General features: G+C 36.6%; 3 protein-coding genes and 1 non-coding gene across 5 annotated transcripts; 1 reads left to right on the top strand and 3 right to left on the bottom strand.

Moving 5' to 3' along the window:
• Window positions 1–4,098: 4,098 nt before the first annotated feature.
• LOC141639575 (glutathione S-transferase T1-like) lies at window positions 4,099–14,794 on the bottom strand. The gene is made up of 4 exons (XM_074448663.1): window positions 14,732–14,794; window positions 5,252–5,404; window positions 4,976–5,139; window positions 4,099–4,105 (listed from the first exon to the last, which is right to left on the bottom strand). The coding sequence occupies exons 1-4, from the start codon at window positions 14,792–14,794 to the stop codon at window positions 4,099–4,101; spliced, it is 387 nt and encodes a 128-aa protein (XP_074304764.1).
• A 17,695-nt stretch (window positions 14,795–32,489) lies between these two features.
• On the top strand, window positions 32,490–33,689 carry LOC141639576 (uncharacterized). The gene is made up of 2 exons (XM_074448664.1): window positions 32,490–32,954; window positions 33,021–33,689. Exons 1-2 carry the CDS (start codon window positions 32,490–32,492, stop codon window positions 33,687–33,689), a joined length of 1,134 nt encoding a protein of 377 aa, XP_074304765.1.
• Window positions 33,690–41,901: 8,212 nt separating this feature from the next.
• On the bottom strand, window positions 41,902–42,008 carry LOC141639577 (small nucleolar RNA R71). The gene has a single exon (XR_012542580.1). It is a non-coding gene; the product is annotated as a small nucleolar RNA R71 (small nucleolar RNA).
• A 10,772-nt stretch (window positions 42,009–52,780) lies between these two features.
• Window positions 52,781–59,956, bottom strand: LOC141639574 (OVARIAN TUMOR DOMAIN-containing deubiquitinating enzyme 12-like). 2 transcript variants are annotated; one of them, XR_012542579.1, is made up of 11 exons: window positions 59,758–59,919; window positions 58,441–58,814; window positions 58,200–58,369; window positions 57,850–57,923; window positions 57,517–57,571; window positions 57,157–57,231; window positions 56,979–57,052; window positions 56,682–56,730; window positions 55,270–55,354; window positions 53,366–54,670; window positions 52,781–53,323 (listed from the first exon to the last, which is right to left on the bottom strand). XR_012542579.1 is itself a non-coding variant. In XM_074448662.1 (11 exons), exons 2-11 carry the CDS (start codon window positions 58,787–58,789, stop codon window positions 53,110–53,112), a joined length of 1,047 nt encoding a protein of 348 aa, XP_074304763.1. In that variant the 5' UTR covers window positions 58,790–58,814; window positions 59,758–59,956; the 3' UTR covers window positions 52,781–53,109. The 2 variants fall into 2 exon arrangements, 1 of the variants encoding a protein (XP_074304763.1); XM_074448662.1 differs by having other exon boundaries at window positions 52,781–53,168; window positions 54,614–54,670; window positions 59,758–59,956.

Consider the following 59,956-nt stretch of genomic DNA (forward strand, 5'->3'; position numbering starts at 1 on the left):
TAGAATGTTTAGGGGTAGGGGATTGATTAGCGCACGCGTCGAATGTTTAGGGGTAGGTGGTTCTCACGGTTCTCATTATATGGGTGGTTCTCACTGGATCCCGACCCTATATATATATATATATATATATATATATATATATATATATATATATAATCATGTGAGACACCCTTCTTAAGGTGAGGCAGCTGTACCCATTCTAAAGCGTTGGATTTAAAAAATATAGACGCACCAAATGTTGACACGTGTCTCTTTATATACCTCCTCACTAACCAGCACATTTCACCTCATACAATCATTTACTCCTTTTACTTTCTCTCTCTTCAGCTAGTCTTCATCCAAGCATCGTCTTCGCCATTCACTCAAAATTCAGTGCTACTTCTATCGCTGAGCTTCCATCCGCCATTATCACTAAGCTTTTCGACCTCTATTTATCATCCGCAAATTAGGTCATTTCGATCACCTAATTTTTATTTCAATTCGCTAAGCTTTTACGACCTCCATTATCATTCCGTATTTTTCAGCTTACTTTTCAATCGACTTATTTAATTCGTTAAATTATCGTTGTTCTTATGCAGGTTTTGATCGTTTTCTGAGCATAATCGAGCACAGTAAAAACGCATACAATCTATTAAAGTCGATTTCTCCGCTACTTCGTATGTTCCTTTCCATTTTTTTACTAGATTTTGATTTTGTTGCATATTTAGTTGAAGTTTTAGTTAACACTTATTTAATTAGTTTAATTACTCAGTTTTGCTCTTGCTTTTCTATTTTCCTTCACTCGACTTCCATTGATTTCGATGCGTTCCTTTTTCAATTATGCTCGCAATTGAAGTTTCATTGTTATTGTTCACTGTTAGTTATGACCGATTTCAGGTAACTTAGGTTTGTGAAAAAACTCTCGTTACAAAATGCGATGCTCATAATACTTATGTTTGTGAGGATAAACCTCGTAATCTGACTTCTGATGTTGTTGCTTCATAGTTAATTTTAGTAGTTTTGCATCTATTTTTCGAGTTTTTTGGATATTTAAGTACGGTATTTTGTGATTACCTTGTCATTCTTTGGACGCGTGTTTCATTTTCGGAGGTTTGAGTAAATTTCAGTACCTACTCTGTGTTTTTAAATGTGTTGTTGCTTGCGTGTTCAGTAGCTCCACCTCATCTGCATTGTTCCGCCTAGCATTTTGCAGCTGCTGTATATACTTCGAATGCGCATGCATTGTTCCGCCTAGCATTTTTTTGTTGTGGTGTAGATCTTTTTTCCTTTTTAATAAGTGCTTTTACGCCTTTCATATACGCTATTTAGTTTCACAAAATCACCCATTTATGCCTTCCATATACGCTAGCTAATTAGTTTCATTAGAAAATTAAACACCTCAACATTAGATAATATTAGAAGTTTATCGTTTTAACTCTTGTATTCAAAATCATCAGCTACAACTGTCAGCAATACCGAAGTTATAGCGTTTAGCTCTTGTATTCAATGCACAGTGGCATATGCAAGTGACTAGAATACACAGAATATTATTTTATCGATCTGTGCGAGGAAAAGACCGGAGAAGACCGAAAAAGACATTCTATAGCTAGCATTTCTTTTCCTTTGAAGTTCACTAGTTTCTTCTGTGATCAAACGGCCTGATGGTTATGTTTATGATTAAAGTTTCTTAAAATCAGTGCACATGAACCTAGACCTGAAGCATATAATTTGGAATGTAAACTGTGTCAGATATTCTTTTGATAATGTATATCTTTGGATGCATGCATACCACTATTTATATAGTAAATAAAGTAGAAATTTGTGATTGGAATCAAGAGACTTTATTTATGCTTTTGTGAACCTTATAGCTTATATTGTGAAACTAGATGGTGATATTGTGAAAGTAAAAGGTGATATTTTGAAACATGGATGGAATGCTTGTAATCGTTCTTAAGAGTTTTTATTTCTCCTTTTGTGAATCCTAAAGCATATATTGTGAAAATGGGAAGTGATGTTGTGGAACTAGACGGTGATATTGTGAAACTTGTCCTGAATAATGTTTGTAATCATTTCCTTAAGAGTTTTATTTCTGCTTTTGTGAATTTTAGAGCTTAATTTGTGAAACTGAGAGGTTATATTGTGAAACAAGAAGCTGATATTGTGAAACTTGGGTTGAATGCTTGTAATCTTTTTCTTAAGAGTTTCTATTTCTGCTTTTGTGAATCCTAGAGCTTAATTTGCGATGCTTGGAGGTCATTTTGTGAATCCTAGAGCTTCATTTGTGATACTTAATTTGTCATGTATAGATGATATGTTTTATTATTGAAGTTTCTTTTTTTTTTTATAAAAAAAAAATTATAAATCATAGAACTTATTTTGTGTATAATTATATGTTTTATTGTTAGTTAACTTAGAAGATTATATTGCGAACCTACTTATATTGTGAAACTGGAATGTGATTTTATGAAATTTGAACTTCAATATGTGAAATCATTTAGTTCTGATATTTTTTGCCCTTACTTTGTGAATAATAGGGTTTACTCAGTAGTAGGAAGCAAGCTAGTATGAAGCGCCCTGTTGAACCTGCTACTGAAGCTACTGAACCACCTACAAAAAAGAAAAGAATTTATAAAAACAGATTGCCTGCTTTGAGGACTCGGATGTATCCTTCTAGGATTTACAATTTTATAAACAATGAGAAGATCAGTCCACCATCTGATAATCAGATACAAGCCATCAACCAGATGGGATTTGGGGGACTCTTGTTACTTAAAACAGACATGGTTTCCAGAAATTTGGCATATTAGCTTGTTAAAACTTATAACCCCTTTAAAGGAACCTTGTTGGATGAAGCTCTTCCAATCTTAGTGGAGGACATACATTTTTGCATAGGAATACCTATGGGTTCAAGAATTGTTGATGAAGCCATAAACGAGGATAAGTCCCCTCATTATCTGTCTCTTTTGAAAAACTTTAAAAGTCAATATGAGAACGATACAATTGAGGTAAAAGACGTCCTGAGCAAGGTCTCTACCCAAAAAGATAGTGGAGATGATTTCAAGTGAAATTTCATCATCTATATATTCTCTGATCTTTTAGGTGGTGTTAAAGGCAATAGGTCAAGTCTGAGACTTCTTAAAAGTCTGTCACACACTGATTTGATCTCTGATTTCTGTTTTCGGTGCCAAGCTTCTGAAAAAGTTTGAGGAGGCGAAATTGTTTGTCGTCCGGTATGATGCCCTGGGTTGTGAATTTCTGAAAATCTTGCTTTGATGGGAGTTTCTTGTGGTAGTGAAGGGAAGTTGACTATTACCGATGGTGATGTCATAGAGAAGAGTAACCTTACTAAACAATTTCTTTTTCACGATTGGAATACCGGGCAGTCAAAGTCAATTGTTGTTGCATCAATGAATCCCCGCCTGCGTAATGATGCTCTTCAAAATCGTGCAAGCCCCGAGACTGAGAATATTTTTGATGACACATTTTGGGAGAATCTCAGTGTTGAAATCAATGCACTTGATAACGTTAATGCTATACTCTTCATTGATCAGAGGCGTGTATATTTCCAAAAGCCTCTTCTGGAGTCTGGAACCCTTGGTGCGAAGTGCAATACTCAAATGGTAATACCTTATCCTACTGAAAACTATGGGGCTTCACGTTATCCACCTGAAAAACAAGCACCCATGTGTACTGTACACTCTTTTCCGCACAATATTGATGATTGCTTGACTTGGACATGCTCAGAGTTTGAGGGACTATGAAAAGACGCTTGCTTAATTAAATGTCTATCTGAGCATCCTTGGTGTATATGTAGTTGCCATGACAAAAGTTGGTGATGCACAAGCTAGGGATACTCTTGAGCAATTGACATTTACATTTCCTGGGGATGCTATAACTAGTTCTGGAGCATCATTATGGTCAACTCCAAAAGGTTTTCCGCGCCCATTGCAGTTCTATGTTGATGAGTTCAATGTTGATGACCAGAGCCGCCTTCTCTTTGTGGCTAAGCTTGAGGAAATTAAAAAACTTGGAAAATTAACATCTTATCGACTACATAATAGGACATTAGCTTTGTTTGTATCTTATCGTCCATCACAAATTAAGGCCTAGTTTCACAAATTAAGGCCTAGAATTCACAAAATAAGAAAAAGAAATCATAAGTAAACGATTTCACATTGAGGTCCAAGTTTCACAAAATCACATTCTAGTTTCACAAATTAAGGTTCTTGTTTCACAAATTTTGAAAAAGAAATTTCGTGAGTAAACGTTTACAAATTGAGGTACAGCTTTCACAAAATCACTTTTTAATTTCACAAAATAAGAAACAAAAATTTATTATGAAATTCCTAGTTTCACAAAATAAGGTTCTAGTTTCACAAATTAAGATTCTAATTTCACAAAATAAGAAAAAGAATTTTCATAAGTAAACGATTTCACACATTGAGGTACAAGTTTCACAAAATCACCTCCTAGTTTCACAAATTATGGTGTAGGATTCACAAAATAAGAAAATAAATTTCATAAGTAAACGATTTCACACAATGAGGTCCAAGTTTCACAAAATCACCTTCTAGTTTCCCAAATTAAGGTTCCTGTTTCACAAAATTTGAAAATGAAATTTCTTGTTTCACAAATTAAAGTTCTAGTTTCACAAAATCACCTTCTAATTCACAAAATAAGAAAAAAAAATTCTTATAAAATTCCAAGTTTCACAAATTAAGGTCGTTTAACGAAATAAGAGCATAAATAAATTCCTAGTTTAACAAACTAAGATACAAGTTATTTCACATTATGAAAAAATGTCCAGAATTAAGTAAATTGTATCCCTGAAAGAGTAACTATGTTATTTTATTCACACATATAAAAATTACAAAGCAAAATCACACATATTAACAAAGTCCATAATTATTTACTTTTACATATAGAAACTACAGAGTAAAATCACACAACAGTATATATAATTATAACGGAAAATCCGAATAGTTGTGAATTATGCCTTTTGCCTGAAGGTAGCAATAACTTCAAATAGATGTTAACATCAAAGAGGTATTGATGAACTTCATCAAAGTGAGGATTTGTTGCATTCTTCACATTTTCAATCCACTCTTGAACTTTCTCGTACATGCCAATTAGCCCGTTTCTGTCTTCATCACCCAACATCTGCCCAACATCATACCAAAACTCATCAATTATCAGTAAGCCCTTTGATTAATCCTCTTGTCTTAAAGCCTACACGATATATCACTAGGAGACGAGCAAATTTCTTATTTACACGAATCTGCATGATTTCAGACACCAGGTAGAGATCTGCAACGTCATTGCTTAGCAAAAACTTGGCATCGCTCTTAAGCCAGACTCTCTGAATTGTGGCGAAGGATGAAGCTAGAGATTGTTCACCTTCAGCTGCACGCTTTGGATTTGGTAACTTTCCGAAGAATCATGTCACGAGTTAATAACAACTCAAATATAAAACACATACATAAAACTTTTAACCGCGACAGAGGGAATGTTACGAGATTCACAAAATCATGACTAAGATTCACATAATCAGGTCCTAGATTCACAACTAAGCAAATATATATGCATCGTATAATTAACTTTTCACTCTGACAGAGCGAATATTATAAGGTTCACAAATTCATGTCTAAGTATCACAAAATCAGATCCTATATTCACAACAAACCAAACATATATAAATCATATAATTAACTTTTCACCGTGACAGAGCTACTATTATAAGGTTCACAAAATTATGTCTAAGTTTCACAAAATCAAGTCACGGATTCATATCAACAAAAACATAGACATTACACCGCGACAGAGTGACTATTACAATGGTTCTTTTAAGATTCAATCAACCAAGTCTAAGATTCACAAAATTAGGTAAAATATTCACAAAATCAACTCAAATCATAAACTAAACACAAAAAAACGAAATATTTCACAAAATAGAGCCTTAGATTCCACTACAATCACAATATTTCACAAATTAAAACTGAACCACGAAAATATATTTAAACAATATTATAAAATAATTACATAAAAAACGAAATGCATGTTTCAATTGCACTATTATCATCAAGTATTGTGATATCTACAATATCCATAACAGTTAAACCTGCAAATCATCAAAAACAATGGTGCAAAATCGCGAGGTTAAGGAAATTGTTCAATTTTTATCAAAATCGAGCCTTATATTAAGGAAATCACTCAATTTTGAACAAAATCGAGCCTTATATTAAGCAAATCGCTCAATTTTTATCAAGAGCCTTATATCATCACGAGTGAATTAACGGAATTATATGAATATGCTCAATTTTGATCAAATTTATGAAATTACCTTGAAATTAATCGAAATCTTCTTCTTAAATTGCTTAAATCACGTTGTTGTATATTGTTTTAATGAAATCTACGAACAATTTTCCTGGAAATCGCTGCTTCGAGTCTAAGAAAATGAGATATTTGAGAAACTTTGGGCAATGATGTTTTTGTAGTGACAGTCGTGTGAATCAAAGAGAAAATTAAAGTGTTTGGATTTTTGTGTGTTTTATTTTAGAGAGGAAGAGAGAAAGTATTTAGGCTAAGTGAAAAGATTAGGAATGACCCCAAATTTTAAGCCAATGAACAATTGAAAATCAGTCCAATGAAGGAATTTGGTGAGGTCGACCGCCTCGCCATAATTAACGGCCTCACCAAATCCGGCCATATATATATATATATATAGGCGGGATCTCGTGAGTTTGATTCTTACGATGAGTTGTGAGTTTGTGTGCTCACAAATCTCAGCCATTGAATAAAGGGAAATAGATGGCTAAGATTGAATCTAATAAAAATCTCATCCATTCGATGAAGACAAATGAACTATTTAGATTAAACCTAGTAATAATAATAAAAAAGGCGCGGCTAAGCTAAACATAATTTCACACGTTGTATTTATTTCTCTCCCTCTCTTTTCATCTTAATTCCTCTTTACAGATTATCAAATCAATTTTTTATTTTTACTTTAAACCTTCACCACCTCCCCTACATCATCATCATCTTCCTCAAACCTAATTACAAGATCTGTAATTTAAAACTTAATAATTTTTTTTTTTGTGTTACCACCAGTTATTTCACTGTTATTCTTTTGTTTTTTTGACCACGTGTTTTTTTTTTACCTTTTTGTTTGTTACCACATGTTATTCCACTGTTATTTTTTTACCACATGATATTTTTACCTTTGTTTTTGTGTTACCACTTGTTATTCCACTGTTATTCTTCTTTTTTTTATCACTTGTTATTTTTTACCATTTTTTTGTGTTACCACCTGTTAGTCCACTGTTTATTCTTCTTCTTGTTTTTTACCACGTGTTAGTTTTTACTTTTTTTTGTTACCACCTGTTATTCCACTATTATTTTTCTGTTTTTTTTACCACGTAATATTTTTTACCTTTTTGTGTGTTACCACCTCTTATTCCACTGTTATTTTTTTTATCACGTGTTATTTTTACTTTTTTGGTGTTACCACCTGTTATTGCACTGTTATTCTTCTGTTTTTTATCACATGAAAATTTTTACCTTTGTTTTTGTGTTACCACCTGTTATTCCACTGTTATTCTTCTGTTTTTAACCACTTGTTATTATTTAACTTTTTTTTGTGTTATCACATGTTAGTCCACTGTCATTCTTTTTCTAGTTTTTTACCACGTGTTATTTTTACGTTTTTTGTGTTACCATCTGTTATTCCACTGTTATTCTTTTTTTTTTACCACGATTTATTTTTTACCTTTTTTTTGTGTTACCACCTGTTATTCCACTGTTATTTTTTTATCACGTGTTATTTTTTACTTTTTGTTGTTGTTACCACGTGTTATTCCACTATTTTTCTTCTTTTTTTTACCGCGTGTTATTTTTTACTTTTTTTTGTGTTACCACCTATTATTTCACTATTACTCTTCTTATTTTTTACATGTTAGTTTTTTTACTTTTTTTTTGTGTTACCACCTGTTATTCCATCGTTATTCTTTTTTTTTTCACGTGTTATTTTTTTCTTTTTTTTTTGTTACCACTTGTTATTTCACTTTTATTTTATTATTTTATTTTTTTCCTGTTATCATTTGTTATTCCACTATTATTTATTTTTGTCACTTGTTATTCTTGTGTTACTCTTATATTTTATTTTTGTTATCACTTGTTATTTCAGTGTTACTCTTATGTTCTGTCACGGTTCGCTAATTCTAATTTTCTCATTATGTTACTTTTTTTACCACGTGTTACTCCGTTATTACTCTGGTGTTATTGTATTGTTACTCCGGTGTTATTCTGATTTTATTGTGTTTTTACTCCGGTGTTATTGTGTTGTTATTCTGGTGTTATTTTGTTATTACTCCAGTGTTATTCTGGTGTTATTCCGTTGTTCCTCCGGTGTTATTGTGTTTTTACTCCGATGTTATTGCGTTGTTACTGCAATGTTAGTAAACGATTTATAATTTTTATTAGACGACTTGTAATGAAATGAGTATAATTTAAAAACTTGTAAGCAATATAGCCTATGTGGGATTTGAACCCACACCATTCGTGTTATTACACGAATTGTACCAATTGAGCTAATAGGCTTCAATTTACACATATTGACAATTTACCTGTGCAGCGCAATTTTATGCTATTTTATTAGTTTAACTCCTCGATTGATAAGTTTAATTGATTGATACGGAGTAAGTTTTAGGCGAGCTACTAATTTTAGGAAAATAATTTGTAAACAAATAAAGGCTACAACTTCTAACCCAGTGCTTATGTCCAATAGTTATTAGGAGGTATCTAGTTTCTCATGTTGGCTTGAATGATTAGTTTGAGTTTTTTTTTCTCCTTGTATTGAATTATGTGGACTGTTGTGTTGGTATATTGATAGAGATTAGAAAAATTAAAGATATCAGCAAAGTTGGAAGGTCAGGGATATCTAAGGATACACTGCCAAGAGGCGTAGCAGTAGTTGTCCAGCTAGTACAGCTGGCGAGATTGAATAAGAAGACGAAGACGATGACCATTATGATAATGATAACAATAATAATAGCATTGTGAAAGGGGGTGCTAAAAGTAAACTAATACTCGATCCAGCCAAAGAAGAAAACTGGATTCCAACACTCCCCTTTCCTTTGAGATAAAACTCGAAGAAGCCAGATTCTAAACGCGGAATTCCTTTGAGATAAAAGTCGATATTGCTAGTAAATTGAACAAACTATTATTATACCTCTCAATTTCAGAAGAAAACTCAATAAGATTCATAGATTATCTATCAAATCAAAACACTACTATTAAATATAAACATCAAACTAATAAATTAACATGATAATTCTTCAATAATTAGGCAAAAATATCAGCATATACAAAAATTCTAACTCCTTTTGTTCTATTCAAAATAAAATATTCACAGAATTCTTTTGATATTCAACAAAAAAAACAACGCAATTTGTTCGATTCAAACTAAAATTTAAACTAATCTGTATAAATGTTCGTCGCCTCAATCTGTCTCGGCGCATTCTTCAACTCTTTAGAAAGATGTTCATGAATCAATCTCACTTCTGATCGTAGTCTCATGTTCGCTAATTTGGCTCGTCATTCTCGTTCTCTTGCCGCTCCTCTCGCTTCTACTGTCGATTCTTCACCTAGTTGATCGATTCAAGCACTCTTCTTCATCTTCATTCATCGATCGACATCGTGTATTTGTTGAATTCAAAGAATTTGAGAAAAACAATCGAAGTGTTTCGATTATTTTATCACTAGCTCATTTGAAGGAGTTGAAAATTGAAATCAATTACACACTCAATTTGAAATTTGGGATCTATTAAACGAAACTTTAGAGAGAAAAAGGGGACAAGTTTTTGGAGAGAGAATGCCAAAGTCTACAAATGACGAAAATTGAAAAGATGGACTTTTTAGTAATGGGCTGACTTTGTTTTATTTTTCAGATTGAATACTAGCCGTGTATTTTACCTGATCTAGTGGTCCATATTTCAAAGCGCAAACTCACAACTCACCATAAGAAACAAAACTTACAAGAACCTAACTATATATATATATATATATATATATATATATATATATATATATATATATATATATATATATATATATATATATATATATATATATATATATATATATAGGAATGAGATCATGTGAGTATGACTCATATATTTGAGGATTGAGGATTAATACTAGCTGTCAGATCTAAGAGATCCAACATCCATGATTTAGTGCGGATAAGTAAGGGTAATATGGTAATTTCGCGGACGCACATATATACTCCTTATTCCATCGAACAAACCTAATTCATTCATTCTCACCCAAAGTCTTTCTCTATCTACCTTCTATCTTCTTCGATGAATCCCTAATTTTCCTGTTTTCGTGATTTTTTTGTTTCGAATTCAATCTCAACTCAATCATTTGTCATTCTTCTATTTCTTATCAACGATCATACTCTTTCAATTGAAATCGCGATGTCAGGTACATCTACTTTATCTTTAGTTTTTAATTTCAGTTTTATTTTCATGTGATTGTTGTTTCGCTACATATATTTGCAATTACTAGTCATCTTACTGCGTTTGTTATGATTTTGTAGCTACTCATCGTGATTTCAATGCTTTGTATCTCTTTTTCCTAAATTAGGTTTAATTTGTGAGGATTTCATATGATTTATTGATCTTCTTTCTCATATATCTAGGTTAATTTAATTCGAACAAGTTACTTAATTTGTTATATATTCAGTAATTTTTCATGATCTATGTTAAATTGCTTTGTTGTTATGAGTTTTTTGTTCTCGATTTATAATTTTGATGAGATTGATTCATAGTCTTGTTATTTGATTGCGATTTTAAATTATTTCACTTTGTTCGAGTTTTGTTGTCATGTAAACCTAATTTACATGTGTAGTATCTTGTTTCAATTTTTTTTAAATTTGTGTCAGATTTATTTACATCCTTTTTACATTGTTACTCTTTCTTTGTTAGCTAGTAGTAGTATACATTTCGCCGATTTAGGTTCTAAATTGTTTGACATCTTATAAGTATCACGTATTTCTTTGCTAAAGTATCCAGTGTGATATTGTTTAGAAGACTATGTGATATTGTTTAGCGGTGTGTGATATTGTTTTATTACATCCCTTTTACTTTGATTGTCATAAATCAATTACTACTTGTTTGTTTACATTGTAGTTTTTTGTGCTATTTTTTGTCAGATCGTGAAAGTTGTTTAGCTTTGAGCGGCCTATTGGACAGAGATATGACTTTGTCCAAATTGGCCTAAGAAGCTTTGGGCTTAAGGCTTAATTTACCTGCCAAATGAGTCTCCAAGTTTGGTGTATGATTGGTTTTGGTATAGATTTGATGTTGAGTTGTCATCATATGTTTCGATTTACATTCTCGCTTGTTTATTGAGTTGCGGTATTTTGTTTGACCATCACCATTTCATCTTGTTGAGCAGCAAGCACAACATAAATTTTAAGATGTTGTTGGTTCTTCTGATTCCATTGTTTTCATTAGGTATTGAAAAAAATTAGATCGGATTTGTCTAATTTCAGTTGTGGCCTTGCTCATATTTTCTGTAAGTGCTCTTAATTCATTGGCGGATTCGAGTTTTGATTAATCCACTTTCTTCTATTGGTACAATAGGTTGGACTTTGTCTCACTAGATTGTTGGTTGCGTAAACCAGGTTGGTTAAGCGGCTTAAAGGTGAAGCATCCTGCGGAGTAAATGTGTTGGCAACCTTTTATTTCTTTGAGATGGATCATCGATGAAGTGGAAGTAGACGCCACAACACAGTATGGTTCATTCCTCTTGACGAGCTTTATTTTGCATCCTTGTATATCTCTCACATGTTTGCTTACTGGAAATGGCAGATCCACTTTGAAGGGGATATGAAGTCTCATGATGCGTCCAGAGAAGCTAATTGATAAAACCAAGTCATAAATGAAGCTAAGCATCAGTGTTACTTTCCAAGGGGATATGAAGTTTCATGATATTCTTCATTGGTGTCGTACTAATGGTTTGATGTAATTGAGTTCCTGAAAGTTGAGTAGATAGTCAGGTGGCTGCATTAAGTTGAGTCATGGTCATGAAATGGTTGTAAAAACGGTTGTACTGGTGTTTAAAACAAGATGAGGTTGAACAAACGTCAAGCAAGAAGTTGAAGATTGTGCTGGAAAAAGATGACAAAAAGGATAATAAAAAGAAATTGGTAAATGTAGAGGAAGAGAAAGGAACTAATCTGTGTACTCAGATTGTGTTGACAGAACTTTAATTGAATATGCACTGATTGATGTAATTTTGGAAGGATAGTAATCTGTTGTAGTCGTTATAAATTAATATTATTGTTGTTGTAATTTTGTGATATTGTTTAGAATCAGCAATGATATTTTATCTTATATGCTGTGATATTGTTTCTCAATAGCAAAAAGTTTGAGGGTTTCAAGATTCCTTGTGAATGTGATATTGTTTTAGATAAAGTGTGATACCGGGATGTGTGAAGTTTGATATTGTTCGGTAATACTTCTAGAACAATATGACGTGATACTTATGAAGATATATATTGTTTCAATTCTTATAACTGTTTGGAAACTAGCAAATAAAGATAAATATATGATATTGTTAATAGCATAGTGTGATATTATTAGCACAATAACTTGATATTATTTACCATATCATTTGATATTTTTTTTAAAAGAACTAAATTATTTGATATTATTAAACACAATAATGGTGATATTGTTTTATGATATTGTTTACCACATCTTGTGATATTGTTAAGCCAGTAGTGTAATATTGTTTACCACATCTTGTGATATTGTTAAACTAATAATGTGATATTTTTCTCAAAGTCATTTGATATTGTGTCATGAAAGGTGATATTTTTTATAATTAAATGTGATATTGTTTACTAAAACTTGTGATATTGTTAAAACAAACGTGTGATATTGTTTACCAAAAAGAAATGAAATACTTTAAGAACCATATATTCTCTATTTAATGACATAAAAAAAGAGGCAAATCCTGATACAACTATAATATTGTTACCATTACTTTACATTCCAACTCAAAAATGAAAAAAAAAAAATAGATACAAATTTATAATCGCTTGAAACAATATCTAAGAATACATAATTTGTCTTTATAAGAGAAATGAATAAAAAAACATGATTTGTTTAGTTGATCATGCACTATAGACTTCGCCAGCATGCACACATACTCTTAAGTAACCTCCAAAAGCGAAGAAATCTGCAAAAAAAAAAGGAAAAAAAAGTACAAAACATCATCTTTCAGACAAAAGAAAATACAACAAATATAAAAAACACACCATATTACAGCATTTACAGCAACATTTTACATTATTTTTTGCAAACCGGTGACATTTTACAAATGAAAACACCATACTATAGCATTTTAGTGCCTTGATGACATTTTACAACTTAATTATGTAGTAGTCAACCTGCCAAAATGTATGAAAATAGAGTACCACGAATATTCACATTCAGTATCACATCATACAAACAACAGTATCACACGTTTTCCGTTATCATAGCCAACATGTAATTCGACATTACTCATTTTACTGAACACAAACGATTACTTCAATTCTATCATATGAAACTGTAATTTTGCACAATTAAACAATGTTAAACCCTAACTTTCGCGATTAAAACAATATGAAACCCTAATTTTCACAATTAAACAAAGTTGAACCCTAATTTTCACAATCGATCAATATTAAACCCTAATTTTAGCGATTCAAACTAAAAAGACATCTTATAAACAACTAAAACTTCAAGTGATGATAGTAATTAATTCAATGTGTCGATATTATGAACGAAAAACGTTTAAAATCATTTATAAGTTAGATATTTAGAAATTTACAGCAAGAACACGAAAGAACCCTAAATAACTCGATAATTAGTTCGATTTTGTTGATTTAATCCTATTAAATTCATCTAATTCAACATACATACAATAATTTCGAGCAAAATCAAAATGTATAATCGATTTAATGCTACAAAAGTTGAAAAAACCCGCAGAAATGGATAAAGATGAGAAATAAATGTACCTCAACGATTTTGGAGAGAATTATGGTGAGATGATTCAATCTAATGAACGAATATATCTAGAATGTTGAAATGCAGTTGAAATCGTCTTTGAATTTTAAGTTTTTGCGGATTTTCGGCGAGATTTTAGAGAGGATTTTGTGATAGTTTTCGTTTGAGATGTTTGATTGATTTTGGTAAAATTATTAGAGAGAGAAACTGACGATTGATTTTTTGAGTTTTAGGTGGTTTTGTTTGTCAATTTTCCTCGCGATATTGTTTTGTATATGGTGTGATACTTTATTCATTACTCAATCCTCAAATATTTAGGAGTTCTCACCGGATCCCGACTATATATATATATATATATATATATATATATATATATATATATATATATATATATATATATATATATATATATATATATATAGATTTAGGATCCTATGAGAACCTCCTTCCCATGAGAACCATGAGAACCTCTCATGTACAATAGTTTTATACTAAAGGTACAACAATATTAAACTAAAAATTCGTAATTATTATACAAAAGATTTTATAAAATTAGTTGAGATCTAATAAAAAGCAATGGTTGAGATACACTCAAATATAATCTCAACTCTCATCTACCTCGATAAATACACTGCAGCCACAACTACCCATCGTGAAAACTTCACCTAACTCTCGTTTGAGATCTGCCTTACCGTTATCGTAGCTACGCCGGCCACCAACCTCAACCGCCCTGGCATACGATCATATTCCTTCATTTTTTAATTGGAATATGTCATAATTCCTCGACGATCTCCCCGCAGCGGTCATCACTTTCGCTGGAGCTATTATGTTGGCAATCAGTGGTGCCAACTGGTACCACCGAATTTCTCGTCCCTCATCGGAGCTCCTGTGTCGGTAGTCCTACTAAACCCGTATTCATAAAAAAAAAAAAATGTTTCCATGACTAGCAGTATATCGACGGCGACGAACATGCAATAATTGTTGGCTTATTTGTGGTGTATGTCGATGTTAATGGTAAGTGTGAATGTCTTCTGTATCAGTGTGAATGTCTGATGAGTAATATACATAGGGTAAATGTACATGTTAAATTTTCTCGTTGAAAATGTAATGTATATAGGGTAAATGTTGAAAGTAATGAGGTGTAATTTTAATGTTCTTGTTTACTTGGTATCACTAAAACTAAGGTGTACAGTGTACTTAGAGTACATATAATATGCGCGAGATGCATATATCTTTTTATTTTTAGGTATCCTGAAGGAGGCAATATGTGAAAATAATCGATGAACTTTTTGTATAAAGGTTCTGAACATTTGGTAATAATGTTCTGAACCTTTAGTAAAAAGTTCTCGAACCCGAGGTTCTCATGGTTCTCATGGGAAGATGGTTCTCATAGGATCTCAACCCTATATATATATATATATATATATATATATATATATATATATATATATATATATATATATATATATATATATATATATATATATATATATATATATATATATATATATAAGAGATGAATGGTCAAGATTTAATCTTACTTGACATATAAAACCACCGTAATTTTCTCCTCTCGTCCCTTGGTCATTTGTTGTCCTTTTTCATTTTGGGGTGTCTCAGTCATTTGTTGTCCTTTCTATTTTAAGAATGAATTTGATGAGTAATTTGATTATTCACACTCAATTTATTCCACTTGTCATTTAGTAATTAGCCTCCTCCCATTTCCTTGGTCTTTGCGCCAAAACCAAAGGACAACAAATGACCGGGACAGAGAGTATTTATTTTCTCTTTTTTCTAGTGTTACTCTTTTTTTTTTACTTTAATTTTTTTATCTCCTTTTTTTTATCTCGTGTTATTATGCTGTTATTATACTCCCTCTTCTTCGCTATAATGTTCCCTCTTTTCCGAAACGGATTATTCAAGTAATGTTCTCCTTTCCTTTTTTTGGTAACTTTTACTCTTATTTTATTCATTCTTCTCTCCTATCACCAAACCCCACACAACTCTTTTACTCATATTTTATTACTTTTCTTAATGTTTTGACCTCACAACTCCTTATTTAACTCCTAATAATTCATCTCTCTCTCCTAACATCAACCCCACCAATGTCCTTTATTCATTTTTAATAGTATTCCTTAAGTATCGTGCCATTGACAAAAGGAAACATTATAACGAATTGGAGGGAGTACTTTTTTTTACGACTTTGATTTTTTTTTTCTCTTATGTTTTTCTCTAATTTTCTCATTATATTACATTTTTTTCTTTTTCTTTTTGTACCAGATTTTTTTTACTTTAATTTTTTTTTCTTTTTTTTACCTCGTGTTATTATGCTGTTATTGTGCTTTTTTTTACGACTTTGATTTTTTTTCTTTTTTTTTTACCACGTGTTATTGTGCTGTTATTCTTATTCTGGTGTTATTGTGATGTTATTCCGGTGTCACTTTGATTTTTTTACTACTTGACTTTTTTACTTTTTTTATACCACATGTTATTGTGCTGTTATTCTGGTGTTATTGTGATGTTATTCCGGTGTCACTTTGATTTTTTTATTACTTTTGATTTTTTTTACTCTTTTTTACCACGTGTTATTGTGCTGTTATTCTGGTGTTATTGTTATTCTGGTGTTATTGTGATATTATTCCGGTGTCACTTTGATTTGTTTTACTACTTTGATTTTTTTACTCTTTTTTTTACTACGTGTTATTGTGCTGTTATTCTGGTGGTATTGTTATTCTGGTTTTATTGTGATGTTATTCCGGTGTCACTTTGATTTTTTTTACTTCTTTGATTTTTTTTTCCTTTTTTTACTACGTGTTATTGTGTTATTATTCTGGTGGTATTGTTATTCTGGTGTTATTATGATGTTATTCCGGTGCCACTTTGATTTTTTTTACTACTTTGATTTTTTTTCTCTTTTTTTTCCCGTGTTATTGTGCTATTATAATAGTGTTATTGTGGTGTTATTGTAGTCTTATTCTTATGTTATTGTGGTGTTAGGTGTTATTGTAGTATTATTCTTACCGTTTGATTATTGTTATTCTTACCGTTTGATTATCATGTATTCATGTGTGGAAGTATTATTCACATAGCCAATATAAAACATCTGAAATACCAATAAGGCATGATATCCTACTTGCTAATTGGTGAAAGTTGACACGACAAATAATCATCCCAAAAGCTAGCATGCTTTCTCCTTTACATATTTAATTACATTACATATAATCAACTCACCATAAGAAAATACCCACTCAAACACCAACCCCCCATTCATCCAACATCAGCCTGCATCAACAAACAATCAAACATGCTCAATTCGGAATCGAGCAGCCTGCATCGATAAGCCAACATCAGTTTGCAGCCCACCGTTCACCCAATCGATCAATCACCATCTAATGCGACACAAGAACTGAGCATCGTCATCAACAAAACTCGACAAGCAGCCTGTATCGAACCCGTCGCCATCTCGCACTGCTTTGCTCCGCGCTCTTTCAGCCGAGCCACCAAGCTACCCGCATGATTAGTTCGAGTCAGGGGTGACTCGAGTACGGAGCCGTTGTTGCAACTGTCACATGCAATTGAACCCGAAACCCGCTGCTCCATTCATCACCAATCTGGGATGTCATCACCACAAGCACAACCTGATACGGAGTAGTACTAATCACTATCCAAATCAACAACAACAACAGCATGATCCATCATTGCTTCTCCTCCGTTCAAACCCACTGCTCCATTGAAACCGAGTACAAACCAGACCCGTTATCCCACACCACCATTGCTTCTTCTCCGTTCAAACAACAGCAGACCAATCTATATCTCTCACGAGCGGCCAGTCGGCCACCATCGAGTCGAAATTAGCCGAGCAACCTAGAAATTAGCCGCTAAACCATATCGAGTCAAAATTCGTTCATCTACCCTAAACTCGCTGCCTCCACTAAGTCTACTCGCACTTCCCATCGATTCCGCCGGTCTATTTCAACAATAAGCCCTTGTATCCCGATCAACCCTTGCTCAACCTTAATCAACCCCATTAAATCGCCATATGCCTCAATCCCATCATCCACAAACTCCCTAATTTATCTTTTGGTTATAGAAATAGTTGTTGTCGACCTTACTTGATCGACGTCGAGGATGATTAGAGATTACTTGATTAATCAGAAGACTCGAATTATCAGGAATCTCCATTCGTTTTTATTAAGGGTACGGGGAGAGTTACAGGGACGGCGGTGAGTGGATAAGGAAAGGGGAATTAACATTTTTATTAGGGTGGAGGTCTGAAATGGAGTTTGTGTAGCATTGTTTATGATGGAGCGATGTTAAAGAATCGCCATTGATGGTGAGGTAGGTGAGTTTGTGGAGTGTTTTTTATAACGGTGAGGGAGCTGAGTTGAATGGGTAATTTTAAAATATTAAAGCCTTAAAAGCAGCGGTTTAATAAAAGTTCAATCGCAACCGTATATTTACTCTCATCCAATGGTTGAGATTTTAAATCACAAACTCACCATAAGAACCCAACTCACGAGATCCCGCCTTTTATATATATATATATATATATATATATATATATATATATATATATATATATATATATATATATATATATATATATATGTGTTTTCCATTATTTTTTATTATTATAAGTAGAAAGTTAGTCCCTCCCTCTTTAAAAAAAAAAAAGAAAAAAACTAGTCCTTCATTAATTTTCCACATCGATTATGTCGTGAAGTTCATCAACTCATAGTGGTTCATATTATTCATCCGCTGATGATGATGATGAAGCATCACATGAACCTCTTGCAGGACCCCCAAGTAGAATTATGTATGCTAAACCCTTTACGTGCATCATTCACAATCTTCCGTATACAGAGGAAGGGCATGGAAAGGCTATACGAGCTATACTCTCGTATAGCCTTGACTGGTTAATAGGTTTGATTCAGTTAGATGGATTGAATTTGGTTCAAACTATCTACCCTAACAATGATGCGCATGATGGCTTCGGGCGGTGCGCCCTCATCGAGTTTGGCTGGGGTGAGGAGCGGGAGTGCTTTCGTCAGGCTCGCAAACTTGAGCGGGCATTCTATAACAATGACTCTTCGAGACTCTGGTTTGATCACGATGATCAGCGGGTAGGCCCATATTTATGGGTTGCGAATGAATCTGACCGTCTCCTACTACTTCCGATTCTGCACCGCCAAGGTCGCAGTGCCGAGTAGGGGACAGTGCCGTTGGAATGGGAAAACGACTCTGTGGATTGGGCTGAAGGTGAAAAAGACATACATGGTGATATTTGTCTCTGAATTCCAGAGGATGGGGTAACAAAAAACATACTCCCTCCACTGAACTCCACACTACACATTTGCCTTTTCACGTTTATCAACGCTTGTTTTACGCGATAAATATCTTTAGCTTGATATTTTTAATGTACTCCTAAAGACCTAAGTCATTATAATAAAATTAGATATTTTTTGGTGATATTGTCTCTGAGTTCCAGAGGATGAGGTAATAAAAAACGTAACAAAAAACATAAATAATTAAACTTTATTTCAAATCACCACCATAGTCCAAATACAACTTATAATGCCAGATAATAATTAAAGACTTAATTATTAGAATCTGATGAAGTATTAGGATACTCATCGTGAATTTCGGTATAGAGCAAGTCGTAGATCGGCCCTTAATTATCACCGGGAAGCGCAGGTGGAATGGCCTCTTTCTCCCATGACATAGGCACGGTGGCAAAAATGCGATGCTTCCTGCAATGTTTCAGCAGATGGTGATCAATATGGGTCGCAACCCATAGATAAGGGCCTTGTTGTTTATCATACGAATAGAAGTCCTATTTCCCCGCATCTTCCTCCGCAAATCTAGCCCCTAACTTTCTTGCCTGATGAAAACTATCATGGCAGTTGGCTTCGTCAAACACGATAAAAGTGAAGTCTACAAAACCTTGCTTGTTTGTAGACACAGGGTACACTTTTTTAACCGCGGTGAAACCGGAGTCATGAAGCATTTGCGTCAACCACCAAAAATTAGGGTTTAAACCCTTTCCAATCAAATCATAATGAACCGGGAGATTATGGAGAATGCAAGTAAAAGGTTGTCGTAACGAGAATGTGATTGTAGCTCCGATACACCAGCCATATTTTTTTTAGAGAGAAATTAAATTGTAAATGTCTGATAATTTAGATTTTGACCTAAAACATTATGAAGACATATTTAGAGAACTATTTTGGTCAAATTGAATATTATTAGTCAAATTGAATATTTATTAAAGTTCTGATAAAGTTTTGAATGCAGTAGTTGATGTGACCATTATCTGAGCGTATTTAGTCCCCGAATTAGCCTTATTCCCATGCTTTTTAGTGCATATTTATGTCATTTATCGTCTTTAGTCCTTTGTTTTGCATATTCTTTGAGGTTTTGATCCCTTGGTAGGAAAGGAGTGCAAACCTTGCATTTTCATGGCAAAATAGAGCTAAACTGATTGAATTCAATGACCAAGCATCAAAGAGAAGACAAGACTAGAAGGCCTTTGTACATATTACAGTAGATGGGCAATAATGAGAAAAGATCCTTGCATCTCCAACGAAATCCCCAAGGATTGTATGAAGAAGAAGGAAGAAAAGAAGAAAGGAGGAAGCTGACTCAGAATCCGAGCGGATTTCCCTCTGGACGCCCGTCCAAGACCAGGAATCCGAGCGTCTTCTTCAGAGGGACGCTCGTCCAAAAGACCCACAATCCGCCCGTCCACCCAACGAATCCGCTCGTCCAAAAGCCAGACAATCCGCTCGTCCCGTACCCTGGACGCTCGGATTGTGTTACAGCTATTCCGTTTTCTTCTTGTTCTATGAAGGATGCGCATACCTCGGAAAGACTAGCAAAAAGGAGACTCGCATATTTTTCTGAGAGGAGCGATTCCTCAAGGACTTAATCGTCATTTAAGCCCTTAGTAAACCCTAATTTGTGTACCTAATCCCACTATAAATACCCCATTAGTCTAATTAAATAATCATGTTCTTCTTATCAATCTTTAGTGTAGTTTATATCAATCTAATCTCTCTTTAATCTTGTAATCAACTTTTAATCAAGTCTTAATACAAATCTCATTTCCTTAATCTCTCTTTTGTTCATCTTTCATTTTGGATAATTGAAGATTATTTGGGTTATTATTGGGAGATTGACAACCTTCCAATCAATCATCAAATACTTCTATTATTCTTTGCTTTATTATTGGAATCATTAGTAGGTATAATTCTCTTAATCCCTTTTTAGTTATTGTTATTCATCTTCATTTATTCATCATGTTTTACTTTGTTGGAATGATTGACAACCTTGCTAGCATGTTCAACATGATAATGAGTGAGTAGTTTCCTTAACTAGGGTTAATGGGTAATTAGGGGAAACCAACATGGGGGATGATTCATGCTTAATTTAATATGTTTTCATAGTTTATTTGCTTGCTTGTTGTGATCTCAACTTATGCACATGTTATGTTTGATGAAATGCGAGCCTATGAATCCTTGCATTTTTTACCCATCACTTATCTTTTCAATGAGACTTGCAAGACATAAACCAACTCGAGTCTCATTAGACCATGCATATAGTTGAGTAGGGAAGATTAAGTCGACTTGTAGGTGTTGTACAATCTAATCGATTCGGCTCCGGGACCCAAACTTTCCTAGGATTGAAAGATATAAACCAACTCGATCCATCACAACAATAATCGCTTGCTTATAATTTGAGAATATGTTTGTATGATCAATTCCCATGAATCCCCTATGACCCCATGACACCCTAGTGCCTTTTATCAATTGTTTACATCCCTTTTTAATCATCTTGCTTGTTTACTTTCATTGCTATTTAGTTTAGTGATCTTCTATTCCAACCCCAAATTGTGATACCCCTAGACACTGCTACTTGCAATTGAAAATCTCACTTCAATACCCGTCCCTGGGGATCCGACATTTACTTGCCTCTTTACTAATAGTAGAGTTGTTTGTGGAGTTATAAATATTGTTTTGGTCTAGGTGCTCCTAACGACAAGTACCGAAAACTAAACCTCCCAAGTGAGTATGACCAAAAATGGCGCCGTTGCCGGGGACGGTGTAAACTTGATTTAGATTTTCTTAGATTGTTATTAGTTGTGTCTGTGGGATTTATCTGTATGCATCCCTTTAAATATAAGGACTATAACGAATTAATCATGATGAAAGCATGTCATAAAATAAATTGCATAAACAAAAAGGGTAAAGAGATGACGAAATAACCTTCGGTCCTAGCTAATTCGGCCTATGAACAATATCGCAATGATATTCTCCTTTCAGTTGCACCCAAGATGCTCCGAGAAAAGCCCTTTGATTTTGCTAGAATCGATTCCTAAATTTTCTGAAAAATTTTAGGTTATTTTTGTGTTTTTTCTGATGAGAGGAGGCAAGAAGCAGTGAAAAATTAGGTTAGGATTATTAGGGTAGAACAATGAGCTCCCTCTTCCTCTTATTCTAACCGAAAAAGAGGAGTGAATGGGGAGATATTTTTACCTTCCTAATTTTCGGCCCAATGCTAACCGAAATAAGAGAGATCCATTTCTCTATTTTCGGTTTTTCCAAAAATGTATAAAATGTGTTAAATTGTCATCTAGTGAGGATCGAACCCATGACCTCTTGGTTTGAGTACCCTCACTATTACCACTATGACACATTCATCTTGTTGATATTAAATATAACCGATTACATTTAATTACGAATTAACAGATTAATTCGTCCAAGCTAACATTACATACATTTAATTAAATATAACTTATTATATTCAATTTACGAATTGACAGTTAATTCGTCTCAACTAATATTATTTAATCTTCATTAAATAATTGTCTCATCAACACATTGACTAACTGTTTAGTCATATAAGGCATCAATGTGATTATATTTCTATAACCACGTCTCTCAAACACATCCTATAGGTGTGACCTTTAGGGACCAGTTGATCACCGCCATCTGTATGATAATAACGTCAAACTTTCTAGCAAGCCAACCGTTATTAGGTAATTGTTAATCAACTGATTAAAATACGAAGTATACCCTTGTGAACCTGTAAGAGATTTATTAATGTTATCACACTAATTTGTGGAGGACACAAGCTCCAACAAACTCCCACTTGTCCTCACAAGTGTATGTGCGATAACCGATTCTCATATCCTAAAATTTCTCCCACTCAATGTAAAACAATTTGCAAATCCGTATTCACAAAGGTCGTATTTTACAAGCGATCATCATCAAGAGTGGTTTCCCCGACTAGAGAGTAACTTAACTGACAAACGAATCATCATTCGAGCATGGCCATGCATTTCAGTTACAACTCCTCGAGTGGCCCTGAGAAATAACTATACCTGATAAGGGTTGGATATTTTCCTCAACTCGAATCCTGCAGATGTAAGCACAGTATGAAATGACCCAGAAAAGATGGCCATTTCATTATCATCCTCTATGTAAGGGACTCAAGCTCACTCATCTTATGTTTGCGGATGATTTGTTGATGTTTTGTAAAGGGGATGCTGTTGGGGTTGGTGTCCTTAACAGTTAGTGCAAGGACTCATAAACCTCTAAAAGGATCAAAGGGCATACTTTTGGTATTATTATCAGTTGATCCACGTTTATCAATAACGGTTGGCTTGCTAGATAAGTTTGACGTTATTGTCATACAGATGGCGGTGATCAACTGGTCCCTAAAAGTCACACCTATAGGATACGTTCGAGAGATGTGACAGTATGAAAATACAGTCATGTAGATGCCAAATTTGACTAACCAGTTAGTCCGAGTTATTTGACTAGTAATTAGTCAAAATGTGATGTTGAGATATTATATTTAATACGGATTAAATATCATGGGCTAAAGGCGAATTAACTTGATTAATTCGTAAAATTAAATATAAGCGATTTATATTTAACTAATGTATATTGAATATAATTATACAATATTGTCTTTGTCGGACATGCATTAATAATTCAACTAATCCGTCTTATTAGTTGATGTTTTAATAGCCGATAACCGATGACGATTTATAATAAAAACCGCGTCATATACATTTTAGCGAATGGGGTTGGTTCAATCGGATCACGAGTTAAATGAGGAGAAAGTGGAAAGCCCACTCCCTCCTCTCATGACCCGCGGACCGAGGCAACAAAAGGAGAGGCTCTCTCTCCTTTTGACCTAGCGATTTTCATTTACAGAAAAACTAGGGTTTTGGAGACCAAGCTTTCTCTGAAACTGAGATCTCACATCTCGAGAAAAACTCACATCAGTTCTCCCAATATTGCAAGGCAATCAGAGAACACCATCTAGCACAAGGGCATATCTCGGACAAGTCTTGGGTGCAACAATTAGGAGGGAATCTCGTTTGATTTCTGTTCTTTACGCCGTGCATCAAAGGACCCGAGGTTGATTCTTTATACTTATCATTTCATTGCTGTATTTACATTTTATGACAATAATTCACATGCTAAATTTACGTTATAGTCCAAAATTTAGAGTGTCTTATACGGATATTACCCTACAAGTGGTATCAGAGCGAGGCCACGTAAATTTTCATTGTGATTTTTCATAAAACCGATTTTGAAACGATTGTTTTGTCTCGAATTCCGTGCCATGTATACACGGCTAATTCGGTTTTTGTTCTTGTTGAAACCGTGACATGTTTTACACGGTTTTATCATCTTGTTTTCGATTTGTTTTTATGCATATTGTTGTTTTATACAGAGATTATAACAATATGTCATGTTTTGTCAATTGTCAAATTTGTCTTGATGCGTTTTTGATAAAAATTGAAATTGATTTTGTCTCGACAAACTGTTTTCACGAGGGTCTAGGTTTTCAGAATTTTGTACTCGATCGAGCAAGTTTTTAATCGATCGAGTGGTTTTTTGTCATGTTTTTACTCGATCGAGTCCTTGCGACTCAATCGACCTCTGTTTAAAACCCTCTTGCTTTCGATCGAGAAGTCCTCGTACTCGATCGAAAGATTTGTCGATAAAGGTACTCGATCGACCACCAGTTTAGTCGATCGAGCACTTTCTGTTTGGCAACCCTCTCGATCGACTTGCAGTTCAGTCGATCGAGCCCTTTTGTTCCTCGATCGAGCACTTATGTCCCTGGATCGAGGGATTTTTGTTCTGGCAGCTTTGAAAATTTATTCTTTTTGTTTTAAATTTTCTTTTGGCCATAATATGTACTTTATACGGATATTGTACACTCGCTATGATTGTGAAACGGTTCACACACGTACCATTAAGTTATTTTAACGTGTATTTAAAGTAATTTGTATTAGATTAAAATTAAATTGATAGAAGCGGTTTTATCACATGAATTTTAATCATTAAAAGGTGGTTTGGATAAATTTCACATAATTACGGAATTATGTCACGAATGAATTTGTTTTTAGTTGATGCATTTATTTATCGTTTTGTTGAATGCCTTGAATGCCTTTTATTACGTATTTATTTATTTTTGCAATCAGTTGTAACTTAGTGTGGCCTTAGTAGAACGTGTTACCGTAATGATGGAACACGGTCTTGGTTGTATTTTAAGATCTCGTATCTCCGTTTTGGATTTTTCACTTGTAATTACAGTTTTTATTAGAATGTAATTAGGTTTATATTTTGTAATTTTAATTGTAATTTTTGAGAAGACCAAAGATGGAGACCGGATGCTCACTCCCGCTACTTGGATCAAGATGGAACATCAAGACAAGCTTCTCGGGTCCAACGGTGGATTCCAAAGTTGTTTTATGTTTTATTTTACTAGGATAGGCCACACTAGGAAATTTTATTTACGTATTGCATTCAATTATGTATTTTATCGTAACGATAGTATGCATCATTTTCCGCCTAAAAACCAAACCACCTAATAATTGCATGAAAACTGACACATATAGAGGTCACGAGTTAGTTTTCTTTGACATTCGTATGTCACACGTTTTTAAGCCATCACCCAAATTAATTCATTCACGCAGACGCTAGTTATTCGTTCACTTAATATGAATTATAATTTAGTTGATGGGATCTTCCTCGTATAAACAAAAATTGAGAACGGTCTTTATAGGTCAAACTCCAATGAGTCCCTTCTTCGTCGGTAGGCATAATATGACCCCTTCTACGTCGGGTAAGTTGGAACCGATTGACCTATTTTATCTCAACACTATGGTCACTCGTACGATCCCGTGACTATGGTGGACTATAGATAGGATTTACGGAAATCTATCGACCAAGAGTTCTTCCGGAAGAATTAGCTAAACAGTTGGCTTATCAATTTACAGAAATTGAGTCTTGGGATCACTTGTATCATTCTTGAGGGAGATCAATTATGCAAGTGCGAGAGTCTACATGTTTAAAATGAATTTTAAAATAGACTTAAATCACCTCGATGAGTTGCTTATTTCGTTTTTGTTTTTCTTTCTTTTTCGGTGTAGATCACGAACCGTTAAATCGCTAATAAACAAATGGTGGTTCTACGATAACCCAATGCCAAGTGCCACATTGGACCGTGAGTCCTGGCGGATCTTCATGAATCGAGATGAATCAGTCCACTCGATCGAAGAATGATGGATCAAACTTCGCGGATCGGGAGGCGGCATTACGGAATCCGCCGCCGCCGACGGGAAGCTCAAATATCTCTTAGAGCCCATCCCGGCAAACCCAGGTCCCACGGCTAGAGCTCTTTGAAATCACCAAGTTTAATGATTTCTCGTATGGAAGCGGGTGCGATTAAAAACGTACTTATTTTTGCAATGGAACCCAATTTTGTAAACGCTTCATAGCCCATGGTGCAAACAAGATTTTCACCACGCTCACTAAGGAATTCTCGAAAGCACCGAGAATCGTGACCTATGAGCATACCACTCGCTTCTTTGATGCGAGACTCCAGAAGGGCCAACCGGTTAGCCCACACATTCTCAGCATGATTGAGAATGTCGAGAAGCTGGAGACCTTTGATTGTAAGATCAGCGAGAACATTGTGATCGACCGCATACTTCACTCACTCCACGATGGTTATTTGCAATTTAGAGCGAATTACTATATGAATGATTTGAAGAAAACTCCGCATGAACTGCACTCCCTCCTCGTACAGACCGAGAAGGACATGAAGTTCAGTGGGAGCATGAAACAGGATGTTCTCGTTGTGTCAAACAAAGGGAAGGGTAAGGGCAAAGCTCCGGCAAACCTAGCAGTAGGTAAGGCGAAGTTCAAGAAGTCGGGTTCGGGTAAGAGTGGGCCTGGTGAGTCGAGCACCTCATCAGGCGTGACAAAGAGCAAGAATGAAAACATGGAATGCCATCATTGCCACAAGGCTGGGCATTGGAGGCGTACATGTCCTGTTTATCATGAGGACTTAAAGGCGGGTCGTGTTAAACCTGTTGGTATGTCTTCCTCTTCATCTACTTTTATTCATATGATTGAGATTAACCACGCAAGTTACGGAACTTGGGTACTTGATCCTGGTTGTGGTTCTCATACGTGTAATCATGTGCGGGGGCTCCAAACATCGAACCCCTCGTAAAGGGTGAGGTGGACTGCGTGTCGGGAATGGAGCAAGAGTGGCTGCCATCTCAAAGGGGACATATGTGATCCAGCTTCCTAGCGGATTTGAGTTGTCATTATATGACTGCTATTATGTACCTAGTCTTTCGAAAAACATTATTTCAGTTTCTGCACTTGATAAACTTGGTTTTTCATTTGTAATAGAAAATAATACTTGCATTTTCTCATTACACGATATGATTTCGGCAAGGCGAGTCTCCATGAACGGAATTTATGTTTTAGATCAGACCACGGAAATATTACACGTAATGAATAAAAAGTTAAAGGTTGGTGACAAAGATCAAACGTATCTATGGCACTGCCGTATGGGACACATTAATGAGAAACGCGTAAAACAGCTCATCAAACATGGAGCTATCTCGGCCTTTGATTTTCAATCATTTGGCACGTGTGAATCATGTCTCATCGGTAAGATGACTCGGATTTCCTTCAAAGGTGTTGGAATGCGCGCTGCTGACCTATTAGGGCTCATACACACGGATGTATGTGGTCCTATGTCAATTACCGCGCGAGAAGGCTATAGGTATTTCATCACTTTCACGGATGATTTCAGTAGATATGGCTATGTCTACTTAATGAAGCACAAAAGTGAATCCTTTGAGAAATTCAAGGAATACCATAATAGGGTACAGAACCTATTGGGTAGAAAGATTAAAACACTACGTTCAGATCGTGGTGGCGAGTATCTTTCTCACGAGTTTAATCAACACCTAAAGGACTGTGGGATTGCCCTACAGTTAACTCCACTGGAACACCTCGGTTGAATGGTGTGTCCGAACGGAGAAATCGAACACTACTTGATATGGTTCGATCCATGATGAGTCACACCGTGTTGCCGGACTCATTGTGGGGTTATGCTCTTTGTCATTTGCTCTAATACTTAACCGAAGTCCGTCTAAAGCTGTTGACAAGACTCCATATGAACTATGGAAGGGAACGGTCCCTAACTTGTCCTTTATACGGGTTTGGGGCTGCGAGGCTTATGTCAAGTGGAGACACGAGGATAAGCTCGGCCCGCGATCGGTCAAGACATACTTTATAGGTTATCCTAAAGGAACGCTTGGTCATTACTTCTATTCGCCAACCGAACAACGCGTTTTTGTTGCGGCTAGTGCGACATTCTTAGAGAAGGAATTTCTCGAGAATGCAAAGAGTGATAGAACCTTCGACCTGTCGGAGATTCCAGAACCAAACACCGAGCAACCATTGGAGGAACCTGTTCCTTCAATCCCGACTGCGGTGAATATTCCTGAGGAAACTAGGAGGTCGGGAAGAGTCTCTATTCCTCCGGACAGATACATTGGTATGGTCGAGGAACATGACATAGATGACGTTCTACTCTTAACGAGTAGTGAACCCGCAACCTATAAAGGTGCCATGACCGATTCGACTCGAAGCTATGGCTTGAGGCCATGCAATCCGAGATGGACTCCATGTATGAGAACAACGTGTGGGATCTTGTTGACTTACCTGCTAAGGTTCGTCCCCTTCAATGCAAATGGCTTTACAAGATAAAGCATTCTGTGGAAGGTCAACAAGATATCTATAAAGCACGACTAGTTGCTAAAGGTTTCACCCAAGTGCCAGGTTTGCACTACGATGAAATTTTCGCACCCGTAGTCATCTTTGCGTTCCATTCGGATTATCTTAGCGATCGCCGCTTTTCATGACTATGAAATTTGGCAAATGGACGTGAAAACCGCCTTCTTAAACGGCTTTTTGGAGGAAGAGTTGTACATGGTGCAACCCGAAGGTTTCATCGATCCACAACATCCTAAGAAAGTATGCAAACTTAAGCGTTCCATTTATGGACTTAAGACAAACATCTCGGAGTTGGAATCATCGCTTCGACCAAGTGATTAAAGAAAATGGATTTACTCGATCGGTCGAGGAACCATGTTTATATATCAAGTCGAGTGGGAGCAAGATTGTCTTCCTAATATTGTATGTTGACGACATACTCCTGATTGGGAATGACATACCTCTCTTAACTTCGGTGAAAGTATGGTTGAAAAACCATTTCCAGATGAAAGATCTGGGAGAGGCACAAAGAATTCTAGGCATCCGTATCTATCGAGATAGATCACGACGGATGTTATCTCTCAGTCAGGAGTCTTACATAGACAAAGTCCTAGAGAGATTCAGCATGACTAACTCCAAGAAGGGGTTCCTTCCTATGGCTCCAGGGGTGCATTTGAGCAAGTCTCAGGCACCAGAGACACCGGAAGAGAAAGAGCGCATGACACGGATTCCTTATGCTTCGGCAATAGGATCAATCATGTATGCCATGATATGCACACGTCCGGACGTGGCATATGCATTGAGAATGACAAGTCGATTCCAACAGCATCCAGGTGAACCACATTGGTGTTTGTCAAGAACATTCTTAAGTACCTACGGAGGACTAAAGATTGGGCATTGACTTATGGAGGCGAACAAAGGCTATGCGCAACCGGTTACGCAGATGCTAGCTTCCAAACGGATCGAGATGACTCGAAATCTCAGTCTGGATTCGTTTTTACTCTTAATGGCGCTATGATCATCACTGGAAGAGTTCGAAACAAACTGTTACACAGATTCTACGATCGAGTCCGAGTACTATGCCGCGTGCGAAGCTACAAAGGAAGCGATATGGATGCGTCAATTCTTACATGGGCTATCAATAGTGCCTAGTTCGAATGACCCGATCACCATCTATTGCGACAATAGTGGTGCCATCTTCCAAGCTAAGGAGCCAAAGTCTAGCAACAAGTCTAGACATGTACAACGGAAAGCTCATCTAATCCGGGATTACGTGGAGCAAAAGGAAGTAGTGATAGAAAAGATTGCTACTGAGATGATAACATAGCGAGATCCTCTCACTAAAGCATTACGACAAGATAAGCATGAAGGGCATGTTAATTCCATGGGAATTAAACGTGTTCCTAAGTTGTAGTACTCTTTTATGGATCAGATTCATTCTCTCTTGTACTCTATACGACATCATCGTTTTGATATTTTATATATATATTTTGTTTTTCATGTGGATTTGTACGACAAATTTTGAACACCACAAAGTGAACGGAACGAACATTATATTTTTCAGTCCTTAATTGCCCACATGAGCTGATAACTCGGCAATTATTTTGTGACGTTGGTTGATGGTGGGTTCAACGAGCCATAAGTCAACCGGTTGACCGATCAATCACGAGGCGATTTATACGGATATTTCGTAGGACACTATTGTGACATCGACGTGGAGTCCTAAATGTTTTATAACATTCCGTGCCCGGTCGTGGATAGGACCTCCATGGTGATCCTAAGAGTCGATTCTTTTGACTATCGTCTGTCTCTTGAGACTAAGGCAGATTTTGGGTGACTTTGGTTTCTTTCTCACGGTCATCCGTAACAGGGGGCCAAGTAGATTTTTTCCGGGTCATTTCATTTCGTGCTTAGATCGGAAGGAGTCGAGTTGAAGGAAATATTCAGCCTTTATCAGGTACTCGATATTTCTCGGGGCCACTCGAGGAGTCAGAATCGAAATGCATGGCCATGCTCGGATACGGATTCGTTTTATCGGTTAAGTTACTCTCTAGTCGGGGAAACCACTCTAGATACAGATCGATTGTAAAATACGACCTTTGTGGATCCAGATCTGCAAATTGTTTTACATTGAGTGGGAGAAATTTTAAATGAATATGAGAATCGGTTATCGCACATACACTTGTACGGACAAGTGGGAGTTTGTTGGAGCTTGTGTCCTCCAGTTAGTGCGGATAACGTCATTGCACATGCACTTATACGGACAAGTGGGAGCTTGTTGGGGTTGGTGTCCTTAACAGTTAGTGCAAGGACTCATAAACCTCTAAAAGGATCAAAGGGCATACTTTTGGTATTATTATCAGTTGATCCACGTTTATCAATAACGGTTGGCTTGCTAGATAAGTTTGACGTTATTGTCATACGGATGGCGGTGATCAACTGGTCCCTAAAAGTCACACCTATAGGATACGTTCGAGAGATGTGACAAGTATGAAAATACGATCATGTAGATGCCAAATTTGACTAACCGGTTAGTCCGAGTTATTTGACTAGTAATTAGTCAAAATGTGATGTTGAGATATTATATTTAATACGGATTAAATATCATGGGCTAAGGCGAATTAACCAGTTAATTCGTAAAATTAAATATAAGCGATTTATATTTAACTAATGTATATTGAATATAATTATACAATATTGTCTTTGTCGGACATGCATTAATAATTCAACTAATCCGTCTTATTAGTTGATGTTTTAATAGCCGATAACCGATGACGATTTATAATAAAAACCGCGTCATATACATTTTAGCGAATGGGGTTGGTTCAATCGGATCACGAGTTAAATGAGGAGAAAGTGGAAAGCCCACTCCCTCCTCTCATGACCCGCGGACCGAGGCAACAAAAGGAGAGGCTCCCTCTCCTTTTGACCTAGCGATTTTCATTTACAGAAAAACTAGGGTTTTGGAGACCAAGCTTTCTCTGAAACTGAGATCTCACATCTCGAGAAAAACTCACATCAGTTCTCCCAATATTGCAAGGCAATCGGAGAACACCATCTAGCACAAGGGCATATCTCGGACAAGTCTTGGGTGCAACAATTAGGAGGGAATCTTGTTTGATTTACATTCTTTTTACGCCGTGCATCAAAGGACCCGAGGTTGATTCTTTATACTAATCGTTTCATTGCTGTATTTACATTTTATGACAATAATTCACATGCTAAATTTACGTTATAGTCCTAAATTTAGAGGGTCTTATACGGATATTACCCTACAGATGCTCCTTCTATTCTTCTACTTTTGAGAGCTTTCACTTCTTTTTCTAAAGCCTCAGGATTAAGCATGAATAACAGTAAGTCAGAAATATTCTTTAATGCGATGCAGGAAGATTTACAGCATGACATCCTTGCTGTGTCTGGTTTCCAGGAAGGCAAAATGCCTTTTAAATACCTAGGAGTACCCATACAGCCAGGAAAGATGACCAAAAAGGACTGCAACTGCCTGATAGAAAAGATGGTGGCTAAAATTCGTAGTCTTGGTGCAAAGAAGTTATCATATGCAGGGAGAGTTGTCCTAATAAATTCAGTGCTCAACACTCTGTACAATTATTGGGTTGCCATGTTCATTATTCCAAAGAATGTTATTAAGAGAGTAGAAGCTATCTGTAGGAATTTTCTATGGAGCAGCTCTTCTGATTACCACAGAGTTCCACTGGTGGGATGGGATAGAGTTACCTTGCCTAAGGATGAAGGAGGACTAGGTATTAAAAAAGCAGAGATGTGGAATACTGCCTCAGTGGGAAAATTGGTGAATTGGCTATATATCAAACCTGACAGGCTTTAGATCAAATGGGTTGCAAATGTGTATTTAAAGGGAATAGAATGGAATGATTATACCCCTGGTAATGATGCCCCCTGGACCTGGAAGAGCATTTGTAAGGTTAAGGAAAGGATTAAGAGTGGTTTTAATGATAATATTTGGATTTCTTCTACCAAAGGATACTCTATTCGAAGTGGATATGTCTGGTTGATGGGTCAGCACCCCAAAACTCCCTGGTCTAAGCTTGTATGGAATAACTGGAACATCCCAAAACACTCTGTTGTCGCTTGGATGATTATGCAAGATGGACTAAACATTAGAACCAAGCTCTATGCTATTGGTTTGTGCCCTGATGATGCCTGCATTTTATGTGGGGATCGGCCTGAGACAATTGCCCACCTCTTTTCAGAGTTCAAGTTCACCAGTAAGGTTAAGGATAGTATTGCAGCATGGATTGGTAAGCCATTGCCTGATCTTACTGCATTACTATCTGCAAATAGTAACAGATTGCAATGGAAGGCTTATGCGTGTGTTCAAACTGCCTTCTGGTATACCATTTGGTTTCAGAGAAACAATGCGAGACATCAGCTGTGTGTTCAACGACCTGACATTATAGCACATCAACTGAAGCAGCAAATTCAGAGGAGAATTCGTAGTAAAATGTGTAAGCTAGATAGCATTGGTGCCATTGATTGGCAGGCAAGCATAGGATTTTTGTGTTAGAATGCCTTAGCGGGGATTCGAACCTAATCCTTGTAATTATGATTGTCTTTTTTGATATATTTAATATACTCACTTTTCATCAAAAAAAAGAAATGACCCAGAAAAAATCTACTTAGCCTCCAGTTACGGCAGACCGTGAGAAAGAAACCAAAGTCACCCAAAAACTGCCTTAATCTCAAGAGACAGTCGATAGTCAAAAGAATCGACTCTAGGAACACAATGGATGTCCTATCCATGACCTGGCACCGAATATTTTTAAAAATTTAGGACTCCATTACGTTGTCACAAAAAGTTGTCCTACAAGGTATCATTATAATCTCGCATCTGTGATCGATCAGTCAACCGTTTGACTTATGGCTCGTTGAACCCACCATCAATCGACTGCACAATATAATAGCCGGAGTTATCAGCTCACATTGGCGATTACGGACCAAAACAAATATAATGTAATTCAGTTCACTTTGTGGCATTCAATGTTGTCAGTACAATCCACATGAAAAACAAAACGGAAAATTCACGTGGTACCCTCAAACTTTGCCATTTTTCACGTGCTATCCAATTTTTTAAGTTTGTGCACATAATATCCTTGAAATTTGATTTTCAAGCACAACGTGCTTTTTTATCATTTTTAAAATTTTCAATTGGTCATAAATTATAGACCAGAAATCGGAATTGACTAATTTTTTTATCCAAATTGATTACCTCTTCGAGATCTATAAATTGATAAAACGAAAATGGTTATTCAGAAATTTAAGATCGAAGATATTGTTGATTTGAGATTTTCGTTAAAAAAACCCTATAAAATGTCACTTGACAATTTTTTTTCACAAATCGTACATTATGACGGGATAACCATTTTAGGAAAAAAATTGGTCGATTCTGAATTCCGGTTTAGGAGTTATGCGCAATTGAGTTCTTTTACAGTGACAAAAAGGGTATGTTGTGCATACAAACCAAACAAGGAGGGCATAATGTACACAAACTTAAAAAGTTGGGTACCATGTGCAAAATGGAAAAGTTCGAGGGTACCACGTGAATTTTCCGAAAACAAAATATTATAAAAACGATGAAGTTATAAATAGTTTATGAAAAAGATAACGTATCGAATTCATAATCAACTACTATAACTCAGGTACACGTTTAATTCTCATGGAAATAACGTGCCCTCCATGCTTATCATATTTCAATGGCTCAGTAGTAGAATCTGCTACAACTTCCTATTTAGAACTATTCCAGCTGACCGCAGCACCATTAAGAGTAACAACGAATCTAGACTGAGATTTCTAATCATCTCGATCCGTTTGGAAGCTACCATCTGCGAAACCGATTGCGCATAGCTTATCTCCTCCATAAGTCAATACCCTATCCTTACTCCTCCATAGGTACTTGAGGATATTTTTAACAGCTATCCAATGTGTTTCACCTGGATTCTTTTGGTACCGACTCGTCATACTCAATGCATATGCCACGTCTGGACGTGTGCATATCATGGCATACATGATTGATCCTATTGCAGATTCATAAGGAACACGACTCATGCGCTCAATCCCTTCAGGCGTCGTGGGTGACTGAGACTTGCTCAACTGCATCCCAGACGTCATTGGAAGGTTCCCCTTCTTGGAGTTGGTCATGCTGAACCTCTCAAGAATCTTATCCAAATAAGACTCCTGACTAAGTGATAACGTTCGTCGTGATCTATATCGGTAGATACGGATTCCCAAAATGCGTTGTGCCTCACCCAGATCTTTCATCTGGAAATGGTTCTTCAACCATCCTTTAACCGAAGATAGGAGAGGAATGTCATTCCCAATCAAGAGTATGTCATCGACATACAATATCAATAATACAATCTTACTCCCACTCGACTTGGTATATAAGCATGGTTCCTCGACCGATCGAGTAAAACCATACTCTTTTATCGCCTGGTCGAAACGATGATTCCAACTCCGAGAAGCTTGCTTAAGTCCATAAATGGAACGCTTAAGCTTGCATACTTTCTTAGGATGTTCGGGATTTATGAAACCTTCGGGTTGCACCATGTACAACTCTTCCTCCAAATAACCGTTTAGGAAGGGGGTTTTTACATCCATTTGCCAAATTTCATAGTCATGAAAGGCGGCAATCGCTAAGATTGTTCGAATGGAACGTAGCATGACTACAGGTGCAAAAATCTCATCATAATGCAATCTGTGCACTTGAGTGAAACCTTTTGCCACTAGTCGTGCCTTATAGGTATCTGGTTGCGCGTCTACAGAACGCTTTATTTTGTAAAGCCATTTGCACTGTAGAGGTTTTACCATATTAGGTAAATCAACTAGATTCCATACGTTATTCTCATACATGGAGTCCATCTCGGATTGCATGGCTTCGAGCCATAGCTTTGAGTCGGAACAGGTCATGGCACCTTTATAGGTAGCGGGTTTATTACTCTCCAGGAGTAAAACGTCATTCTCCTCGACCATACCAATGTATATGTCCGGAGGATTAGAGACTCTACCCGACCTCCTAGGTTCCTCAGGAATATTAACCGTATCATCAGTTGGAGGAACAACTTCCTCTATCTGTTCCTCGGTTGTTGGTTCTGGAACCTCCGACAGCTCGAAGGTTCTATTACTTGTCTTGTTCTCGAGAAATTCTTTATCTCAGAACGTCGCACTAGCCGCAACAAAAACTCGATGTTCGGTAGGCAAATAGAAGTAATGACCAAATGTTCCTTTTATATAACCTATAAAGTATGTCTTGACCGATCGCGGGCCGAGCTTATCCTCGTGTCTCCACTTGACATAAGCCTCGCAGCCCCAAACCCGAATAAAGGACAAGTTAGGGACCGTTCCCCTCCACATTTCATATGGAGTCTTGTCGTGACTTTAGTCGGACTTCGGTTAAGTATAAGAGCAGCTGACAAAAGAGCATAACCCCATAATGAATCAGGCACTACCGTGTGACTCATCATGGATCGAACCATATCCAGTAAGGTTCTATTTCTCCGTTCGGACACACCATTTAATTGAGGTGTTCCAGGTGGAGTTAACTGTAGTACGATTCCACAGTCTTTAAGGTGTTGATCAAACTCATTTGAAAGATATTCGCCACCCGATCTGAACGGAGTGCTTTAACCTTTCTACCCAATTGGTTCTGAACCCTATTCTGGTATTCCTTGAATTTCTCAAAGGACTCACTTTTATGCTTCATTAAGTAGACATATCCGTATCTACTCAAATCGTCCGTGAAAGTGATAAAATATCTATAGCCATCTCTAGCGGTAATTGACATAGGTCCACAAACATCAGTATGTATGAGTCCTAATAGGTCACTAGCGCTCATTCCAACACCTTTGAAGGAAATTTGAGTCATATTGCCAATGAGACATGATTCACACGTGCCATATGTAGAAAATTTGAATGCGGGAATAGTCCCATTATTGACGAGTTTCTTTACGCGTTTCTCATTTATGTGTCCCATTCGACAATGCCATAGATAGGTTTGATCTTTGTCACCAACCTTTAATTTCTTATTATTCATGTGTAATTCTTCTATGGTTTGATCTAAGATGTAAATTCCATTCATGGAAACTGCTTTGCCATAAATCATTTCATAAAAAAAAAATACAGCTATTATCCTTTATTGAAAATGCAAAACCATCTTTAGCAAGTACGGAAACTAAAATAATATTCTTAGATAAACTGGGTACAGAGTAACAGTTATAAAAATAACTCAAAACCACTAGGGAGTTGGATTACGTATGTTCCCTTCGAGACTGCAACAACTCGTGCTCCATTCCCGACTCGCAGGTCCACATCACCCTTTTCGAGAGGCATGATGTTCTTTAGGTCCTACAAATAATTACACAGATGAGAACCACAACCAGTATCAAGTACTCAAGTTCCGAAACTTGCATGGTTTATCTCAATCATATGAATATAAGATGACATACCAACAGGAATGACGCGGCCTGCTTTTATGTCCTCACGGTACATGGGACAGTTCCTCCTCCAATGTCCAGTCTTGTGACAATGGTGGCACTCAATGTCACCGCCCTTGCTCTTTGTCTTGCCCTGTGAGCCACTAGTCTCACCAGGCCCACTCTTACCGTTTCATGGCTTCTTGAACTTTGGCTTACCTACAGCTAGGTCGCCATGAGCCTTGCCCTTAACTTTACTTTTATTGGAAATCATGAGAACATCCTGCTTCATGCTCCCACTCAATTTCATATCCTTCTCGGTCTGTACAAGAAGGGAGTGTAGCTCATGAGGACTCTTTTTCAAGTCATTCATGTAGTAGTTCGCCCTGAAAAGGGCAAAAGCATCATGAAGAGAAAGAAGCATTCGGTCAATGACAATGCTCTCACTGATTTTGCAATTAAGTGCCTCCAATTTCTCGACATTCTCAATCATGTTAAGAATGTGTGGGCTAACCGGTTGGCCTTTTGGAGTTTCGCATCAAATAAGCGACATGTATGCTCATAAATAACGATTCTCGGTGCCTTTGAGAATTCGTTAGTGAGCGTGGTGAAAATCTTGTTTGCACCTTGGGCAATGAAGCGTCTCTGCAAATTGGTTTCCATTGCAAAGATGAGTACGTTCTTTATCGCACCCGCTTCCATAACGAAATCACTATAAGCGAGTGACTCATTGACTCCTGCATTGGGGCCTGGGTTTTACGGTATTGGCTCGATTAAGTACCGAGCTTACCGTCGCAATGGCAAAGCATTCCGTAGTGCTGCCTCCCAGTCCGCAAAGTTGGACCCGTCATTTTTCAGACGTGTGAACTGATTCATGTTGTCCATAAAAACTTTCAGCCAGGACGCGCGATCAAGTGTGGCACATGGCATTGGGATTTCGTTATTTCTAGCCATTTGTTGTAATAGTAAAATTAACGTGTTCTACACTGCGAAAAAAAAATTGAATAATAAGCCTATGCATCGATTTGATTTTTAAGTCTAATGCAATACTGTTATAACGCGTCGTGCATTTATACAATTGACCTTCCTCAAGAATTATATAAATGATCCCAAGACTCAATTTCTGTAAATTGATAAGCCCACCTCTTCGCTAATTCTACCTTTAGAATTCTTGGTCGATAAATTTCTGTAAATTCTATCTTTAGTCCATTATAATCACGAGAAACTCTTCGGACTATAATGTTGAGATAAACTAAGTCAACACAAACTACTTACCCAACGTAGAAGGGGTCATATTATGCCTACCGACGAAGAAGGGGTTCATAGTTGTTTGCCCTTATAAAGAATAATCTCAATTTCCGTTTTAGAGGAAGATCCCATCAACTTTATTTTAATTCATTTTAAGTGAACTAATATTTAGCATGCGTGAATGAATAAACTAAGGTGATGGCTTAATAAGTATGTGACATCTGTATGTCCATGAAAACTAACATACAATCTATATGAGTCAATTTTCATGCATTTTAGTAGTAGGTGGTTTGGTTTAGGCGGAATATGATGCATTAACTAGCATGTGAATGAAAAACAATAAGAATAGTAAAATGTAAAAACAATAATAGAGTCCTAGTGTGGCTTATCCTATCAAAATGAACATAAATACAAGTTTGGAATTCATCCTTGGACCCGAGAAGCTTGTCTTGATGTTCCATCTTGATCCATGTAGCGGGAGTGAGCTCCAACCTCCGTCTTTAGTCTTCTTTGAAATTACAATAAATAAAATTACATAATAAACCTATTTATTACATTCTAATTTCAAAAACCCAAAACTAAAGAAATAAAAAAAAAAAAAAAAAAAAAAAAAGGAGATTCGAGATCTCATAATTACATAAAAATTATGTTTCCTTCATTACGAAAACATAATTTGACTAAGGCCACACTAAGTATTACAAATTACAACCGATTGCAAAAATACGTAAATTAAACCATTCAAACGATTCATTCAACTAAATAAAATGCATCAACTAAAAAAAATTAAACATGCAAGACATAATTCTTTAATTATGTAGATTAATTTTATCCAAACCACCCATTTAAATTATCAAATTAAGTGACAATTCCTCAATTAATCACATTAATTTCAATCTTAATTCATATTAAACTTGTAATATGAATTTAATCGATCAAAATTTTAAATCGCTTTAAAATGATTAGGTATCCATGAATTATGAACCGCTTCACAATAATTAATTGGCCACAACAAACCCAAAAAAAATTTTCTTTAAAATTTATCTCGGTAAAAACCGAAACAACCCAAAGAAAACTTTTCTCGATTTTACAGCTAAAATCGAAAAAAAAAACAATTTTTTTTTAAAATCATCAAACACGTGAACGAGAATGAAACCAAAAAAATTTTCTTTTCTCGGATGCTTTTCAAATCGGCATAAACAAAACAGTAGTAAAAAACTTTAATCGGTTTTTCGGAGAAACCGAAAGGAAAAAATTTTTTTTTTTTAAATCTGTTCATTCGTGAACGAACGGAAACGAAAAAAAAATCCACGGCTAAAAAAAAATCCAGCCGATTACCTTTTTTTTTCGCAAACCCTAATTATTGTTTACAAACAATTTTATGAGAATCATCAAAATTAAAATTCGTGGCCTTGACTCTGATACCACTTATGGGATTTATCTGTATGCATCCCTTTAAATATAAGGACTATAACGAATTAATCATGGTGAAAGCATGTCATAAAATAAATTGCATAAACAAAAAGGGTAAAGAGATGACGAAATAACCTTCGGTCCTAGCTAATTCGGCCTATGAACAATATCGCAATGATATTCTCCTATCAGTTGCACCCAAGATGCTCCGAGAAAAGCCCTTTGATTTTGCTAGAATCGATTCCTAAATTTTCTGAAAAATTTTAGGTTATTTTTGTGTTTTTTCTGATGAGAGGAGGCAAGAAGCAGTGAAAAATTAGGTTAGGATTATTAGGGTAGAACAATGAGCTCCCTCTTCCTCTTATTCTAACCGAAAAAGAGGAGTGAATGGGGAGATATTTTTACCTTCCTAATTTTCGGCCCAATGCTAACCGAAATAAGAGAGATCCATTTCTCTATTTTCGGTTTTTCCAAAAATGTATAAAATGTGTTAAATTGTCATCTAGTGAGGATCGAACCCATGACCTCTTGGTTTGAGTACCCTCACTATTACCACTATGACACATTCATCTTGTTGATATTAAATATAACCGATTACATTTAATTACGAATTAACAGATTAATTCGTCCAAGCTAACATTACATACATTTAATTAAATATAACTTATTATATTCAATTTACGAATTGACAGTTAATTCGTCTCAACTAATATTATTTAATCTTCATTAAATAATTGTCACATCAACACATTGACTAAATGTTTAGTCATATAAGGCATCAATGTGTTTATATTTCTATAACCACATCTCTCAAACACATCCTACAGGTGTGACCTTTAGGGACCAGTTGATCACCGCCATCTGTATGATAATAACGTCAAACTTTCTAGCAAGCCAACCGTTATTAGGTAATCGTTAATCAACTGATTAAAATACGAAGTATACCCTTGTAAACCTTTAAGAGATTTATTAATGTTATCACACTAATTTGTGGAGGACACAAGCTCCAACAGTGTCTTTCTTTGCCTTGGGGAAGTAAAACTCCTCAAGGTTTGTTCTAATTATTTTCGAGTTGTTTGATATTTTGCATGTCTAGAAGATCACAAGGTAACTTGTTACCCTTTGATCACGAAATTGAAATGACTTTGACAAACAATAGAAGACTTGCTAGAGGTACTTTGAGAGGTATTGGTGAGGTTGTAGTTATTCAACCAAACACTATTGAGTTCGTCAACCCTTTTGCAAGAGAAGGTGAGGAGAACCCAACACAAAATCAACCACAATGCCAAAATTTTCATCACATTCCGTACCAACCGAGGATAACCTACCCAATGGTACTCCCACACCACAACACTTAACCGGAAATTTCATTGCCAAATCCGCATTTATCCAATTAGTCGAAAGAAGCCAATTTGGGGGGATGCCTAGTGAAGACCTCACTCTCACATGGAGACTTTTTGTGACTATTGTGATGCGATTTCTCAAACCGGTGTAACTCAAGACCAAATTCGATGGGTCTTATTTCCTTTTTCTCTAATTGGCACCGCAAAACAATGGTTGAATGGCCTTGATAAGGCTACTCTCGGAATTGACTCTTGGAAGAAATTAGCTCTAGCTTTCTACAAAAAGTTCTACCCACCGGAAAAGACTAACATGCTAAGAGCTCAAATTACGGGCTTTAAGCAAAGAGATGAAGAATCTTTATATAAAGCTTGGGAGCGATTCAAGGGAATTTGTCGCTCATGTCCTCATCATGGACTTAGCGAGTGGTTCTTGGTACAACAATTTTGGAATGGTCTTTATGAAGACTCAAGAAACATTCTCAACATGGGATCAAATGGTATGTTCACCGAAGTTGACGATAATCAAACTTGGAACAAGATTGAGGAAATGGCGGTCCATAATTCACAATATAGTAGACCTCGCAAGACTACTAGAGGAGGAAAGTATGAAGTGGACTATATTACTCAATTGGGTGCTCAACTTAGTGCTCATATTGATACCATCAATTTGAAGTTTGAAAAAGTTATGGCTAGACTTGAAGAAGCCTCAAAATCACCAAAGCATCATATTAATGCCATGACGGCATCTTCATCAATCCCAAGCGGGATATGTGAGAATTGTGGAACTTTGGGACATGACCAAAGTGAATGTAGGGGAACAAATGAACAAGTGAATGCTTTTCAAGCATACAAGAGTGGTACCCCTTATTCAAATTATTACAATGAAAACACCAAATTCCACCCAAATCTCTCATACAAAAGCCAAAATGTTCAAAACCTTCAACCAACATACACCCCACCTCCCATGAGAAACCAAAATCAAAGACCCTTTTACAACCAAAACCAAGGTTACCAAAACCAAACTCCATACAATCAACAAAATGACCAAGATTTTGATGTTCAAAAAGCGGTCCTTCAAATGCAAAAGAATCAACAAGAGTTTTTCACTCAAATGCAAAAGGATAGTCAAGCAAAGGAAATCACCATCAACAACATTCTAGCCCACACCAAAATGTTGGAAACCCAATTGACTCAACTATCATCTTCAAGTTCTCAAAGGCAAAAGGGGCAATTACCACCTCAAAGTAATCCCCCAAGACATGAAACGGTTAGTGCCATTCACTTAAGGAGTGGTACAAGGTATGAAGCACCAAAGAAGCAAGTTGAGGATGAAGTTGTGGAAGCTAGTGACAAAGAAGAAGTTGTGCAAAACTCCAAGGATGGAGAACCATCAAAAGAAGAAGTTTCAAAGAAAAGTGAAGACAAGGCCAAGGAGAAGGAACCCATTGTGATTAGCCTTCCTTTTCCAAGTCGTCAAGCTAAGCCCAAATTTGATGACCAACTTGGAAAATTTATGGAAATTGTGAAGAATTTGGAAGTCTCGATTCCTTTCACGGAACTAATCAATCACGTGCCGGCCTATACAAAGTACATGAAGGACATCCTTACGAAAAATAAATCGATCCGGAAGCTTGAGACTATCGCCTTCACTAAGGTGAGTAGTGCAATCCTTCAAGGGAGTTCACCTTCGAAATTTAAAGATCCGGGAAGCTTCTCAATACCGTGTACCATTGGCGACACAACGATCAACAAAACCCTATATGATCTAGGGGCTAGCGTGAGTGTTATGCCGTATTCGGTGAGTAAAAGGTTAGGGATGGGAGAGCTTAAATGTACCAACATCACACTCCAAATGGCCGATAGATCGACGAAGACACCATTAGGGATATGGGAAGATGTTCCCGTAAGAGTTGAGAAATTTTTCATCCCGGTGGACTTTGTCATTGTTTACATGGAAGAAGACTCCAATATTCCAATCATTCTAGGTAGACCTTTCTTGCACACCGCGGGTGCGGTGATAGATGTGAAGCATGGAGAGCTCACTCTATAGGTGGGAGATGAGAGCATAACTTTCAATCTTGACAAGACCATGAGAGCTCCCCGTTTGAATGAACCATGTTTTATGGTTGATCATTATAGCCGGAAGGATGATAGGAAGAAGTCGGAATTCCAATGGAAAAAGAAAGTTGATGATGCTCCATCAAAAGAGCGAGTGAATAGCAACAAAGAGAGCTTGAAAAGCTCACCCATGACAAGTGAAGAGGATGGCCTCATTGGCCAAATCAATAAAGGAGGAGAGTTGTCTCTATCAACTCAAGAGATTTTTAATGATCAAGTAGACAAAGTTTGCGGTCTTTGGGACGATGAGTTTGAAGGGATTTTCAATCCCTATATTGGTAATGCCATCGATCAAGACCAACATGAAGGACAATAAGTGCAAAGATCTATTGAGGATCTTTATCATGATAATGAACAAGCTTTTGACTACTTCTTCAAGGTGTTGAGTAACATCAACAACACCTTGAACATGCCCCCATGACATCTCACTAAGGATGAGAGTTTGGTGGAGTCCTCTCCAAACCACCATTTGTAAATATTTCTAACTCCCTAACTTGCATTTTAATTCTTACATTGCATTTTTGTCATTTTTGGATTTTTGTGCCTTGATCAAGATATTCATCATTTTTTAGAGAAGTGAGGGAGGGACTAATGATTTTATTGATGTGTAGTGCTTTAACTTAGTGTGGGGATAGCAATTGGCTAGGCTATTCCTGCCTTTGTAGTGCCCCTACAATAAAGAACACGAGATTTGAATAATGAAAATGACACGGGATATGCAAGTGCACGGATGGACCTGAATCCGAGTAGACCAGGAGGAATCCGAGCGGCATAAGGGTAATCCGCTCGTCTTATAGGAATCCGAGCGTCTGTGGAGGAATCCGTCCGTCTAAATGAGCTGCAAAATGAAAAATTTTGGTCTGTAAGAGAATCCGAGCGTCCCAGCTGAGAAGACGCTTGAAACTGGTCGCTCGTCTTTGTAGAAAGACGCTCGTCTTTCTGCCAGTGCAGATTAAGAAAAGTTCCTGTAAGAGAATCCGCTCGTCTTTGAGGAAAGCCGCTCGTCTTAAACTGCAGAATCCGCTCGTCTTTAGGCGAGTTTTCCTGAAGCCAATTTGAGCAGAATCCGAGCGTCCCGACAGGAATCCGCTCGTCTTCCCCTGTTGTTTTGAATTTTTCGTGTGTTTTAATACACCTTCCCACATTCATTTCATTCATTCAAACACTACCCATAAACCCCAAAACCTCAAAACCCTCATCCTCTCCATCACCAAAAACAAGATTTCCTCAACCAAATTCAACAAAATCAAATTCAAACTTCCTCAAAACAACAATTAATCACTCCTTTTGCAACAATAATTAATTCAAGCACCAAAATCTTCAACTTTTGAGTCGATTTTTGAAAAACAAAGTAAAATCCTTTCATCTTAAATCGATTTGGGTATAATTAGAAATTGAAGATTCTCAATCTTTTCTTGGTGTAATCAACAATGGCAAGAACAAAAGGAGCAACAAAGGCACTCAAAGCAAAGACACTTTCGAAAAGGCAACAAAGCCTTCAAGCAAAGAAAGCTTCAATGGCTATGGTGGTCTCTAATGCAAACTTGGAAGTTCAACAACAACAAGATCCTCCCTTAGAAGCAACAACAACAACAAATCCGGAAATCGCTCAATTATCCAACTATCCGGAGGTAATTTTCATTTCCAACTCCAATAGGGATACATTTGCCAAGTATGCTAGGAAAGCCATTTTGCCCACCAAATTCATTTGTGAAGATGCCTTGAACAAATTGGGTGTCCTTGAACAAACAAAAGCCTTCTTTGAAGCCATGGGTTTGGGTAAATTGTTCACCACAAGAGAATTGACATACCACTCCCTTACCTTGGAATTCTTAAATTCATTGAAAGTGACTAAGGTAGAGACTAGAGAATACATCGAGTTTCGCCTTGCGAATGTGAATAGGCGCATCACCTTTGATGTTTTGGGTATGATATTAGGCCTTAGTGATACACCATATTATCACAAGATGCCCGAAAAGTATGACCCCGCTCCTCTTTGGGAGGCAATTTCCGGGAAGAAATTTGTGAGCTTTCATGCTTGTCGCGCTCTATTAGTCCACCATCCGGGCATTAGAGTGTGGCACAAGGTCATCGGGAATACTATAATAGCAAGAAAAGGCACTAATCACTTCACCAAGCTCGATTGTGCTCTACTTGAGTCAGCCTTAAATGTAGGAAGGGAATTCACTAAGCCTTACAATGCTCTAAGGCTTTTGATGGAAAAATGACTTAATGTTGATTGTGGTAAGGAAGGCACCGCTCATATTGTAAATGGAGGTCTAGTTACTCTCTTGGCCAAGCACTTTGACGCAAATTTCAACAAGGATAACACCTATGTGGCGATCAAAGGGGGTCATCTCATTGACATGGATGCCATGATTAACAAGTATAAGTGGGTCAAGCATAACTCTCTTGACACCAACTATGGGTGGCTAACCAATGATGCTAGATCCTTCACTTTGCCTTCCAAGATTTGTCGGTTGAGTGCCCATCTAACAAACTACCTTCTTCCACTCTCCAAGGACGCCGAGTACATCATCCGTCAACAAAGGGGCGAGATTGAAGAGTCCTCCTCCTCCATTGTCACACCACCCTACCCATTCAAATATCAAGAGTTCAAACCCAAAGATGTTGAAGTGGGAAATGATTACATCACCCTACTCATGAGAGAAATGCATAAACAAGCTTATAATGATCGAGTAGATGCATACTTGGCCCAATATCCACCCCTCCTTCATTTAGCTAGGCAAGGACTATTTGATCCATCAAGTCCTTTGCCTAGTTGGGCGGATAGGGATGTTTTCTTTCCAAGCACATCTAGGGGTGAAAGACCGGGTGAAGATGAGAATGTCGATGATGAGGTTGTTGATGATGAGGGTGTTGATGAAGAGGTAGATAAAGAAGAAGAGGCTAATGAAGATGATGAGGAAAGTGAGCAAGATCAAGGAAGTGAAGATGAGAGTGGAGATGATTCCACTTCCATGGAGGAAAATGATGACAATGATGATATGATGGAGGACTAGCAAACTTTGGAGGCTCCTACCCTCTTGAGGTTTGTCTACTTCTTTCTTTATTTTCTTTATTTTATCTTGATCATAGTTTGGAGAGTCCTAGCAACACGAGGACTAACACCTTGGCCCCATTGAGGTGTTCTTTTTTTGTTCCCACATGGAAAATCCAAAATGACAATATATAGTTTCATGCATTGCATTTCGTGTGAATGAACTACCCCAAAATTTAAGACATTAGAAATAATGTCTATCTCGGTTTGGGGAAGTACATGCATACGCAACGGGAGGTAATCTAAATTACGCTCTCCGTCATAAACAAAAACTCATGCATCATGTAGTGTAGCTTAGTATAGCTTGCATTTAGTCTAGAAATCATGCATTATACTTGCATAATTTCCTATCATATTGGCCATTGAGGACAATGCCCATATTAGTGTGGGGATGGGAAATTCTAACTTAACTTTTATTCAAAAATCCAAAAAAATCAAAAAAAATTCGAAAAAATCAAAAGATTGAAAAATTGAAAATCCAAAAACGAGTTAATTTCCTTTGTAATATAGTCTTGTATATATTGTTTGTATATATTATGTTTGTCTATCCTTGTTCATATTGATCGACTACGCCACATCCGAGACATGAGGATATTGAAGACCGCATGGTATGATCTTTCCAATCTCCTTTTTCCTCTTTATGTTAATGACTATGTGACTTTATTTTGATTGATGCGGTATAAACAATGTGAATCTAGGATTTGCATTTAGATTATTTGGCATATTAGTTGGTAGAATCATATGCATTAAGATGTATATATGTTAGTTGCATCATGGCATGTAGTTTGCATGTTAGAAAATTTTGCGAAACCGTCTACTTGGGAAGCTTGACAAGTGTATATAGGCCCTAGTAGATGCTTTTTCTTCTTAAGACTTTTCTTGTTAGAATACTTGTAAAACACCCTAAGATGTGTCATGCTAGTATCCTTTGACCCATGGATTAAGGCCTAGTCAAGAGTACCTTGTGGTGTGATAACTCCTTGGCTACCGTTTATTCCAAGGTGACCCTTAAAACCATGCAACCATCATTCATCCATGTTCTACCATACATTTTGTCATCAAAAGGAATGGGCACAAAAAGAAATTGATTTGAGTTCAAGAAGTTAAATGAAAAGTGAAAGAAAATTTGCAAATTGCATCAAAAGAAAAGAGGAGTAACAAAAATGAAAACTCCTATGCTTCAAATATAAGGCACCCTCACTACATATGGGGTGACTTTGAAAATGTTCAAAAAAAATGTAAAAAGTTGAAATTTGTCAAGTATTGAATTGCCAAAAATCAAAAGAATTGACAAAAGAAAGTGTTCTCAAATGTTATATGTCACAAGAAATTGGGGGGAAAAACAAAAACAACAAAGCAAACTCCCAAATGAAACTCAAATTCTATCAATCCCTTTATCCACCGTATCCATTTTTGTGCATGGTAGAGAGAGACGACCCTTCTTCTTGTCTAGGCAAGAGGGGGAATTCCGCGATCCTCCAGTGTTTCTAACACCATAGGGAGTCTATTCTTGACAAAAGCATTTAACAATTGAGGACAAAGGTACCCTAGCTTGACACAACTTGGAGGTGATTTATGGGATCCTTCTAGGCTTAGTAGTTTGAAGAAATTGCATCTATGAAGGAGTGTGTACCCTTGAATTGCTTCCCTTGTAGATAATTTCCGCCACTTAGATGAGGAAAGTGGCTATTCTTTTGTAGATGCATCCATTACTTGATTTTATGTGCTTTAATGCTTGGATGTGTCGCCATTTTGGCAAGACCCACCTTGCCGTGCAAGAAGGCATCCTACCTCATGGTTGTCTTGTTGTGAGTTGAAGGGGCGGAGTGAGACCCGCTAATTGTCTCATATCGGCTATGCTATTAGGTTAGTTTAAATAACGGTCCTAGTTTTTGTCACCTCTTTACTCGGGACGATCAAAGGTTCGGTTTGGGGATATTTGATGTGACCATTATCTAAGCATATTTAGTCCCCGAATTAGCCTTGTTCCCATGCTTTTTAGTGCATATTTAGGTCATTTATTGCCTTTAGTTCTTTGTTTTGCATATTCTTTGAGGTTTTGATCCCTTGGCAGGAAAGGAGTGCAAACCTTGCATTTTCATGGCAAAATAGAGCTAAATTGATTGAATTCAATGACCAAGCATCAAAGAGAAGACAAGACTAGAAGGCCTTTGTACATATTATAGTAGATGGGCAATGATGAGAAAAGATCCTTGCATCTCCAACGAAATCCCCAAGGATTTTATGAAGAAAAAGGAAGAAAAGAAGAAAGGAGGAAGCTGACTCAGAATCCAAGCGGATTGCCCTCTGGACGCCCGTCCAAGACCAGGAATCCGAGCGTCTTCTTCAGAGGGACGCTAGTCCAAAAGACCCACAATCCGCACTCCACCCAACGAATCCGCTCGTCCAAAAGCCAGACAATCCGCTCGTCCCATGCCCTGGACGCTCGGATTGTGTTACAGCTATTCCGTTTTCTTCTTGTTCTATGAAGGATGCGCATACCTCGTAAAGACTAGCAAAAAGGAGACTCGCATATTTTTCTTAGAGGAGCGATTCCTCAAGGACTTAATCGTCATTTAAGCCCTTAGTAAACCCTAATTTGTGTACCTAATCCCCACTATAAATACCCCATTAGTCTAATTAGATAATCATGTTCTTCTTATCAATCTTTAGTGTAGTTTATATCATTCTAATCTCTCTTTAATCTTGTAATCAACTTTTAATCAAGTCTTAATACAAATCTCATTTCCTTAATCTCTCTTTTGTTCATCTTTCATTTTGGGTAATTGAAGATTATTTGGGTTATTATTGGGAGATTGACAACCTTCCAATCAATCATCAAGTACTTCTATTATTCTTTGATTTATTATTGGAATCATTAGTAGGTATAATTCTCTTAATCCCTTTTTAATTATTGTTAATCATCTTTATTTATTCATCATGTTTTACTTTGTTGGTATGATTGACAACCTTGCTAGCATGTTCAACATGATAATGAGTGAGTAGTTTCCTTAACTAGGGTTAATGGGTAATTAGGGGAAACCAACATGGGGGATGATTCATGCTTAATTTAATATGTTTTCATAGTTTATTTGCTTGCTTGTTGTGATCTCAACTTATGCACATGTTATGTTTGATGAAATGCGAGCCTATGAATCCTTGCATTTTTTACCCATCACTTATCTTTTCAATGAGACTTGTAAGACATAAACCAACTCGAGTCTTATTAGACCATGCATATAGTTGAGTAGGGAAGATTAAGTCGACTTGTAGGTGTTGTACAATCTAATCGATTCGGCTCCGGGACCCAAACTTTCATAGGATTGTAAGATATAAACCTACTCGATCCATCACAACAATAATCGCTTGCTTATAATTTGAGAATATGTTTGTATGATCAATTCCCATGAATCCCCTATGACCCCATGATACCCTAGTGCCTTTTATCAATTGTTTACATCCCTTTTTAATCATCTTGCTTGTTTACTTTCATTGCTATTTAGTTTAGTGATCTTCTATTCCAACCCCAAATTGTGACACCCCTAGACACCGCTACTTGCAATTGAAAATCTCACTTCAATACCCGTCCCTTGAGATCCGACCTTTACTTGCCTCTTTACTAATAGTAGAGTTGTTTGTGGAGTTATAAATATTGTTTTGGTCTAGGTGCTCCTAACAACAAGTACCGAAAACTAAACCTCCCAAGTGAGTACGACGAGTAGTCAAACTGAAAAATCTAATCAAATACTGACAACGGTTGAATTGAAAAACCGTTATTTCATAATAGAAAATAATAACGGTTACAAAAAAACCCGTAGCTATAACATAACAACGGGTACCACAAACCGTTGCCGGTGTTAATTTCGTAACGGTTTTCAAAATGTCGTTTTCTTAAACTGGTAACGGTTTTCTAACAACCTTTGATAAGAGTGATTCTATAACGAGTTTTTGGAAACCGTTAAAACGTTTTTGACAACGGTTTATTAAGCAGATAATAACAACGGTTTTCGAGGGAAACCGTTATTCTTATTAGCGCGGTTTAGGTTTCCGCCAATACTTGGAAAACGGTAATCTAAGTGTCGTTATTAAATGCATTAAACCGTTGTGATACGCTCCTTATTGATTGCCAGATTTGGTGTAGTGATTTCACGCGTTTTTGCAAACAGTTTGGACTGAACTGTCCCCGAGACTGTTCAAAACATATATTTCGAGTTTTGCTCAAAATCCACGTCTTTACATTAGCTAGACTTGAGGACTATAACCTTAGATAATCTTCAAACTTCTCCCAAGATCAATTATAGTCCTTGTAAACCTGTGTATATCTTATTTAGCTCACAAGCATTAGTAAAAGAGAAAGAAACGATTAAGGAATTGTCATCATCAACATATATATTTCAACAAGGATTTTTGAAACAAATTTTCAATGGAATCATCAGCTCTGCAAAGTCTACACCCACTATCCATTAAGATATGCCTCTTACTAGCTTCAAAACCCAGAGGGTGCCTATCAATTAGTATTTTCCATAGGAGAATTTTCCATTTTTGCGGACAAGGGAGATGCCAAAGTTTTTCTTGTTTTATACTTTATGGTGGCCGAGTTGCTAAGCAGCGACTTGTGTGCAATTCCATAGCCAAACCTCACCTTGTAGTCTCCATCTCTTGTATGAAGGCAAAAGCAGAGATCCATATGTTGGTTATTAGGTACCAGAATTGCTTGGATTCTCCTGGGCATCATCTTCGTCAAAGAGTTGTTCAATCTTACCCCTATATTCCATTGGTAGATGGAAAGAAGATCTCCAATTTCAAGGTCCAGAAGGCTCGGATTGTTAAGAATATTATAACAATTAGAAAGTTTAGGAATCTTACCATCAACCCATTTTGTCGTCCAAATATTTAGAGAAGAAGAAAGTTCTGGTTTCCAACCAAGATGGAGTTTTAATAGGTCCCATCCAAAAATAAGACCTTTACCACCCCAAGAAGCATTAGACACTCCAGCTTAAGAGTTGTCGTGTGTAAAATTCTCATTCAGGCCAAATTTTTTTCCCACCACAAGACTTAAAAGAGAATGAGGTTGCGAAATCATTTTCCAAACCTGTTTGGCAAGCAAAACTTGATTAAAACATCTTGTGTTACTGATTCCAAGACCCCCAGGCACTTAGGTGGACAGAAATAATCTGCTACACCAATGGATAGAATAGCCCATCTTAGAGCCTCCCCACCCGAATTGTGTAATCAAAGTAGCAATCTTTGAGGCCACACTTATCGGAATTTTGAAGACCGATAGAAAGAAGATGAAAGGTTGAAGAGAACCGAATTGATAAGACAGAGACGACCCACTGATGATGGAAGAAGTCCATTCCACTTATTCATACGTCTTCGGACAAATTGAACAAGTTCGCGGAACACAGCCCCCTTGGATCTCCCAAACTCTAAAGGAACACCAAGATACTTGCCTAAAGGGTTGGAAGTGGAGACTGAAAGTTCTAAAACAGGCTCTAGTGGCAGCAAGGGACGAGTCAGCAGTAGCACTAAACAGAAAGGAAGATTTTGCCTTATTGATACACTAGTTTGATGCATCGCAGTAGTCGTTAAGAATTGCTCCTAATATAGAGATATAAGCATTCTTGCTTTGGATAAAAAACAAAGAATCATCCGCAAAAAGGTGAGAGATTAACATACTCTCCGTACCCATTTTGATCCCCTAAATCTCCTTTGATTTTTCTGCGACAATAATGTTTGAGGATAACACCTCGGTACATAAGACGAACAGGTAGGGCGAGATTGGCTCACCCTGCCTAAGCCCGCAAGACGGAGTAAAAAGACTCCATAGGTGAACCATTCAATAAAACTTGGTAGGAAAACCTTCACACAGGCCATAATGGGAATCCAAAAACCACCAGGGTACCTTGTAAAAAATTCACCGTTATTCTTCATGTTAACCTATTGTAATTTATGGTTTACGGGAGACAAAATGTTGGAAGATTTTTGATGGAAACATGCAGGCATGGGATTTGCTTCTGTAAAATTCAGGTCGTCTATAATATTCATGAGATTTGAAAAATTACAGTGAAGTTTTATTTAGGGGCACATTACAATAAAGGCATGCGAGATCAAAAAGCATACCTATTACAGTATTACCTACTGGATACATATAGTTTACCTACTGGATACATATAGTTTAGTGCCAACGAAATTTCTCATCGCCTACACAGTTACACCATGATTTCCATTTTAAGTATATAATCAAAGAATGATAATTATTGCACGTCAAAGCAACTGCGCCCATCCAATCCAAAGCCATATATACAAGGCCAAAAGCAGCCACATATTCTTGTAGAATCAATTGTTCCCAAACCGCCACCATCTCTTCTTCCTTTTTGTTTCACAGGGAGGCAAATCTGCATCTCAAAAACCAGAATTTGCTCATCAGATGTTTTGTGTTAACAAGCTCAATTACTTGGGCCTTCGCTCTGATTAAAAAAGAGCTCCTCGAAGTGACAGGCCGGAAGTTTGAATTCACCCTGCCCTTTGAATTTTACTCATCTACATCATCCTCAAAAAAAGATCGACAACATTTTGTAACAAGGAATATAACAATTAATGGCCTCTTTGTACGTTAGAAAGTTAGAATACAACCTTCTCAGAGGATTTTGTACATTTGTAGAGCCGTTTCTCCAATTATTTTCCAAAAGACCACAAAAATAAGCTAGACTTCTGCCAATTTGACAAAAACTAATCCAACTTCCAATATCCATAAATACCTTACTGTTACCCAATTGTTAAAAAATGCTTTCAACTTCCATTTTTCATAAATACCCCACAAAACGACGTGACCCAAAGTTTGATATTTTAAAAAAAAATTCATACATGTCCAATCCATTTATCAAACAATATCACCAAAACCCAAAGCGTCGACTACTATAATGGCACCTAATATCTTAATTTCCAAGTGACCAAGTGATTGTCTTACACTGCAGGGTTAATTTCATCACCACATATCTGAATGATACTTTAAGATTATCATCCATCTAGTAGTCCTACCAAATAATTCCACCTTCAAAATTCGGCCCGATGGGATGTTTCCAGCCCTCTAAAGGGTCCATCAGTAAAGACAAGTGCCCGATGGGATGTTTCCAGCCCACGAAAAGGATTGGGACTATGATAGGCAGGGATGCAAAGGAGGATGACCCGTGTCACGAGGGTTGACCTTCAACCACCTTCACCCAAACATAGGCCCATGTCCATTCATAACAGGCTGGCCTGACTACCATCATGGTGGCCATCCATTCTAACGTACTATTGTAATCATGTACACGTGCCCAACCACTACAAGACAAATGACAAAGCTCGATAGATATTTCATGACAAAGTATTTATGAGATAAATACTCTCACTCAGATGTTTTATTGAAGAGGAATCACTCTACAAAATTCTCATCTTCTATCTTATAAGCCTCCCTTAGGCGTGGAGGGGGCTTCTTTGAAACAAATCTAGGAGGCTAGGTTAGCTACTTCTGTAAGACTCAATCATTCCACGCCAGCTCCCATCTCGGCATTCACAATGCTTACAAGTCCTTTAGTTGTTTCAGTACCCAAATCTCTTTCATATCGTTCAAATCAAATGACTTTCAGATAGATATGTATTAAGACAAAATTCTCTCAATCTCTAATTGGTTTCTCTCAATTAACCGTATAAAAGAAGCAAACAATGAGATCCTTACTGTTTCAGTCACAACAATTAGACGGGCTGCCTATCTGTTCTGTTCTGTAGCACACAGAATCAGCAGCATTCACATAAACACTGGTACTAACAAGTTGAATATTTGAGAGAATATTGAAGTTACCTCCTTGTGGATAAATAGAGTTGTAATGCACTTCTGCCCAAAAGCTTAGGAAAATGACTGCAAAAAAAACAAAGTCCAAAAGATGAAAATAGGGACTTTGCCAGTCTAGAAGCTGAATCATATTCAAGTGGTACACTATTGCAACATCAGTGTAAAAATATTGGGATTCCAGTTTCTACCTCTAGATATTTCAACATAACATATTACATTCTCTTTGTGATCAGATATAAATTCGACTTTACAAGATAAAGCCAAGTTGCGAACAATTTATTTTGCTATATGGATATGTGCTTATGTATTTTGAGTATTTTACCCTAAATCCTAACGTCAAAAGATAAGAACAATATTTTATAATGGCATCACATGGACTACCTCTGACGATGTGAAAATGAAGCGTACTTATTAAATTTTGCAGTAAACATGTAGAGGGATCTACGAACAATTTAGAGAGGATGACAATGCTACTCAACTAGTTAGACCAACTGTAAGTTTCATACAACTTTACCAAGTCTTAGAGATGATACACGCCATACCAGAAAAGTGGTCAGAATTTATAACCAATCTTGTATAACAGAAGGATGTTCAGAATTAGTATCGGAGAAGGATGTTCAGAATTTATCATCAATCGTGTATAAGAGAAGGATTTTCTTACTCACTTCTTTTTGATTTTTGAGCCTTGGGAATTATCTCCATGTAGCAGGTGTCCTTAAAAGACGTCATCAGAAATATCTTCACACCATACTGCAGCAAGAGCAACTAGTGTCACCAACAGAGATTTCAAGAGGCATATAAATTTACATAGAAGACTAGGATCAGCAACCATTTCATTAAACAAATGGACAGCAGGTTTGTATTTCATCATCTGTTTACTAAATGGAAAATAGGAGAATAAAGTAGTCTAAAAAGATAGGACTAAAAAGCTTCAAACCTAGAGTTGCAGCATAAGATCGAGTAAGGAGGCTAAATGGTGATAACTAACAAGTTTTCAATGGACATTGTTTGTCCAAAACCAGTTTCGGAATTTAACTGTCAGAATCCAAGATTAAATGATAGTTAATGCATATCAAAATAGCGTCCGGATCCACTAAGGTTTCTTAAAAACTCTGACGGCAGAGTTTGTACCAACTAAACTGTTCATTTAATCACTGGTGCAAGGCTGCAAGCTGTTACACGTCATCAATTGCATTCAAAAGATGCATATCCTTTTTCTTTACACAAACCCCAACACCTCCCACTTCCATAATTAGCTACAATTGTTGCACCCTATAACCACCCACCATTCACCATACCCACGAACCACCGTAAGACAACTTACTACAAAACAACCTCCACACTAATACTCGCTGGCTACCAGCTTCTCCATGGCTTTCCACCAAGCACCATCGGCCCCTTCCGACAAATCTCCGATCATTATCACCCCAACGACAAATAGGAATTATCGGATGCCCTATAATGAACTCAACCACCTATTGCCCTATGACGGAAGATTTTGATTTCATAGGGTTGGCCAAGAATTTCACGAAGATAGGTGCCTTGAGTAGTGTAGATGGTGGTTGCCGGAGATGTGGGTGGTAGACTGGTAGCTTGAATTTGGAAAACAGTTGTCGTGGACTAGTTGGCTTGGGCAGTGAGTTAAAGGTGAAGAGAAAGCATTTAATTCAAGTGTATTATAAAGATTGATTATGTGGAGCATTTATACACATTGATCTCTATATATGGCCAGGATTAAATAAACTCTACACCCTAGCGTTTTTAAGGAACTCTAGAGGATCCAGATACTATTCAACATTCAAGCTCCAAACACTATCGTTCTACTTGAATAAGAGAGCAAAAGAACCGTACTAATCATCAAAATATTTATAGAATTCCATCAGAGTGAAAATGTAAGCACCACAATAAGAATTTGGCAACTTTAATTCAAAGAGAACAATATTGGCAAAGACAGTGGCCTCAAGTCTTATACCCATCCTTCTGTTAATGAATTATTAAGAGAAATTCTCACATTTCCAGTGCTCCCGCAGTACACCTCAACAAATCATTAAGGCAGTATGTAATAAAAATAGCTCACCGAGTCAGCAGCAGCCTGCAAGGTTACATGATCTCCCCATTCACCACTCCTGTTTCCATTCAAATAAAACGTTACAGACATTATTGGCATGCATTCTGAATACAGGTATAATTACTGGCTTTCACTTGATTAGCAGAATTAATGAACACTCCAATAGTATTTTTTTAGGGTTCCACAAAGAGCAACATTAAAGCAACTACAGAAGGGTTGTTGAAGAAACTCAATAAAACAAAGCTGCATCAATTAGCAATTGAACATAAATAGTAGTAATCATAGTATTGAAAAATGAAATAGTACTTGGACATTTTCTTCAGATATTCACCATACTCCATAGGAACGTATCCCTCATAGAACTCTGGTTGAGCTTTAAGCTGATAACAGGAACAGTAAACAAAAAAAATTAAATAACATAATCCACATACTTTTTTAGGACTCTTAGTGAGGAAATACAGTTTTCATCTCTCAGGGAACCAACCTGATTGACAACCTGTTGCCTCACAAACTTGTGGTGCTCTGGAGTACGGTAAAATTGATCTGACAAAGCACGGAACTGGGGAAATACATTATGAATTGAAAACCATAAGCAGTTGCACAGCATGAATATAAAAACTAATGGCAATGTTACAGTAACTCGGTAAATTGATGCCACTTTCACGTCGATATAAAGCATGTCAGGCAAAAATAATGAGTTATTGACGGAAGTTGGAATCGCCAACAGAATTAAACCTTTAGATTTGAGTATTTGACTATGGTGAAACCTACTTTTGTGGGAACAACTGTGCATTATAATAAGAAACAATTCAAGCAACTAGCAAGTACAGGCTAAGAAACAAACCTGGCAGTTGCCATCGCCTTGAACCTTGCGCTCCACCAACTCATACAACTGCAATCTGATCATAAGTGTATATCAGAACCATAGAATCAAAATGGAAAGTAAACACTGACAGCAATCAAATCTAAGCCAGTTCATATAGCACGGAACTGTAAATTAGTGCCTTGTAGAAGAAAAAACAAACAAAACACATGGCACAGTCAGTATGAAAACTAATATTTAAACTCTCAATCAGAGAAGCACCTTCATAAGATCATATGACACGCAATCATAAACATCCACTATTGTACACACGCAATCACAAACATCCATGCATCTAAATATATATATATATACCTATCTAACAGTCTTTGATGATCTGAAGTTGCTTCATCCATTGATGGAATTTCCCCATTGATCCTAGGAACATGCTGCAAAGGCAAAAGACATTCAGTAGGATTATTACCTGGTATCACCTAGAACCATAACCATTTTAACCATGGTTTTAAATTACGGCAATTTAAACACTAAAATAACAATCCACCTATAGTCTTGGAGATCATACACAAGCACTATCACATCCACAAGCTACAGAATTAATATACAGGCACATACGACAGCGACATGACACAAGTGACAAACATAGGTTTCACACACGACTTCAACATTTATACGCCATGAAGACCAACGACAAATTAAAAGCTTACCGGCACAGGAACCATTTGATTTAGTCTCTTGCCTAACTCTCCATCAACAGACGACTCATTCACAAATTCCAAAGAGTACGAATAATCTTCACCGTCATTTGATCTATCCCCCGGACTGGAACAAGAACTTGAATTTCCCGCATCATCCATTCCCTGTGCATTCTCGTGAACTGCAGTTTAGGAAATATACATCAAAGGCAAGGTTGATAAAACAATATCAACAGAATAATCAAGTAAGTACCATCACAGTAATTAATAGAAGATGGTAAAAGCCAGTCCGTTGAAAAGTCGGATTGCTGAAAGTGATGGGGATCTCCATGTGCAGTTTGAACTGCATCTTCAACTTGAAACCGTGAGAACTCTTCTTGTAAGTCATGCGCAGATACTGCTTCGTTTTTTGCATAGCTACAATTAGAATTACAGGAGGTATCAAAATTATAGCCCGTCATATATTGATCGTGGTAGATCCTTCCATCTTGATTACAATCCTGACTACCATCACACCCGTAACTGGAAGTGAAATAGGAGCCAACATCAAGGAGATTTAAACCCCATCGAATGACATCTTGATCAGGCTCACTCGTTGTCATCTTCTAGAATAGTTTTACTAGAAGCCTAAAAAGCACCAAAGTAAGCAAGAGTTACACACCAGCACTTCATCATCATCCAACACACAAGTGAGAACAAGTTATTCAAGTATACTTCGTCCACAAATATTAAGATTCAGTTAAGCCAACTGAGGATCGAGCGTAACCCTGGTGGGTTTTACCTAACAGCCCCGGTGCAGCAGACTTGGCACTTCGGCAGCCAACCAGGTACTATTTAAATAGGCCGAAAATATTTACCAACTAAATATGACAAAGCCAGTATGTAGATCAATCTAACAATAGCATTAAATGAAGAGACTCGGGTGACTCAACAAGACCCACTCGACATGGTCATTATCTCCCCTCTACCACTCACTGCAACTCGTCTAAATCAAACACCCCGGATGGCTTAATCAACAACACGATTGTCGGAGTCAAAACCGTCTAAAGCATTCTTAAGTAATTTAACAATCTAATATGTTGATCAAAATGGTTTCAACGTCAACATAAGTCTAGAATGACAAGATTGAACAAATGGGTTCCACCTTGACCTTAATAATTAAAATTAAAACTGAAGAACCTTTCCCAACACACAATATATTATTAAAAGTATCATAATTTGTTATTAATATATTAGCAACTAAACGAAATCATTACCAATTATAATCCCCATTTTCACGGGACCACAATATATTAACATATAAATTATGCGAAAAATTGCTCTTAATTTCTAGATTAATCAATCAGGTCACAAAACATGCACAAACTTTAACGACTGTGGGAATCAATTGATCAAACATTAACAAAATTCTGAGGATTTGATAACTAAATCGAATACAATATAAAATCATCATCCAATTAATCATTGTTGAATTTAATTTAATCTAATGACTACGTTGATCGATTAAGATTAAATAAAAAAAAATGAAAATGAAAAAAATGATCAAGATTAAAAAAAGAAGAATTGAAACCTGGAATTGTGAGTAAGAAGAAAGAATGAAAGCAAATGGTAGAGAATCGGCGATCGGAAAAGGTAATCGGCAAGCGAGATCTACGGAAGAAAGAGAAATTTGGGCTTTTTGTACATTTTTTAGGGATTTGGGTTTTGTTGATTGATTTAATCAAATTGTTTTGTGTTTTAATTTCTCTGGGTTGTTATATTGTTATCGT

The sequence above is a fragment of the Silene latifolia genome, unplaced genomic scaffold (genome assembly GCF_048544455.1).
Source record: "Silene latifolia isolate original U9 population unplaced genomic scaffold, ASM4854445v1 scaffold_453, whole genome shotgun sequence".
NCBI lineage: Eukaryota > Viridiplantae > Streptophyta > Magnoliopsida > Caryophyllales > Caryophyllaceae > Silene > Silene latifolia.

What these genes read in the sequence shown, in the direction of transcription:
- LOC141639575 (XM_074448663.1), bottom strand. Translation starts at nt 14,794, where the DNA reads ATGAAGGAATATGATCGTATGCCAGGGCGGTTGAGGTTGGTGGCCGGC. An exon ending in CCGGCGTAGCTACGATAACG is followed by an intron (nt 5,405 to 14,731) that starts GTAAGGCAGATC and finishes TTCTTCGGAAAG; the next exon opens with TTACCAAATCCAAAGCGTGC. An exon ending in CTGAAATCATGCAGATTCGT is followed by an intron (nt 5,140 to 5,251) that starts GTAAATAAGAAA and finishes GATGTTGGGCAG; the next exon opens with ATGTTGGGTGATGAAGACAG.
- LOC141639576 (XM_074448664.1), top strand. Translation starts at nt 32,490, where the DNA reads ATGAATAACAGTAAGTCAGAAATATTCTTTAATGCGATGCAGGAAGAT. An exon ending in CTGCCTCAGTGGGAAAATTG is followed by an intron (nt 32,955 to 33,020) that starts GTGAATTGGCTA and finishes GTGTATTTAAAG; the next exon opens with GGAATAGAATGGAATGATTA.
- LOC141639574 (XM_074448662.1), bottom strand. Translation starts at nt 58,789, where the DNA reads ATGACAACGAGTGAGCCTGATCAAGATGTCATTCGATGGGGTTTAAAT. An exon ending in ATCAAATGGTTCCTGTGCCG is followed by an intron (nt 57,924 to 58,199) that starts GTAAGCTTTTAA and finishes TTGCCTTTGCAG; the next exon opens with CATGTTCCTAGGATCAATGG. An exon ending in CTCTATTTATCCACAAGGAG is followed by an intron (nt 53,169 to 54,613) that starts GTAACTTCAATA and finishes TTTGAGATGCAG; the next exon opens with ATTTGCCTCCCTGTGAAACA.